Source organism: Triticum dicoccoides, chromosome 1B (assembly GCF_002162155.2).
Source record: "Triticum dicoccoides isolate Atlit2015 ecotype Zavitan chromosome 1B, WEW_v2.0, whole genome shotgun sequence".
Classification (NCBI taxonomy): Eukaryota; Viridiplantae; Streptophyta; class Magnoliopsida; order Poales; family Poaceae; genus Triticum; species Triticum dicoccoides.
The window spans coordinates 266,281,086-266,353,174 of NC_041381.1; positions in this window are offsets into that span (position 1 = coordinate 266,281,086).

A 72,089-nucleotide genomic window follows, 5' to 3' on the forward strand; every position below is an offset into this window, starting at 1 on the left:
CAGACATCTTGCTGGTTACAAAGAGCTCCTCAGAGGAGGATTCAGAGACTGATGACCAGTCCTATTTCCCCCCTGAGATCTATGCTCAAACTTGGCAGGGTTACATTACCCATGTCATGCATGTTGTCTTGCATTGCTTAGTTTTTACATCATATATGGATTTCCATCTACTTACTTGCTTACTATACAAATCATATATTTGAATTATATCATGCCATCATGTTTACATAGTACATACACATCATCTATCTGAATTATGGCATGGCAACACATTTAATAAAGACATCAAATAGTTATATCATCTCATCCTGTTTAGTGTTTACAGTCATCATATTTTGAATTATGGCATTCTATCCGTGAATGTATGTGAATTATGGCATGCCAACCTATTTAATAAACACATTATATAGTTATATCATGTCATCCTGTTTACATAGTCTCATATTTTGAACTATGTCTTTCCATCTTTTTTAGTTAGCCATCATAATGTGAAAGTGTCATGATATCCTGTTTAGTTAGCCATCATATATGTGAAATTGTGTCATGCTATACTGTTTGGTTAGACAACATAAATATGAATTATTTCATGCCCTCTTTTATTCCCCACTATCCATTGCACCTGTCTATCATGCAATGTCTATACTTTCAATTACTTTTCTTGTTTATCAGCCATTTGAATTGGAGAGGGTGATGGCAGTATCTAAGGGAGTAAAAACATGGTCTTTAGAAAAGATAGTGCTACCAGTTGATGCAGATAGAACCATGGTTGTACTTGCCCAAGGACCAAATCCACCACACACAACCCAGACTCTCACAGATTGTACCCCTACCCAGTTGGACAGAGAACCAGCTACACCCCTTCTAACCCCAACCCCGGCAGATAGTAACCCAGTTCCAGTTGACACAGCACCATCTCCACCACAGAGCACCCAAACACGAGCAGTTAGTAAGGGGACTGTAGTGCCCAAAGCACAAGGATCACCACTTCGAATCCCAACTCAACGCTTAAAGGAGAAGAAGATTTGTTCTCAGGTCAGGTTCTGTAGCAATGGTTCATACTCCTTTGCTCTTGCATTACTGCATTTACTCCAATGGCGCAACAGGTATGTTTTAAACCCGTTTCTTTAACTGGTTTGCTGTTGTAACCTGCTCTATGTTGATTTCAGTTTCAATTGAATAAACAATTATGTTCTCATGTCTTGCACATTACAAGTGTTGTTATTGCTCTATAGTTTCCCACACTTATATTCTGTCTATTCTGCTTTGTCTTGAACAAATATTATTTGAACTGTGTCTCTATCTTGATTTGGCAACAAAAACTAGAATGATATAGACCATAAAGTGACCATGGTACATAGATATATGTTTGTTTCATGTTGTTATCCTGTCCACTTTACTACTGAACTCGTTTACCAAAATGAGTTTCATATACAACATGGTAAACATGTGATGTGTCTGCTTGTTTCTCTTTTAGAATGCAGAAAAAATATTGGAGAACAGTACAGCGTTATCCAATGGTAAAGGAAGTAATGCAGATAAGGTTCAAGATAGTGAGACATCCCTGTTGGTCTCCAAGAAAGCTGATAAAAACTATCTTGACGACAATGAGAGAACCCAAAAGTCTTGTCTTGATGTCGTGTTCGAGTTACTGGCCACTACTGCTGGCACAAGCTCTTCAAACTCGCTGCCTGAATCAGTTCATCTTCTTGAGTCTCAACTTCAAGTTGAAAGACATCGATCAGATGTGCTGCGACAGGAAGCTGAAGGACTGAGGAAGTCCTTGTAGAATTCAGATGCATATTTCCTGGTGCAACAGCAAGCGCTGGAGGGTTTAAGCGCCAAACAAGAGAAAGTTAATAAGCTTGCTAAGCATCTCGCCAGCATTATGGGTACCCAGGATATTGTTTCTTGATATCTTCTGAAGTGGTTTCAGTTCTGGATTTGTTTTGCTGTGGCGTTTATTTGCGCTGGTCGCCAACTTTGACAACCAGTGTATATGATATGCTGCTTTGTTGCCAATATTTGTACTGGTGGCGAACTTTGATGCCCAGTGGATGTAATATGTGTAATAGCCATGATAGCCTAGCGTTAGTTGCTTGCTTATTTATTTCCTTGTTGTCTTGTTTATTTGTTTGCTTGTGGTCATTGAAGTTCTTTTTCCGCGGTTTGCTAGTGGCTGCAATAACCTATTTTTTAAAACTAGGCCAGAATAACCATGGGCTAATATTTACCATAGTGACACTGGGCCTCCTATGGGACGTAGAAACAGCGGGCCTTCTACCGGCCGTAGAAACAATGGGCCTTCTACGGGCCGTAGAAACAATGGGCCTTCTGTGGGCCGTATCATCAATGGGCCTTATACGGGTCGTATGATCAATTGGCCAAACATGGGCCAAACAAACCGCATTATGGCTGTAAACGGGCTAGAGTTGGAATCATCCGTTCATGGGCCGATCATAATGGGCCATAGTTAATAGGCTGTATTTGATGACGCTATGAAAACGGCCCAACGTATTAATGGACCACAAACGGGCCGACTGTAAGCACGGGCTGAATTCGGCCCACAAGCAGAAAATGATAGTAAAGGGCCATAAGTAAACGAATGCTGGAAATGATTGTCGGTGTCAAAACCTGCGGTTATCGGGTAGGGGGTCCCAATCTGTGCGTCAAGGCTGATGGTAACAGGAAGCAATGGACACAGATGTTTACCCAGGCTCGGGCCCTCTCGATGGAGGTAAAACCCTACTTCCTACTTGATTAATATTGAAGATATGGGTGGTACAAGAGTAGATCTACCACGAGATCGTAGAGGATAAACCCTAAGAGCTAGCCTATGATGGTATGATTGTAATTATGATCGGACTTCTAAGGACCAACCTCTCCAGTTTATATAGACACCGGAGAGGGCTAGGGTTTACATGGAGTTGGTTACAAGGAAGGAAACACAATATCCGGATCACCAAGCTTGCCTTCCACGCAAAGGAGAGTCCCGTCCGGACACGGGCCAAAGTCTTAAGTCTTGTATCTTCACGCTTCAATAGTCCGGACGTTGTACATAGTCCGGCTGTCCGGATACCCCCTAATCCAGGACTCCCTCAGTAGCCGCTGAACCAGGCTTCACTGACGATGAGTCCGGCACGCAGTATTGTCTTCGGCATTGCAAGGCGGGTTCCTTCTCCGAATACTCCGAAGTAATTATCGAACACTTGAATCGTGTCCGGATCCACAAAATGATCTTTACACACCGCTGTAGAGAGAATGATATTTCACAAATGCAATCTACTGACAACTTTTTCTCATGACGTGACATGTTATTACGGTCGAATCATTATTCGAACCGTTTTCCCACAACCAGCTACGGCGCATATTGCGAGGCGGTTTCTTTGACACGTCTTGTCAGAGCAGAGATCATGTCCCCTTATCACGGGATTCTCATCAATACGGGTATGGGTAATCTCACCACGCCATGAATCGTGGCGCTTGGGAAGCAAGCGATTCCCAACGGGCAAGTGGGGAGGCGCACCGCTTTAGTTGCCTCTATAAAGGGATAAGATTTCCACATTTTTACCCACGCCTTCTTTCTTCCTTGCCCACTCTTGCCCCCTCGAGCTCCAGCGCCCAAGCCCAAGTCTTCTCCGCATAGCTAAACATGTCCGGAACAGGAGGCAAGTGGGTGGCTTCCACCATCAAGGAGAAGCACATCACAAATCTTAGGGCGGCCGGATACTTGGCTGCAGACATAGCGCACCAGCTACCGGACGCCGGGCAGGTCATTCTGACCCCAGGACCCCACAAGAGGGTCGTGTTTGTTTCCCACTTCGTCCGTGGACTGGGATTTCCACTCCATCCCTTTGTTCGCGGGCTTATGTTCTACTACGGGCTAGATTTCCATGATCTAGCCCCAAATTTCATCCTCAACATCTCGGCGTTCATCGTCGTATGCGAGGCCTTCCTCCACATCCGGCCTCACTTTGGCCTGTGGCTGCAAACCTTCTGCGTGAAGCCGAAGATTGTAAGCGTCCAGCAAGCGGACTGCGGAGGGGCCATGGTGGGTAGGATGCCTAAGGTCACCTGGCTGGACGGTTCTTTGGGGAGACCGTAAAAGGGTGGCAATCGGGGTGGTTCTACATCACCGAGCCGCGCGACGCCAACTGGGCGGCGCCCCCGAGTTCGGATCCGGAGCCCCCATGCGGCTTACTTCCTGGGAAAAGAAGGGCCTGTCCTGGGGTGAATCTACAGAGCTGACCGGACTCCAGACCTGCATCAAAAGCATGAGGGACAAGAACATTAAGCTTGTCAACGTGATCCAGGTCATGCTCGTGCGCCAGATTCTGCCATGCCAAAGGCGGGCATTCAATATGTGGGAGTTCGTTCCAGCCGAACACCAGACGCTTAGGAAGCTCTACGACATGACGCACAAAGGCGCATGGACGGTGTTGTTCAAGGCCTCCGAAGTACCTCCTCCCACATCCGAGGACCGCGGACTTCACGCCGCGCGGGCTCCTAGTCAGGTGAGTTCTCAAACTACCACTGGATTCGGTTCTTCCCAATATATTCACGGGAGAGCTAAGCAGTTATGCATATTTGCTCATGATTATGTGGAGACAGCACAACAGGTTTACTGTCCGGCTCCGCTGCCAGAAGGCCCAGCCGATGCTCTCCTGACGGAGATGCTGGTCCTGGCAACATACAAGGTGCCGGAGAAGAAGGCCGAAAAGAAGGCCCCGGGGACCCGAAAGGGTCTCCGTCGTAAGGTTGTGCCAGAGGCCTCGTCCGAAGACGACGAGGCACACTCCTCCCACGAAGGGGAGGAGGAAGAAGAAGAAGACGCCCCATCCGGAAAGGATGAGGGGCCCAGGGAAGCGGACCAAGGGGCCGGAAAAGGCCCTCGTCGTAAGGCCATCATACCCCTGTCATCTGATGACGACGAGACAGATTCTTCCCACGGAGGCGGCAGGAACCAAGAAGAAACTCTACCTCCCCGCACTGGGGAGGATAGAAAGAGAAAAGCCGCCCCGGAGGGGGAGGCTGGGGTGTCCAAGAAGGGAAAGGTATCCCTTCCGGACTATTCCGCCACGGCCGCTCACAGCGAGGAGGGGTGGCTGCCCAGGGGAAGCCCCCAGTGCGATCGTAAGTGTCCGCATTCTATCATGATTTCACTTCATAGTTTTTGTATTTATAATGCCGAACATATATGCAGTCCGGCCAGGGCTCACCCCGAGGTATCTTCCTCCGGGTCCCTGAGCAATTCGGAGATGAATTCGCTTCCGACAGCCACTACTCCTCAGCCCGCGGATGACACGGAGGTGTTGTCCCGAAGGCTCCCAGAGCAGGGGGAGGTGACTCTAGAGACGCCCCGAGGCGGGGTCCCAGATGTCGGACACGCGGGGTTCAAGATCCCCGTGGATCGTGTCGATGAGAAACACAATAGGTCGGGCTCTCAGCCGAACACTATCTCGGAACCTTCAATGGTTCCAAACTCAGGCGGATAGCCCCTCGTTAGGGAGGGCGAGCCGTCTGCATCGAGGACCTCTGTTGCGCCCGAGGCACCGGATTGTCTGCTGGAAGCGCTTCGTGGCGCTTCCAGGGATGAAGAGCACCATACTCTTATGAGTACAGTGATTCGGAAGGTTTCGTCCGCCAAAAGCGTACTAACCGAAGCTTGCACCAGCCTCCTGACAGGCTTTGAGGTAAGTAATAAATATGTGCAAAATTACCACCCGGTAGGTAGTAGCCCCTGATACACTGTTTGGTGTTCGAAAAGAAAAGCCAAACGGAGGGTCAATTATAATCCGCAGGAGTCTAATAATAAGTATTGTTGTGAATAAGCAGGTTGTGCTGCTTGCCGCTGCTGCCAGCACCGCCGAGGTTGCAGAACTAAAGCGGGACCTAGAGCATGCGCAAGGAGGGCTCGGCCTCACGAAGAGGCAGCTCGAGGAGAATAAAGGTAAGCGATTCCCCGCTCTTGTGCATTTGAAGATAGGCAAAATTGGTTAGTCTAATGCCAAAGCGTCGTGACTGTGTGACAGGGGCCACCGCCGAAGTGGCGTTCCTGAAGAAAAAGCGCTATCCGAGGCCGAAGACAAGGCGGCCTTGGAATGCCAGGAGCGCGAAAAGCAAAGTGCTAGAGTGGGTGAGGTAGAGCAAGAGCTCCGGGACCTTGGCAAGAAGTGCGAGTCCATGGAGCATGATTTAAAGATGAAAGAGGTCGAGCTTGCAAAGGCCTTGGTGAGTATGAAGGACGCCAGGGCCGAAGCCGGGAAAGCACAGCAGGAAATCCAAGAGGCCAAGAAGATAGCAGTGGGTAAGAAGTTCTTTATGCAAAGAAAACATGTGGAGGAGGCGTTTCTTTTACTTACTCGAATTCGGAGCTCTCCAGGGGCATTCGCAGATCTGCCACGCAGCATATCAGACGCTGCGGAGTTCTACCGTGCCCAGGAGGGGAGCTCAATGGAGAAGCTGTTCTGGTCCCAGTATGCTGGGGCCGAACACCCAATGCCTCTGAGTGACCAACTGAAGCAGTTGGTCGAACTCCACAGGGAGGCCGAACTGGCTATGAAATATTTCATAGTCTGGATCTGGCCTGGTGAGCTCCTACCCACTAGCTACTTCGGCCTGATCAAGCGGATGGTGGATGCCTGTCCGCGGCTTGAAGTGATCAAGCGATCCATTTGCATTGAGGGTGCCCGCCGGGCCTTTGCCCGCGTCAAGGTGCATTGGGGCAAGCTGGATGCGGAGAAGCTGGTCAAGGACGGGCCGCCAGAGGGCAAGGCGCATCGCCATCCCGAGATGTACTATGATGGCATTATGAAGGGTGCTCGTCTCGTGGCCGATGAATGTACCAAGGACACAATTTTAGAATGAATTCACCTCTGTCATGTTTGTAATTTAAGGACGAAGTGACTTGCGTTATGTAGCGCTTTTGTTATTTAAAATATTACCTTCTATGCGGCTGTTTATAAAATTCTGAAAGTAGGCCAGTCGTTGGCTTCCGCCCCCACATAACTAGTACTGGGGTGTTCGTGGAAAACACGGACACTCTTTATCCAAATGTTTGGTCCCTTAAGGAGGTGTCCGGCGCAGCGAACAAGGCAATCGGACTATGCGGCTTTATAACTTTCACTTAGCCATAGAAGTCTACAATTTTAAATTTCGGCAAAGCCCCTAGAATCCGGAAGGCCGAATTGGGGCGCTATATACGCCTAGATTGGACGAAGCCGATTTATCGCCTAAAGCGGAAAATCTTTAAGGATTTTAAGACCTCTCGAACAGCGACCAGCTCTCGCCACATCATGCTGGTCAGTTTTCGGCTTTCTCTACTGAGGTGCTCGTCCGGAAGAACCGGGACACAATCGCAGTAGTTCTCCCCACGCTACCTTAGCCAATATAATGGAACGTAAGGCACCAAAATAAGGGAGCCGGGCTATCCCAACTGTAGACCCAAGACATGATTTGGAGCTGATGCATATAGTGCTATAAGTTCGGGGTACCGCACTGTTGAAAGTGTTCGGACTTTACTTGCCATATTACAGGGCGCCATGAGAAGCCCCTGGCAAACTGACCGTACCAAGGTGTATGGATTCAATATCAAATAAACATTTATAAGAGAAAAATGCTCGAATAAGAATAATAAGCTAACGCTATATATGATCTCCCATTGACGAATAATACATTTAAGCGTATGTTTACAATGCATGCATTAAGCGGAGATAAATAGGACTATTTGACATGTCCTATCCAGGGGCAGGCAGGGTACAGATAGATAAAGCAGGTATAATGATCGTAAATAGATTCCACCTGGGTATTTCCTTCTGCGCACAACGTCTACTACCTCCTTGGATGTCTCTGCCATGTAAGTCCGGCAGTACGACTCTTCTGAGGATGCTGCACTAAAGCGATGTCCTGCAAGGTAAGAGGGAAAGATTATGAGGGTATTTGGCGGTTACTTGCACTATTAACTAAGTCGTTGATGCGCCTCCGCCCATGCCCATGGTATCTTGAGTGCGTAATTGTGTACGCGTGGCACGAAAATGCTACTTTGATGGGGTTTGAGCGGAGGCTGGACTGCTAATCACGCTCTTGGCGTTCCTGATGATCCTGTTGTGGGGTGCTCCGGACTCGCTTGACGGTGCTTGAGGTTGTCGTCGCCAGATTGGAGGTTTGCCGGAGGAGGCCGCATTGTACTTCTGCCGCGCGGGCTGCAGTATGCTCTTCTGTACAGAGAGAGTGGTCCATGTTTTCGTTTACTGTTATGACCCCGCACGGACCTGGAATATTGAGTTTGAGGTATGCATAATGTGGTACCGCATTGAATCTAGCGAATGCGGTTCGTCCGAGCAGTGCGTGGTAACCACTACGGAAAGGGACGATATCGAAGATTAACTCTTCGCTCCGGAAGTTGTCCGGAGATCCAAAGACTACTTCCAATGTTATAGAGCGCGTGCAATGGGCCTCTACCCCAGGAATTACACCTTTAAAGGTGGTTTTGGTGGGCTTGATCCTTGAAGGGTCAATGCCCATTTTGCGCATTTTGTCCTGATAAAGCAGGTTCAGGCTGCTGCCGCCGTCCATAAGGACTCGTGTGAGGTGGAATTGTCGATGATTGGGTCTAAGACCAATGCGGCTAAGCCGCCGTGACAGATGCTAGTAGGGTGATCCCTGCGGTCAAAGGTGATCGGACAAGCTGACCATGGGTTGAACTTGGGGGCGACTGGCTCCATCTCATAGACGTCCCATAGTGCCCGCTTCCGTACCCGCTTGGGGATGTGGGTGGCGTAGATCATGTTGACCGTTTTCACCTGGGGGGGGGGATTTCTTTTGTCCCGCCGTGTTCGGACGCCGGGGCTCTTCGTCATCATCGATGTGCAGCCCCTTGTCCTTGTTTTTGGCGTTTATTTTGCCGGCCTGTTTGAACACCCAGCAGTCCCTATTGGTGTGGTTGGCTGGTTTGTCCGGTGTGCCATGAATTTGGCACGAGCGCTCCAGTATGCGGTCTAGACTGGACGGTCCCTAATTATTTCTTTTGAATGGCTTTTCCACTGACCGGACTTAGATCCGCTAAATCCGGCGTTGACTGCCGTGTCTTCATTGTTGTCACCGTTGTTCCATCTCTTATGTCTGTTGTGCCGTGGCTTGCCGTTGGTATCGTGTCCGTCCGAAGTGCCGGAATGTGGCATGGTGCCGCTGCGAGCCAGCCAGCTGTCCTCACCCGCACAAAAGTGGGTCATTACTGTTGTGAGAGCTGCCATGGACTTGGGTTTTTCCTGGCCGAGGTGTCGAGCAAGCCACACGTCACGGATATTATGCTTGAAAGCCGCCAGGGCTTCGGCGTCCGGACAGTCGACTATTTGGTTCTTTTTAGTTAGGAACCGAGTCCAGAATTTCCTGGCTGACTCTCCGGGCTGTTGAGTAATGTGGCTCAGGTCATCAGCGTCCGGTGGTCGCACATATGTGCCCTGCAAGTTGTCGAGAAATACGTCTTCCAGGTTTTCCCAACTGCCCATGGAATTTGCTGGCAGGCTGTTTAGCCAATGCCGGGCTGGTCCTTTGAGCTTAAGGGGGAGATACTTGATGGCGTGTAGATCATCTCCGTGGTCCATGTGAATGTGGAGAAGGAAATCTTCAATCCATACTGCGGGGTCTATTGTGCCATCGTATGATTCGATGTTTATGGGTTTGAACCCTTCCGGGAATTCATGATCCATCACTTCGTCAGTGAAGCAGAGGGGGTGTGCGGCGCCTCTGTGCCGGGATATGTGGCTACGTAGCTCGTATTGGTCTGGGTTGCTGTGTTCGGCCCGGCCGGACTTGTTGATGATGTATCCAGCATGACGATCATCGTCGGGCGCTGGGGCGCGCCCCCGCGATCCGTAGATCGATCTTGGCTATCCTGCTTTGTTTTCCAGAATATCTTGCAGGTCTTGCCTGTTGCCCTGGGCCGTAGTGTATCGGTGTGGGGGTGCGGGCTGGTATTCGGGCTGATATCTCGTTTTATCCCAGCCACGGGGTGGCCGGTCAGCCGTTTGGTGCTCGAGTCCATATTCCTCGGCTGCCAGGACTTCATCCCATCTATCTGTGAGAAGGTCTTGATCAGCTTGGAGTTGCTGCTGCTTCTTCTTTAGGCTCCTCGCAGTGTCTATAAGCCTACGCTTGAAGCGCTCCTGCTCCACGGGATCCTCAGGCACGCCGAATTCGTCATCACCGAGGCTAATCTCGTCTTTGGAGGGGGGCATGTAGTTGTCCTCCTCCGGGTATCCGTCTGTCGCCTGTTCTTCTGGGCTGACCTGCTCATCTTCCTGTTCGGCCTGCTCGAAGGCAGGCTGGTTAGGGTCATATCCTTCTTCAGTGCCATCCGTATTACTTTCGTCTCCAGGGCCGGTATTGCTGTGGCGGGGCTTGGAGCGGTGCCGACGACGCCCATGCTTTGCTTTTCTTCCCGAGAGGTTATCCTCCATTTCCTCGTCGCCATTAGTTTCCTTCGGAGTGTCCACCATATATATATCATATGAGGAGGTGGCTGTCCACCGCCCTGTGAGCGGTGGCTCCTGTAATTCTCCTGCATCGCTCCATACCGTCGATGTCTTCGGAGTCGAAGTCAAGCACGTCGGTTAAATACCCATGGCAATGAAGTGGGTGGTGGGTGGGCAACGAATTTCGTCGTCCTCCGCTTCCCACTCAAGCCGGACATAGTTCGGCCCAGAGCCTCCTGTCAAAGAGAGAGACGTCAATAAGTTCAGCATGTCGCCAAAGGGCGAGTGCTGAAAGATGTCCGTCGCGATGAACTCCATTACCGGAGCCCAACCAGGCTCGGCGGGCTCGGGAATGTGCAGACTGGAACCTACATCTGAATATGAATCCGGGGGTCCGGAGTCACGGGCTTCCTCAAGAGTGAGGCCTGTGTTTGGATCTACCGCCGATGAGGGTACGACCTGCGGGGCGGCGTCCATCCCTCCGTCCTCGGGCAACGCAGTCTGCTCCAGATTTGAGTCCAGGGCTACTGTAGGGGTGATACCCCGAGCATTGTCCGACAGCAGGTTCAGGCCATGCTCGTCGTGACTGTCCGGTGCTCCTGGCGCTGGCCCGAATCCATCGAAGATCAAGTCTCCGTGGATATCCGCCGTGTAGTTCACGTTTCCGAACCTGATTTGATGGCCAGGGGCGTAGCTGTCGATCTGCTCCAGATGGCCAAGCAAATTGGCCCGCAGTGCGAAGCCGCCGAACACGAAGATCTGTCCGGGGAGGAAAGTCTCGCCCTAGACCGCGTCGTTGATGATGATTGAAGGAGCCATCAAGCCCGACAGCGACGACACAGAGGAACTCTCAATGAAAGCACCAATGTCGGTGTCAAAACCGGCGGATCTCGGGTAGGGGGTCCCGATCTGTGCGTCAAGGCTGATGGTAACAGGAAGCAAGGGACACAGATGTTTACCCAGGTTCGGGCCCTCTCGATGGAGGTAAAACCCTACTTCCTGCTTGATTAATATTGAAGATATGGGTAGTACAAGAGTAGATCTACCACGAGATCGTAGAGGCTAAACCCTAAGAGCTAGCCTATGATGGTATGATTGTAGTTGTGAACGGCCTTCTAAGGACCAACCTCTCCGGTTTAAATAGACACCGGAGAGGCCTAGGGTTTAGATGGAGTCGGTTACAAGGAAGGAAACACAATATCCAGATCACCAAGTTTGCCTTCCACGCAAAGGAGAGTCCCATCTAGACACGGGCCGAAGTCTTAAGTCTTGTATCTTCACGCTTCAATAGTCCAGACGTTGTACACAGTCCGGCTGTCCGGATAACCCCTAATCCAGGACTCCCTCAATGATCTCAAGAATAAATGGGCTCTGAGAAGGCCAAAAGATAACATGGGCTGTGAGGGAGTCTTGGATTAGGGGGTGTCCGGATGGCCGGACTAAGACCTTTGGCGGGACTCCCGGACTATGAAGATACAAGATTGAAGACTCCGTCCCGTGTCCGGATGGGACTTTCCTTGGCGTGGAAGGCAAGCTTGGCGATGTGATATGAAGATCTCCTCCCATTGTAACCGACTCTGTGTAACACTAGCCCTCTCCGGTGTCTATATAAACCGGAGAGTTTTAGTCCGTAGGACGAACAACAATCATACCATAGGCTAGCTTCTAGGGTTTAGCCACTCCGATCTCGTGGTAGATCTACTCTTGTACTACCCATATCATCAATATTAATCAAGCAGGAGTAGGGTTTTACCTCCATCGAGAGGGCCCGAACCTGGGTAAAAACATTGTGTCCCTTGTCTCCTGTTACCATCCGCCTAGACGCACAGTTCGGGACCCCCTACTCGAGATCCGCTGGTTTTGACACCGACATTGGTGCTTTCATTGAGAGTTCCTCTGTGTCATTGCCTTTAGGCCCGATGGCTTCTTCGCTCGTCAATGGCGATGCGGTCCGGGATGAGACCTTTCTCCCCGGACAGATCTTCGTATTCGGCGGCTTCGCACTGCGGGCCAACTCGTTTGGCCATCTGGAGCAGATCGAAAGCTACGCCCCTGGCCATCAGGTCAGGTTTGAAAGCTTAAACTACACGGCCGACATCCGCGGGGACTTGATCTTCGACGGATTCGGGCCACGACCGGGCGCGCCGCACTGTCTCGATGGGCATGATCTAGCTCTGCCGCCGGACAGCGACCAGAGCACCGCTCAGGTGTTCACTCCGACCATTAGTTCAGAGCCGACTGCGCTAGCCAGGGACGGACGGTTGGACGCCGCCCCAGGAGCCGCAATCTCTGCGGTGATAGAGCCGAATACCAGCCGAGTCCTTTGCAAGGCCGGTAACTTCAAGGTGCCGGACTCCATTCCGGACTTTGAATATTCCGCACCCCTTTCGATCGAACCCGATCGGGCTCCGATCATGGAGTTCACCGCCGCGGACGTCTTTCAGCACTCGCCCTTTGGCAATATCCTAAATTCACTAAAGTCTCTCTCTTTGTCGAAAGAACCCCGGCCGGACTACGGTCGGGGTGCTCGGGATGCAGACGACGAAGTTCGAAACCCACCCACCACCCACTTGATAGCCACTGTCGACGATCTAACTGACATGCTCGATTTCGACTCCGAAGATATCGACGTTATGGACGCCGATAAAGGAGACGATCAAGAACAAGCACCTATAGGGCGCCGGAAAGCCACCTCATCATACGATGTATGCATGGTGGACACATACAACAGAAACGACAACGAGGACAAAAAGGATGTGGCCAGGGATCGCTCCCCCGAAAAACAATCAAAGCGGCAGCGTAAGCGCAAGGCCAAGCCCCACCTCGACAAAGACCCAGCCATAGAGCAGGGTGACTCAACAGACGATGAACATGCCGTCGAGCATCCGTCCAAACAGGGCGGACAATCCGAACAACCAATCCCCGGGAAAGATAATAGCCTGGACGACCCCACACCAGACAAACTGCTGGAACATCAGAACCTCCACCAAAGGCTCGTCGCCACTGCACGTAGCCTGAGAAAGTAGAAGCGGAGGCTCAAGACAGCGGAAGATGCACTCAGGATCAGATGGGGCAAAGTACTCAATACCGCACACAAGTACGGCAATAGTCGCCACACAAAGAGCTATCCGAAGCGGAAACTACTACCAGAATTTGACGAAGAGGCCATAAAGCCCCTACAGTCAAAAAATAAGGAAGCCACAAGGTCGGATAGACGACCCTATGATCAATCTCACGCATCAAAGGACGCCGCACTCAATATGGCACGCGATCCGTCCAAGAATTCACATCAGAAAACTGGCGCAACCAGATCCATCTATAGGCCAAGAAAGCAAGCTCCAGTGAGTGATGCAACACAAAAAATACCCGAACATCGCGGCACGCCTAAATACAGGGGCGCCGCACACCCCCTATGTTTTACCGATGAGGTGCTGGACCATGAATTCCCAGCTGGATTCAAGCCAGTGAACATAGAAGCATACGACGGAACAACAGACCCTGGAGTCTGGATCGAGGACTACATCCTCCACATACACATGGCCAGAGGAGATGACCTCCCCGCCAGAAAATACTTACCCCTTAAGCTCAAAGGGCCAGCCCGACATTGGCTTAAAAGCCTTCCCGAAAACACCATGGGAAGTTGGGAAGTGCTTGAGGATGCTTTCCGGGCAAATTTTCAAGGGACCTATGTCCGGCCCCCGGATGCAGATGATCTGAGTCATATAACTCAGCAGCCCGGAGAGTCAGCCCGGAAGCTCTGGAACAGATTCCTTATCAAAAATAATCAGATAGTCGACTGTCCGGACGCAGAGGCCCTAGCAGCTTTCAAACATAGCATCCGAGACGAATGGCTCGCCAGACACCTCGGCCAAGAAAAGCCGCGAACAATGGCCGCGTTAACAAGCCTCATGACCCGCTTCTGTGCAGGAGAGGATAGCTGGTTGGCAAGAAGCAGCACCAGCGACCCAATACGTCCGAACCCAGAGATGGGAACGGGAAGCCGCGCCGTAACAAAGAACCGCGCCGGATAAAGGACAACAGCCCGATGAGCACGGCAGTAAACGCCGGATTCAAAAGCTCTCGGCAAAATCAGAAATAACGCCCCCCAAAGACGATAGGGACAAGCTATCCAACCTCAACAAAATTTTGGACAAGATATGTCAAATCCACAGCACTCCGGGGAAACCTGCAAACCATACCCATAGAGATTGTTGGGTCTTTAAGCAGTCCGACAAGCTCAATGCCGAACACAAGGGGCTCAACACACCAAGCGAAGATGATGATGCACCCCACGAGCAGAACACCGGAGAACAAAAGAAGTTCCCACAAGAAGTCAAGACAGTAAATCTAATTCATGTGACGAAAGGGAAGAGTAGAACAGCACCTACAAAGACACGCGCCGTACAGCCAGCCCCGGAGGAGAAACCCCACTGGTTGTTACAACCAATCACCTTCGATCATCAGGATTACTCCAGAGGAGACCAGAACGCAGGATGGACTGCCTTGGTCGTAAATCCAATTATTAACGGACTCCAATTTACAAACGCCCTTATGGACGGCGACAACGACTTGAACCTGTTATATCAGGACACAGTCTGCAAACTCGGGGTAAACCCAGTTGCAATCCACCTCGGCAACACTTCCTTTCAAGGAGTAACGCCAGGTTCGGATACCCCAAGTATGGGTTCCCTTACGTTAGAAGTCAAGTTCGGATCACCCGACAACTTCTGAAGCGAAAAGCTAACATTCCACATCGCCCCATTTGTAACGCTATCAAGCGCTACCGGGACGTGAAGCTTTCGCCCTCTTTAACGCAATACCGCACTACACATCCCTTACACTTAAAATGCCCGGCCCAAAGGGCATCATTTCATTACAAGGGAACATAAATTGACCCCCAAAGTACGGGCAGCGGTGCGGCTGCCTAGACGGCCGCCCACAAATCCAGCCCTACTATCCCAGACACGGCTAGACGAGTCTGGCGTCAACATGCTTAAATAGCCGCATACCCTCGTGCAAGGGGCTCCGTGTGCTCACGCCCGGAGACAATACGGCCCAACTCTTGCTCCAACTATATTTTAGTTATTTCGATATAGATTTCTCGCACGCTTATTTTTTACTAAGTTCCTCTCTTTCACAGACGAACATCGTGCTACGCCCGTCCAGGATACAGCACAACGGAGACACACGCGCAGACGTGCAGCAGGGACCCGTTTCAAGGATTCTTTTTAGATTAAGACCCTGCGTAAACCTTTTTTACTGTCTCTTGTTGATAGCATCCCCCGGTTTTCTCTATAGCCGAGGAGGAGGCCGGCGTCTTGGCATGTGGCCACGCTAGAATTTTTGCACGTACCTGGACACTAGGGGCTTTTTTACCAAGGGCTCTATTTCGGCCCATCTTCATAAAGACCGAATACCTTAGGGAGTGTTCGGCGTCGCGAGTTTGGCCCTATATGCATCAGCTCCGAATCATGTCTTTGGTCAAATGTTGGGTTTGCCCAGCTCCTGTGTTTTGCTGCCTTACGTTCCATTATAGCGGCTAACGCGGCACCAGGAGAACTACTGCGATTGTGCCCCGGTTCGGCTAGGTGAGCACCTCAGTAGAGAAAGCCGAAAACTCACTGTCATGATATAGCGAGAGACTGGTCAACCACCCGATGACTTTCGGAATCTTTCGGATTCCCCTGTATTAACGAAGGGCCGCTTCCCGGTCAGGCACACTCGCGCCCCGAATTCGGGCGAGCGCGGTGCCCCTAGGGGCTATTCAGTAGCCCCACTGTCAAACTCCTATGGCTAAGTGAAAGTGATAAAGCATTATAGTCCGGTTGCCTAGTTCGCCGCGCCAGCACCTCCTTTGTAGGACCAAGACGTTGGATTAAGTGTGAAAAGGCGCCTTTTTGCGAACACCCCCGCATTCTATGCGTGGGGGCTGAAGCCAACGACTGCCATCTTTCAGGTTATATACACATATATACATTAAACGGCCGCACAGGAGGCATTACGATTCTTGCAAGCACAAGTATAAAAAGCTTTTTTCATAAAAACAAAATTCGTTTTACAAATAGTATCAGCTACTCGAACACAACATCCTTCGAGCACTGCGACTCTATTATACGAGCGCTAGGAAGAACTTCCTCAAAATAGTGCTTGGCAGGTACTCGACTTTCGTCCGAATCCTGGGACGCAACAATACTGGCCTTCATATCTGCCCAGTATGTTTTGACACGGGCAAGAGCCATCTGTGCGCCCTCTATGCACGCTGACCTCTTCATCGCATCAGCATGCGGCACCGAACCAAGGAACTGCTGCACCAAGCCAAAATAACTCTTCGGCTTCGGCTTCTCCGGCCACAGACGACTCGCAACATACCTCATGGCGAGTCCGGATAATCTGTTCAGCTCCGCCCAGGCGGCTAAACGGTCGGACACTGACAGTGGGCGTTCTGGATTGTGGTACTGCAACCAAAAAAGCTCTTCCAACTCATGGTCACCTCGGCTGCGGAAGTGTTCGGTCGCGTCCGCCGCACTTGCGGCCAAATCCAGATAAGCATTTTCCGCACTCCACTGCCAGTCTAATGGAACATAGTTGGGGTCTCCAAACTTCATCCACAGCATATAAGGCTTTCCCGCCGTGATATCTCCGGCCTGACGCAGCTCCTCCTTCATCGCTCTCATGGCAGAGTGAGTATCCTTGGCTTCGGCAGTGATCTTTTCAAGGTCCTTCTGAGCCGCCTTACCTGCTTGTTCAAGAAATTTACAACGGTCGGTAGCATCCTTCAATTTTTTGGCCATCTCGGCTATTTCTTTCTTGCTCTGGCAGTGAGCAGCCTGTTCGGCTCTTAGCTCTTCAACCGCTTTGACGGCAGCCGCATCACTTTTCCTTGCTTGCTCCTTGGCTCGGGCAAGTTCCGCCCGAAGGTTCTCCACGGCAGCAGCACCATCTACATAGAATATATATATAAGGCCTGAGCATCAAGCTCCTATTAATGGGTGTCTTTTGAACATACCTTGAGCCTCGTCTAGTCGCTTATTTACAAGCGCGATGTCAGCATCTGCTATGTCAAGTTGCCGCTTCAGTTCGGCAGATTCATCAGTCCGGCTAGCCACCAAACACCTCGCCACCTTCATAGAATAGGCGACATATTGTACCTGGGGTTATGATCCTCTGTGCGCCATCACTCGTGATGACACACAAAGTCTCAGGGCCTACTATTCATATAGGGCACATTTAATATGCGGCTCTACCAAAAGGTACGCCTTTTTACATACCTCAAAGCCTGTTAGTAAACTCCTGGCAGCCTCGTACAATCCGCTTTCCGCGGATGAAATCCTTCCAATCATCGTATCCATCAACATACCGTGTTCTTCTGAGATGGACGCCCTACCAAGCAGATCCTTCAGCCCCTCCGCCGGCGCGCAAGAGGGTGCCGGACTAGTCTGACGACCTTTTCCAGGGTCCGGACTTGAAAAAACCCTCCGGGACGATACCTCGGGGTCGCCAGCCTCGTGAGACGGTGGAACAAGGGGAGGCGTTTCGCTCTCTATCATCTCTGGATGAAGATCCCCTGAAGATGAACTCTGCTGAGAAGGGTTGAGATCTGAACTGCAAAATAATGTTTCGGTTATTTTCCTCGGGAATAAAACGTGAGTGTGATTCATTATGGAACCCCTCCCTTCACTTATGCCTCGGGGGAGAGCGGGTCCCCTTTAAGGGGCGATTCGGCTGGGGCGTTCTCCGGTGCCGAACCCTCTGACGAAGATTTCTTTCCCTGTTTTGAGGTTATCACCTCTGGGTCTTCAGAGGCAGTCCTTTTCCTTTCCTGGTCGGGAGAATTTTCGATTCTTCCCTTCCTAATGGCCTCCTTCGTGGAGGCGGTAGCTCCCTGGGTCCCCTCTTTGCCTGTCGCCAATGGCGCGACCTCCAGCATCCTGGTCAGCATGGGATTCGGCACGGTCTCGGGCAGGGGGGCTGGACACCTGATAAGCTTTGCCTTCACCATCCACTCATGTTCGAAGGACAACTCTGCTAAAGGCTAGATTTGATAAAAATATGGATGGTGTATCCAAATACGGGGCTACTTACTTTAGCATCCGGGCGATTGCAGCTCAGACCTGTGTCCTCGGACAAATTCGGACACCTTGCTTGTGATCCGAAGAACAATTTGTACATTTCCATGGGTGTCATTCCCATGAAATGTTGTAGGACTCGTGGTCCCTCCGGATTGAACTCCCACAAGCGGAGAGGTCGACGTTTGCAGGGCAGTGTGCGGCGAATCACCATGACTTGTGCCACTACGATCAAATCGATATCTCTTTCTAGAAGATCTCGAATGCGGCCCTGCAGCAAGGGCACGTCTTTGGGCGGCCCCCAAATAAGTCCTTCGTTAACCCATGACGCCAGCCCTGGTGGGGGACCCAAGCGAAAAGTAGGTGGTGCCACCCATGTGGTACCCCTAGGGGCTGTGATGTAAAACCAGTCCCGTTGCCACAAGCCGAGCTCCTCTTGAAAAGAGCCTTCAGGCCTTGGAGCGTCGTCCATCTTGCTTATTATAGCCCCTCCGCACTCAGCATGCTGCCCCTCGATCATTTTCGGCTCCACTTTGAAAGTTTTTAGCCACAATCCGAAGTGAGGGGTGATATGGAGGAAGGCCTCGCACACGACAATGAATGATGAGATCTGGAGGATGGACTCCGGAGCTAGATCGTGGAACTCTAGCCCGTAGTAATACATAAGCCCCCTCACAAAGGGATCGATCGGGAAGCCTAGCCCCCGAAGGAAGTGAGACGCGAACACCACGCTTTCACCGGGCTGGGGAGCGGGAACCACTTGCCCTTGAGTAGGCAGTCTATGCGAGATTTCACTGGTTAGATACCTGGCATCTCTTAGCTTTTCGACATCTTCTTCCGTAATGGAGGAAGGCATCCACCGGCCTTGTAGGTCGGAGCCGGACATCTTCGAAGGTCCGAAGCGCCTAAGACTAGAGCTTTGGGTGTTGGAACTCGCAGCGAGGGGCGGATTTGATTGGTTTGAGAAGAAGGGAGCCGGGCCTTGGTTCCTTTATAAAGGAGGTGAATACCAAGAGCCCTCCATGTAACCATTTGAGACTCGCTTTCAATTAGGGAGTCATACCCAAGTCACGGTTGGGTTACCCACACCCGTATTGATGAGAATCCCAGAATAAGGGGACACGATCTCTGCTTCGACAAGACGTGCCAAGGAAACCGCCTCGCTAAACGCGCTGAGGTGGAACAATAAAATGAATAAAAGCCTGGCCGTGGCATGATGTCACGCCGCGGAATACGTCAGCAGATCCGATTGATACAAATATTATTCTCTCTATGATGGAATGTGGAGCTTATTTTGCAGAGCCGGACACTACCCTGGTGCTCAACATCTTCTATGGAATATTCGGAGGAGGAACCCGCCTTGCAATGCCGAAGACAACTTGCACGCCGGACTCGTCATCATTGAAGCCTAGTTCAGGGGCTACTGAGGGAGTCCTGGATTAGGGGGTGTCCGGATGGCCGGACTAAGACCTTTGGCCGGACTCCCGGACTATGAAGATACAAGATTGAAGACTCCGTCCCGTGTCCGGATGGGACTTTCCTTGGCGTGGAAGGCAAGCTTGGCGATACGATATGAAGATCTCCTCCCATTGTAACCGACTTTGTGTAACCCTAGCCCTCTCCGGTGTCTATATAAACCGGAGAGTTTTAGTCCGTAGGACGAACAACAATCATACCATAGGCTAGCTTCTAGGGTTTAGCCACTCCGATCTCATGGTAGATCTACTCTTGTACTACCCATATCATCAATATTAATCAAGCAGGAGTAGGGTTTTACCTCCATCGAGAGGGCCCGAACCTGGGTAAAAACATCATGTCCCTTGTCTCCTGTTACCATCCTCCTAGACGCGCAGTTCGGGACCCCCTACCCGAGATCCGCCGGTTTTGACACCGACAGGCTGGAAACGGCCCAACGGAATAACGTCCCGTTAATGGGTATAAAGTGATACACTGTTCATTACGGGCCAGTTTCACCACGGGCCGTTAATGGGTGTAAAGTGATACACTGTTCATTACGGGCCAGTTTCACCACGGGCCATTAATAGGCCAAGAGTTACAAAGGGCCTCATATGGGCCGAAAGACGTCATGAGTCGTAGATGGGCCAGAAGTGAAAACGGGCTGGAATCATATTCGATGGCCCAAATGACGCTACTGGGCCTAATTCGGATAGGGCGTAACGGGCCTTGGGTTAGCGGGTTGTAAATGGGCTATATGCGAACATGCCGCTAACATGCTTTCCATGGGCCGGCCCGCCACCTTTTGACCAAGTCAAACAGGCCGGCCTTTTCACAGGAATGGGCCTCTGTTGGGCCGTGCCATGTGTCGACGTATCATAGGCGCCTTCTGTCCAATGAGTGGATGACATCTGTCCCAACAATGAGCCGACATGTGTTTCCTCCAGCCAATGATGATTTTACACGGGGAAAATCCCCATTGGTCGGGGCTGTTAATGGGTTATCAGATCCAAAACCCGACCTAATAGCTTAACAACGTTCCGTTACGGTGGATGCCACGTGTTGGTCACCCTTGACGAAAGCACTTCTGTGACGCGCGATTTATCGTCATGGTAGTGGACACTTCCGTGATGATAATTTTGGTAATGTCATGGAACACTTCTACGACAGCACAGGTATGACTATCTTGATTCTGTCATAAAATCGTCATGGATGTACATGCATGACAATAAACGCGACCTACTGTGACAAACACGTATCATCACGGAAGTGTATTTTTTTGTAGTGAACATGAGACTTTGCAACCATGTAGGTCAGCACATGGAATATGCTGGCAGAGTTACACTGTAAAGCAATGAATGCAAGAACTATATCTACATGCAATATTTGGCCGGTGGAGGCTCTAAGTTTAAGATTTTGCATAAAGCTAGTTTTTCCCTACAACAAAGGAAATTTATTTACTACTGCCATGTTGTAACAATATTTGAGAAGGTTCCTCCAACTCAAATCCCAATTAAACAAGTGTCATCATTAAACCCAATTCAATTAATTAAGAGTGATGAGATTAACAATAATATCCAATTCCAGATACTCAAGATGTCCATAAACGGGGACACGGCTAACCATGATTAGTTTATACACTCTAAATAGGTTGCACACTTTTCCACACAAGACTCGACCGCATCCATGATCGGAATATCGAGACATAGTCTTTCTAAAGCATTAACTCTCTACTCCGGGCAGATCGGTACACCTACTTTCCCCTACATCTGCTAGTCCACCTCTTTGAGAGCTCACGCAACTTACTCAATTACGCCAAAGCCCATAATGGTTTGTGGCTGCACACGGAAGTTTCTAGGCATGAAGTATCATATGATCCCTTTGAGCCTGGGTGGCAAATCGAGGAAAAATCACACGGGTACTCTGGGATTTCCCAAATGGACAAACACTGGATTCTCTAGGTGCCCCAACCAATCCAGATGTGTATTAAAGTTGCCACCTTAATGTTATCCAAGGTTAATAACTCTCATAACTTCCATGTGTATCACGATCCAATCCCCATCTACGAGCATGCCTAAGCAATAATAGAGCATAACATATATTCCCGGGTTGATCAATAGGTATTAGGTTCCTACCTCAAGTACTAACCAAACCACATGTTCCCAATCCTACTCATGCAAATATTTGAGGGGCATATCTAATGCATAGTAAAAACAGGGTATAGAAGAGTATGATCAAAATGGAACTTGCCTTGCTAACGATCTGCAAACTCTAGAGATTTGTAGTAACAAGCTTCGCACTCCGGGTAACCTAGCATAGACAAACAGTAGCACACATAAACAATCACTCAAACGAAACAAAGAGAAATCGAGAAAAGATCCAAATCAAACCCGAAACAAGCAAACGACTAAACTAAACAGAAAACAAAACCTAACAGCATTATTTCCATGTGGATTAGATCTTAACAGTAGGTACATGTGATTAGCTATGATTTGCAAAAATAAACAACTCAAACGAAGCTATGAAACTCAAAATACCAACGAAACAAGATCACATACTAATCTGAACTAAACTCAAATTTTAAATTATCAAAATCATGTTCAAGTTGGTTTACTAGAAAGAAAAGATCATTACGAAGATTTAGGCATTGGTGTCATCTAATTTGGATAAACGAGCTAAAAGTTACGCTAGTTTTAAGATCAGGGGCTAAATCACTAGAAAACTATTCGCGGATAGGTTCCTGGCCGAACATAAAACTGATAAGAAAAATCTACAGAACGAACGTTTGCTAATAGAACTAAACAACAAATTTGTTCATTAAAATAATCTAACGGGTGAACATTCGTTAACTAAACTAAAACAAAAAGAAAAACTGATCTAACCTAACTAACCGAAAAAACCGAAAAAACCGGAGAAAACCGAACGGTTTATACCAGTCAATCGAGGCGACAAGGTCAACGGCGAGATCTGAGGGTGGGGCGAGGCTCCGGCGGCGGCCGGGCGACGGCGAGGTGGGGTGGCGGCGGCCGAGGCAGCACCAGCAGCTAGCAGCGCGGGCGGCGGCGCGGGCGGCAGTGTGAGCTGCGGCGGCGGCGGGGCGATGTGGTGGAGGGGGAGGGCCGGGGTGGCCGAATATAAAGGGCCCCCGGGGGTTCCATCTTGGGGAGGGGGTCGACGGAGCGGGCCGAGCTCAGACTCCCTCGGGAGTCCGGTGATGGCATGACGGCGACGCGGGGTAGGCGGTGGCGGCTGGCTGGTCCAAGGCCTGGCTCGGCTGGGCCTGCCCAGAAAGAGTTTTTTTTAACGATTTTCATGAAGAAAAATCCTCATAAAAATACAAATAAAATTCTAAAAATTCCAGAAACAATTTCACCATCCAAACCTAATATTTGGGACAAGATGAACATTTTTCTGGACTAAATGCAATTACGAAAAAATGCATGTTTTTCCCTAATTCAAATAAAATAGTAATAAAATTCAAATAAAAACTAATTTGATTTCAAAATTTCTTTTCCAATATTTCTCCTCTATTTTTGAAGAAGTCATATTTTCTTCTCTCATTTATTTTATTATTGGAAATAATTGGAAATAAATTATTGAAAATCAAATTGATCCTCTTTTCAAATTTGAAATAAATTCAAATATGAAAATTTTATGAAACCTCCAACTCTCTCCTTGGGTCCTTGAGTTGCTTAAGATTTCTAGGAATCACAACCAAATGCAAATAAAATATGATATGCATATGATGATCTATGTATAACATTCAAATTGTTAATTGGGATGTTACACTGCTTGTTTTACATTATTTTAAGTTAAAACCAGTGTACCCAATATAGACCCAGAGACTGAAAAGATGATGAAACTTGTAGAGTTTTGTTTCTGAACTTAGCTGTTAGAAAGCAAGTTGGGTGTTTGTTGTTCATGCACCGTACAATGTATCGAACAGCTATTTGAATGACTTTGAATCTTCGTCTCTGATCAGGGCAACAACAAATATTGTTGACTGCAAATGATGGTTTGTTCCAACAAACACTCCCAGAGGCATATGAAATTTGTTGGTCTTGTAAGTTGTGTCGAATGTTACGCAATCGCCAAAGTCTTGGTACGCTCCTCCGCAGCTTGCATTGGAACAAAAAATGTTTTTAATTGATTTTTCGTTATCTACTTGTATGTCATAGAAATACTCATCATTGATTGCCTTCAGGCCTTTAAAGAAAGATACAAGCTTCAATACATCATCCAAATCATCTTTCCTTGCATTTATGGCTTTCCTACAAATTATATGCAAACATGCATTTGTTATTTTTGCTAGCAAAGGGTGGTGACTTAGGATGCTATGTACATTGTAGTATGTGCATTTTTCAATACTTACTGGTTTAGTAGGTCTCGTCCGGTCTTGCTTAGGAAGTAGCTTCCATCTTCATTTTTGGACAGCATGGACATGATTGTTGTATTTTTTACATCATTGTACTGCAGGAGCTTTACATACTCCAAAATAGTGGGGTAATAATTCTTGTGTGAGTGCAAGAATACCAACATGTCATTAGTTTGCATGAGGAGGTGATTTATGATTGTACTCAATGTCCACTACCACACATGTGTTATCGTCCTGCACCTTCACCCTAATTCTTGCATTGCAGCCTGTCCTCTTTGATGTTTTGTTTCGCTTCCTGTCAACCACTAAAATAGAAGTTGTGTGTTTCCCTTAGAACGCGCAAACAAAATACTTGTGATTGTCATTCCCTCCCGTCTTCCTGATTCCAAAACCAGTGTGTCTGGTGCATCTGTTGTAAAATTCCCTTGCTTTCTCTACATTCTGGAATCGCATCTTTAGTCTTGGTATTAGATAATCCGGGAGATCCAGCATCTGCAGAAAAAGAAAAAATAATCCAAACAACATGTTAAAATGCAGTTTATAAACTTGTCATCCTAGAGGGAGCAGAAAAATTGCAGATCATACAAGATGCATATATAATTACTTAAATTTTGTTCACTTACGTGCGTGTATGATTGTTACTCCATCGGAGTCTGCTGCTAGCCCTTTGGGATGGGCACGACGAAGTTATCATAGCAGGATGCAAGAGTCGATCACGAGGAGGAAGGAGGGTTGAAGATGGACTCTCTTATTTGCGTCCTTTTTGCTTGTGGTGGTTGGGGAGGTATTGGATCCTGGTTTTACTTTGCTCTTTTGTTGTGTGAAGCAATCCATCTACCTTATGTCTCGTACAATCCTAAGTTGTAGTAGCAGCAACAACAGCATCCAATGGTGGTAGTGTGGAGAGCACTCTCCACCGTGTGTGTGTTCCTGTTGGATTTGTCCTAGGATCCGATTTAGTTGCTGCCCTTTGGCATTGAGAAGCCACACCAGGATTACCTCCAGAGTTATACACAGGACTTGAGCTAACACCCTCCTCCATTGGTGTTCTTGGAAGTCTGCTGGTGGATACAAAGAATCCGCGGGGGATTTTCGGCGTCACCCAATTAGGTGGAGGCGCAAAGTGGTGCCGATAGGGCTGTGACCCAGCATCTTGGAAGTCTGCATGTGTTTCGGGTGTCATCCAATTTTAGTGTGGAACATGTTGGTAATGTTGTTGGTGTGTTTGATGTGTGACCCATTGAGGGGGTGGCGCAACGCGTACAGGCTTCGGATTGTGTACTTGCTGCTGGGAACTTCTAAGCTTCTTCCTGCGTCTCTCATCTTGCTGGCATAAAAAAAGAATGTGCTAGCACACAAGTTACATCTGCCTATACCTGTGTAACTGAAGTGAGCATTATTCACATCCTGAACTTCTCATAAAAAAGTGTTGTTCATGTACATATTTGTCCCTATGACAGGTATCACACTCTGAACTGAGCTGAGCATCTGCCCCTACTTGTGTACCTGAACTGAGCACACAGAATGAACCTCACATTCTTTATTCTACACTATTTGATTTTTTTGTACCTGAACTGAGCACTCTCCGCATGCTGAACTTTTTGTTTGTAAAGGGGAAATACTGTCTACAATTAAAAAACCTGAGCTTCATGAGTTTGAGTGGTTGAACCACTAGTGCATACCAACCTGACCTTCATGTGATCACATGTATTTTTTATTCTCCTTTTATTTTTTTGCACACAACTAGATACATACCAACCTGAACTCTAGCACACTTACTAGTTGAACTTCACATGGTTTCTTTACATACGAATGCAAGCAGATTTTTTCATGTTTGCAGCCTCAACTGAGGCTCACACACTACCAGAACTTCACATGGCTGAAAGAAGATAACACACGGTAGGAAGTTCAACCATACCTTGGATAGAAGTTCGGCCAACCTTTTTCCAGCAGTAGATAGGCCACCTTGAGAGCAATTTGATGGAGAGTTAGGAGAGGAATCGCATGGAAATCAATGTCTTGTAGAGGGCGCGAAGTTCATCTGCATGAAGCAAGAAGGTCAGGTAAGGCAAGGTTGGAGTAGGAAAGAAGAGGGATGAAGTTCATCTACTGTTGCTAGATTTGAAGGCGCCACCGATGCCGCCTCCGTCGCTGAGATGCTCCCTTGGCCGCGCCGTTCGCCATAGCTTGCGCCTTGACCGTCATCTGCTCTGCTAAGCCTTCGGGAGGTGAGGATGGAAGGAGGAGAAGTATTATGGAAGTCCATGGCGACTTCACCGCCTCCAGGCGACGCAGGCTCCCTCGCGCCGACATCTGCCATTGCTCTCTTGCACGCGTCGGTGGTCGGCTAGGAGGTGGTGATGGAGGGGGCAGAGCTGGATCCGGTGGGCCAGGAGCTGGAGACAGAGGGGAGGCGCTGGATCCGGTCGGCCAGGAGCTGGAGACAGTGGGGAGGCGCTAGATCCGGTGGAGTTCGGCAGCGAATCAAGGAGGGAGGCCGGTAATAAAGGGGAGGAGCGACGAGGAGGGGTGCTGGTGCGGCTCGGGATCGGGATCAGGTGGATCCTGTCGGGCGGGTTGGGATCAGATGGATCCTATCGGGCGGGCCAACAGTTCGGGAAGTTCGGGAGAGTTTCTGTCGGGCCCTTATAGGGCTGTTGTGATCCAAATAACTATTCTAATCTTGGGATTAGAATAACTATTTGGATCACAGCGCCTATGTAGGGAGTGACCGAGGTGTTCGTGAGATTCTAAAAACAAAAAGCCCATGAAGACGAACTTGATCCCCAACCCCGACCCACCTACCGTATGTCCCTCACTTCCCACTCTCCCTCGATCCCAGATCCCGACCCACCTACCCATCAAAGATCCTGGAGCCACCCATCGCTAGGGACGACCCGCTCGCTGTCGACTAGAATCCTGCGCGTCGCCGCCCACCAAGAACCTCGTGCACCGCCGCCAGTACCAGCACCATCCCACTCCTCCCCATGATTCGTCCCCCGTCTCCCTGCAATCCATCATGCTGCCGGCCTCCATCCGCCATCTTCCATAGGGTGGTGGCCTCCCTTCCCTAGGGTCCACCGCGATGGCGACCCCTGCCACTAGATCCACCGTGACGTCGCCTTCCTCCCCCTAAATCCACGTTGGTGGCGGCAGCCTCCCTGTCCCCTGGATCCATGGCGGCGGCGGCCTCATTCCCACTGGATCCCCGGTGGATGCGGCCTCCTCTGCTTCCAACATGGCGACGCCCTCCCTCCCATGAGTTGCTGGCAAACCACTCCTCGTCACCTGCTGCTGCTCCTGGGTGGTGGTGCGGTCCTGCTTGGTCACCATGGGGAGCCTACTGGATGGCTCGCACGCCTCCCCAACTACAGTGTCAAGGCCGTTCAACATGCCAACCCAAGGCCATTCAACGTCACAACCCGATGTTGTTCAACTCCCATGATGTCCCTCTTCTCTGACTCTGCCGAGGACTGGAGTGTAGGGCCACTACCTCTTGTGCTTTTTTGTCTCCTGTGAATCCCACTTTGTTCATATATATATATGAATGAAGCTTCACTGTACCAAAAACAGTGGTGTGTTGTTTATAATGTTCTTTGTACCTAAAAAGTTCTTTTTGGACTCTAGAAAAAATAAAAGTATGAAGTTCAATTTCTAAAAGAACTTTGATGGTTACTTGAAAACATGTTTTTTCTAAGAATAAAACTGAAATGTTCAAATTAAAATAACAAAGAAGTTCGAAGTTTATAAAAAATGCAGGTTTTTCTCGTTACTAAAGAATAAAATGAAGAAGTTCAAATTAAAATAAATGGAACACCTAAAAAGGTTCAAATGAATTTTCCTTGCTTTAAAAAACTAGAAGTTCAAACTAAAATAATGAAGTGGATCGATGTTTAGAAAGCTCGTATTTTCCTCGTTATTAAAGAATGGAAACAAGAAGTTCAAAAATAAAATAACAAGAAGTTCAACTTCTAAAAATAGAGCACTTCAAAATTTCATAAAAAAGATTAAGAAAATAAAACTAGGAACTCCATATTAAAAAGATGGAGAAGTTCGATGATTATAGAAAACTCAGATTTTCCTCCTTATTAAAGAATGGAAATAACAAGTTCAAAAAAAATAACAAGAAGTTCAACTTTTAAACATAGAGCGCTTCAAAATTACATAAAGAAAGATTAAGAAATAAAACCAGGAACTCCATATGAAAAAGATGGAGAAGTTCGATGATTATAGAAAACTCTGGTTTTCCTCGTTATTAAATAATGGAAACAAGAATTCAAAAAATAAAATAACAAGAAGTTCAACTTTTAAAAATAGAGCGCTTCAAAATTCACAAAAATAAGGATTTATAAATTCGTATTAATATTCATAAAAAACTCAGATATTTTCACGTAACTGAGAGAACTTCAGATTGATAACTGCCAGAAGTTCACGTACTACACGATGTGCATTTTTTATTAAAAAGAATAAAAAAGCAAAGACTAAAAGTTTTGTTGTTATAAGTTCAAGTCCTCGGTCCGAGAAAGTTAAAAAATATTATGAGAGGGGTTTGTACAAAATGAAATAACATTTGTGTAAAACTAATGAATGAATGAGTAAATTACAAATGGAAATACGTCACAGAATTCAACGTGAAAATGGCAGGAAGTTCAACTACTGCACTGAATGAATTTCAGATGAAAAACTTTTAAAATTGTCGTGAGTATGAAAAAATGATCAACACGGGAAAGTTGCCTGTTTAGATTTCCATCGATATAGCACTTGGTCAATTCCGGTGAGTGGATGGAGAGCTAAGAGCAAAAAAAGGACGTGAAAAAAAGAGTGAGGTTCAAGTATACATGCCGAGAAGTTCAAGTTCTTCACGTGGTGCATTTTCGAAGAATCTGTTTCGCGTTAAAAGGCAGAACGAATGATCTCTCTGTTTTCAAAATTACATGAAAACAGATAGGAATCAGAGAAAACCATCAATATGAAAAAGTTTCGCATTTCCCATAGCTTTTCAATGATATATTATTTGCCCCACTCTGATAAAGTTTGTTGAAATTATAGTGAAAATACATTTTTATCCATTTTGAAAATTGACTTAGAACCGTAAAGAATTGGGAGAAACAAAATATATCAAAAAGTTTCGCATTTCTTCATGCTTTCCAACGCCATATCATTTGCCGCATTTGGACGTACAATTAAAAATTAACTCGAAAATACAAACTCGGTGGAACTTGTACCGTTTTCTAAGTTACTCATAAACCATTCAAAATTAGAAAAAACTTTCAACATAAAAAAGTAGCAATTTTTCATAAGCATTCCAAATCCATATAATTTGCCTCAATTGGATTAGCCATTTAGAATGGCATCAAAAATACGAACTCGGTTGTTTGGTTTGCGAAATTTTATGATTTTCCAAATTACCCTTTAACCATAGGGAATTAGAGAAAACTATCAACATGTGGAAGGAGCGGTCTTGCAGCAGCTTTCCAACGCCATATTATTTGCTTCATTCCAATAAATGGTTTAGAAATGCGAACGAAAATATGATTCACGTTTTTTGTACGAAGAAAAAACGGTTTTCAAATCTGCTCTTAAACCACTTACATTTGCCAAAAAAATTAACTTGGGTCATGATACTCATGTCCATAGCTTTCAACGGTATATCGCAAGCCCCATTTGGGCAATGGTTGTGGAAGTTCAACCTAGCACTGGGGGAAGTTTAGGTCAAACAACTCAGGCAGTAAAATTGCAACAGAGGCATGTTCATCACGACCCGAGAGCAAAATCCGCCAATGAGCGAGATTCCTATTTAAAACGGGCATTTAGTTGCTAAAAATCGTTTGCAAATTACACTAACATCACACAGAACATGATTGACCAGAATAATTCGCGCGGGGAGACACGGTTGCGAAGTTAGCCCGAAGGTCGGGTTCCTACAGAGGGAAGTTCATGTTGTGTAGCTCAGGATGTTCAGGTTGTGATCAGAATAATATTCTGATCCCGTGATCGGAATAGTGTTTATTGGTAACGCCCAGAGATCCTTCCTCGACTCCCTACAAGTAAGCGATCCCAAAGACAACATATCCATTTAGTGTATCCAATATCCAGTTCTAGTTGTAATAGATCGGGATACAACTCCGAGCGTCTATTACCGTGGACACGGCTACTCGAACAGATATACTTCCATGCAAAGGTGCACTAACTTACCCAACACACTCGATTAACTTCGACCGGGAAAAGTTTCCGAGTCATGCCCGGCATCGGTTGATTGACACGCCATAGTACTACCTAGGCTCAATAGAGAGGCCAACACGTTGGTCTACATTCTAAGTGCTCAGGGGTCTTGGGCCCCATCACCCTTTGAACTCCTGCGTATTGCATACGCGACCTGCAGCAAACCCACCCCCTTATACAAGCATAGGTGGTTACCGTCCAACTAGGTGTGCACCACGCAATTACTGATGCCCGAAGAGCTTCCGGAGAATCGTATGACGCCGAGTGCCCATAATTATTCCCTGGTTGTGGTTAGTGCAAAAGTCCAGAGGCCTACTCAGATCACATATCCAAACCGTTAGTGTCTTGGGAGCAAGCGGAGATGATAAGTGATCTCGTCGCCTCACCTCAAGGACTAACGGCAAGGGTCAGGCCCATCCCTCTCTAGCACGGTCAGCCTGCCTGGTCGAGCCTCGTAATTAACTCGCGGGTACCCTCCTGGTCAACCCGACTTCGGTAACTCTCATGTGTACCCTACGGGGCCGACCGGACTTCAACAAGGAACCAAGGTAAAGTCAAGGTATCTGCGTGTCCATATCATCAAGAGGGAAATACGAGGAATCAACCTCGATGGATTCCAACTCGATGTAACCATCAATGTGAACTTGGAGGAATCACCCTCGATAGGTTCACACTTGAGGGGTTGCACGATAGAGGCATCATCGGAGGTGGTGAAAGAGAAATCACCCTCGGTAAGCCACAACCAACTAGCTATGCTACAGAGATATCATCAGGAGTGAGGTAGGAGGTATCATGTTGTAGGGTGGAACCCTATGGAGAGATCTTCATGAATTGGAGGGGGAACTCCCAAAAACAAGATGAACACAAGGGGGTAAAACAAGAGGAACACTCAAGAACAAGTCCAATCACACATCCACTAGACCAACAAACACACAAGATCCATAAGGTACATGAACAATCAAAGGGAAACAAGATACATGGTAGAGTTCATCCCAAATCCTATGAAGGAGATGAGGGCTTGATGATCCAAATAGATCCTTCCCTCAAGGGGGGCTTTATCCACTAAGGATCTTCTCCAATAAAGGCCTTGCACTCCAATGGAGTGTCTCTCTCTCGCAGAAGGAATCCCACAAGGGGAGATACATGAGCTAAGCTCTATCATTTGAGTCTATTCTTAGCTAAGTTTAAATGGAAGAGGAATGTGAGTATATATATAGGTCCAAGGGATGAAGGGGTAAGGAGGGATGAGATGGGGATACACGGGCCAAGCCCAACAGCCACGCACAGGGGCCCCGTGCGCATGGGGTAAGTAGAGCCCGTGCGCACGAGGTCTCTAGGGACCTCACGCATGAGCCCGTGCGCACGGGGTCCATGAGGCCCGTGGACACGATGGTCCCGTGGGCACGGTACATGCCCATGCGCACGGGGTCTTCAGGACCACTAGCCTGGGAGGCCCATGGGCACGGGGTCGGAGGGGCCCGTGTGCATGGGGTCGCCTGGGAGCTGCTGCCTTCTTCTTGGCGCTTCCCTTTCCGCTTCCAGGCTTCCCTCTTGGATGGTGTAGATGTCCTCTTCTTCCTGGACTCCTCCTTGATGAATGTATAGCTCCGCTCACACCTATGTATGCAAACGAGAGAGGGGTCAAGTAGTATACCATCCTCGAAAGATACAAGGGAACATGTGTAAAGGAGATGATTCACCTTTGTATGCATGAAGTAGATGTGGCACATGTCACTTGCCAAATGGACTCTTGACATGGTGATGACCATAGGATGCTCCGCATCATATCACCTTCCACACTCGATGGTAGCTCTGTAGGGTTGTACAACTAAGGGGGTGTGCGGTGATGTGTCGGTCTCTACACATCGATCACGTCGATCAAGTCATCGGTAACAAAGCGGGGCAACAAGGACAAGGATGAGGGGTCACTGATGGATCACTAACCAACCTATTCTAAGCATATAGGATAACAGGCAAAGTATCAATAGCAGGTTACAAAAGCAGGCTATACATCAGAATAGGAGCTATCGAACAATAGTGGCAAAATCTATTGCATGCATGAGGGAGAAAGAATGGGCGATAAAGGAATTATCAAGGGGGTTTTGCTTGCCTGGAAGCCCTATTGGGAAGGAAGGGTAGTCGTCGACGTAGTCGTACTCGGGGGTAGCGGTAATCTCAAGGCCTACCGGAGATAAGAGGGGGAAGAAACAGTAAATATAAAGCATTCAGATGGAGCAGAGATGCATGACAAGTCGATAGGCTATGCTAGGGTGACCGAATGCAGTGCTAAGTGATATAGTCGGAGCGGGAAAATATCTGGAAATATTACCCGGCTCTAGGCAGTTGTCTGACAGACGATATGTAGGGGAAGATTCCATGTTTGCAGTGTTAGACGCATGTGGCAGGTATGTGGATTACATATTCGAATTCGTTATATTTTTTGATCATTTTTCATATATAAATTATTTTCATCTGACTTGCGGGTTATTTTTTATTAAATTTTAAAGTTTTAAACCATTTCTGAAAGTTTTGGATTTGTTTTAATTCAAAAAAAAATACTAAATGCAAATTTCTATGGGTACACAAAGAAGTGCACCCAGAAGTGTGCACACAGGCTAACAGGTGGGTTCTAGTTGACTGCCGAGTCAGCAGTCAACTGGGTCCATTGACCGGTAAAAATGATCAGTGGGGCACCACTGTCATTGACCGAGGTAATTAAATAGGTTTTGTTTATATTAAAATAAACTAATTAGCTAGTGAGGCCTACCTGGTAGTGAGTCATTAACTAAACAGACTTTAAGTTAATCGATTTGGTTAACTAATTGTGGTGGGACCCTGTGTGAGTGACACGTGTTTAATTAACTGAGTTAATTGATAGAGCAGGCCCGCGTGTCAGTCTCACACATACTAATTAAATAGGGGGATTAACCCCGAATGACGTAGCCACATCGGTGTTAATCACCGACACCAATCCGGCGGCTCGATGATCGCTAGCCGGCCCATTTCGTCGGCCATAGCAGGCACGGCTAGGTCCGTTGGTGAGCTATTATTGCGCCAGTTTAGATGGTGGGGGAGGTAGGTGCAAAGGCGGCCTGCAGCTGTGTTGGTGTCGATGACAGTGGCGGCGGGAGCTCGGGCTGGCAGTGGGAGGCGAGCAGCAGGCGTGCGCAAGTGCAAAAGCAGGCAGCGGCGGCGGGCGGCAAGCAGCGAGAGTAGCAGCATGAAGGGCATGGGGTACTGGCGTAGTCGTGGCCTGGGCGCATGTTGGGGATTCGAGTGTGGGGCGACTACGGTGAGCGCGGCAGGAAGGGCAGGCGCGAGTAGCAGTAGCATGCATGCGAGGGGAGGCAAGGCAAGGAGAGCGTGGGTGCGACCAACCGCGTGCGGGGGCACCTAGGGGGCACGCAGGAGTGGAGCTCCGGACACGGTGGTGGAACGCCGGCCTACAGCGACGGTTCAAGGCTGTGGTAGGGAGGATTTGGGGGAGGATCTCATAGCGCATGTGGAGCGAATGGCGAGTTGGAGGGGCTCGGGGTGGCTCATCAATGGCAGATCAAAGTCATGGCCATGGTGGATGTAGCCAATAAGAACAGGGACGAGCGGCATTGCCGGGGTCCCCGAAGATTGATATCGTGGCGCAGGTGATGGAGTGGAGCCCTGCGGAGCTTCTGGACGAACTCCAGTGGCTTAGAGAGGCGCCAGTGCGCATGGAAGATGATGGCGCGATGATGTCCGCACTAGGGCGAGCTCGTGCAAGAGGGGGAGGGGAGAGGAGAGGGGCAAGTGGGTTCGGGTTCCTCCAGGTGGGTCCGTGGAGTTGCCCTTATCCTCTCTAGTGTTACAGGGGGCATCATCGTGGCATGCATCATGCGGCGTAGATGGATGATTGGCAATGGTGTCCCCTACCTCGTTTAGTTGTTAGAGGTTGAGTAAAGGCCGGGATGGCCTAGGCCAGGCCGCACTGTACACACATAAAGCCCAACTGTACTGTGTATTTTGTACTTTTCCTTTTATTTTTTTGTTTTGTTTTTCTTTTATGTTTCTGTATTTTCTTTTGCTATCAGGTGATTTTTCTTAAATGTGAAACTTAGCTCATAAATATTAGGCTATCTTACAGGGCTGCACAAAAAGTTTGCGGCCATTTGGAAATGTCTAAACATTTCTAAAATTTTGAAAAGGTCAAATTAAATGCTATCGGACCACTCAATAATCTCTAGGGGCATTTTGGGAATCCAAAAGAGGTTGGTTCCAAAATGACAATTACTTATACATGTTTTGATACGGGTTCTGTTCGGCCGCGCATGTTTTTGACCCGCAAACGCGATCTTCGTGAAATCGCAAACGCGTTTTGCGGGTCAAATTTTTGCGGGGTCTGCTAGAGTTGCTCTAAGTTAGTCCCTAAAATAATATAAAATACCATAATAATGCATATTAAACATCCAAAATAGATAATATATTAGCATGGCACAATAATAAATTATAGATACGTTGGAGACGTAACAAGCATCCCCAAGCATAATTCCTGCTCGTCCTCGAGTAGGTAAATGATAAAAACAGAATTTTTGATGTGAAATGCTACCTAACATATTTATCAATGCAATCTTCTTTATTGTGGCAAGAATATTCAGATCCATAAGATTCAAAACAAAAGTTTAATATTGACATAAAAATAACAATACTTCAAGCATACTGATAAAGCAATCATGTCTTCTCAAAATAACATGGGAAAAGAAAGTTTTCCCTACAAAATCATATATTCTGGCTATGCTCCATCTTCATCACACAAAGTATTTCATCATGCACAACCCCGATGACAAGCCAAGCAATTGTTTCATACTTTTGACGTTCTCAAACTTTTTCAACTTTCACGCAATACATGAGTGTCAGCCATGGATATAGCACTATAGGTGGAATAGAATATGGTGGTTGTGGAGAAGACAAAAAGAAGGAGAAAGTCTCACATCAACTAGGCAAATTAATGGGCTATGGAGATGCCCATCAATCGATATCTATGCAAGTGAGTAGGGATTGCCATGGAACATATGCAATTTGAGGAAGCCCACCGTTGGAATATAATAGCCAAGTTCTATAATGAAAAATTCCCACTAGTATATTGAAGTGACAAAATAAGAGACTCTCTATCATGAACATCATGGTGCTACTTTCAAGCACAAGTGTGGGAAAAGGATAGTAACATTGTCCCTTCTCACTTTTCTCTCATTTTTTCTTTCCTATTTTTTTGTTTGGGCTTATTTGGGCTGTTTTAGTTTTATTGAAGTCCAGGACGCATCCCAACTTGTGAGGGAATCATAGCTTTCATCATCCTTTCTGTCGGTATACTAAAGTAGGGGCGCTCCTTTGTACCCCCTATTTGTGCATGGGCAGTTAGAGCTGCACCCACGACCACACTTAAGCAGGGCAGGGGCAGGGAATCATAGCCGCAGGACGGTCAAAGCAACGCCAAGATAGAGGCATAAAGAGAAAGAAGGCGAGGTGGTTTCCCCCGGCAAGACCCTTGCCGGGGCGGCCTCCACGGCCCCGGCAAGGACCTTGCCAGGGCAGCTTACCCGATGCCAGCAAAGCACGCCACCCATGGGCCCCAGTTTTTCCAGCACTACCAACCACACTGGGACCAGGGCTCGGGAGGCGCCTCCGTGATGGCATGCAGATCTTTGTGAAGACAAGAAACACTTCAAATAATAAGAGGATTAGAAGACGATGAACCTCGGTGAGATCCTTGCCGAGGAAACCCACAAGACCCCCGGCATGACCCTTGCCGGGGACGAGCACAACGCCACGGGAAGACCCTTGTCGGGGCCCCGGCAAGGCCCTTGCCGAGGACGTCCGCGAGGCCATAGCCAGGCCCGCACCCGCCAAGCTTCTACCATTGCTCCCATGTAGCTGCCAGCCCACCAGCTGGGCAGGTGCCTCTGTGTCGACATGGGGCTTCTCGGCCAACTCAGCGCATGCCTACGTGGTGGCATTCAAATCTTCGTTAAGGCCCTACCACCACGCCACCTCAATAGCTTGCCAGCGTACAGGGCACTGACCGCCTCGCTAGCCCAGGCGTGTGTCAAGGCAGGGCGAAGCGGCGGTAAAGTGGAGGGGACACGTCAGAGGCGCATTAAATGCATCTTGTCCCGTAATAGCTAGCGATAGGCTTAACAACAGTACCCCGATGCCACCTCCTGTGTGCCACTGTGGCGATCCCCTTCCCTATAAAAGGAGGCCCAAGGCATCCAGGAGATGGATTCGGACCTTTGGACAAGTTACACCCATTGTGACTAGCTCTAGAACTCCAGAACACAGATATACACACAAAAGTAGTACTAGGGTATTACGCATCCTCACGGCCCAAACCTGGGTAAACGATCTGTGTGCTCGTACTGGCTGCTGATCCTGCTCTTCTCACCACCCCACGCACCGCAACCGTAGTAGGGATTCTTGTGATCCCATAGGTGTCGTTTCCCACCGACATCTTTGGCGCGCCAGGTAGGGGTCCGACGACACTGGCACCGCCAAGAAGGCCAAGGCAAGCGACCCCGGAAAGGAGATTGCCGGGTGTGCCGCTTGCCGGGCTTTGGCGGCTGCCGACAAGCCAAGGGCTCCGACAAGCAGTATTGCAAGATCCACTGCACCAAGGGCCACGACCTCTAGAACTGTCGACAAGTTGAGCTGCTCGCTGAGATGTAGAAAGCTGAGTATGAGCAGCAGGACAAGGAGAAGGGCCAAGAGGGTGCCGAAGGATCCGCCAATAAGCGCGGCGGCCAAGGAGGCCGTCGCGGCAAGGATAATTAGCAACAAAGGACCGCTCGGGGCCGCGACAAGAAGCAGGAAGATAATGATCTTGACGGGGACGATGAGTCCAGCGACCACGAGTTCCAGAAAGCTACAGAGTCCATGTGTGTCGATGGTGGCGCCTCGCTGCATGTATCCCACCGCCAGCTCAAGAAGTGGGCGCATGAGATCAGGGTGGTGGAGCCATCACTTGACTCACGGAAGCCACTGAAGTGGTCCAGCATGCCTATCATCTTCGACACCGAGGACCACCCTGACCGCACTACTGCGGTCGGGTGCTTGCCGTTGTTGGTTTCACCAACGATCTGCAACCTCAAGGTGACAAAGATGCTAGTTGACGGCGGGGCCGGTCTGAACTTGATCTCGCCTGTTGTGATCAAGAGGCTACAAATCCCCGAAGGAGACCTCGAGGAGACGGGCACGTTTCAGGGGGTCAACCCGAGGAGGAGCCAGCCGAAGGGAAAAGTCACGCTGCCCATGACGTTTGGAGGCGAGTTGAACTACAGGACGGAGAGGATTGTCTTTGATGTAGCCAAGATCCCCTTGCCCTACAATGGGATACTCGGCCGCCCGGCACTGGCCAAGTTCATGGCGGCTCCTCACTACGCTTACAACACACTGAAGATGCCCGGGCCGATGAACATCATCACCGTCCCCTCTGACAAGAAAGATGCGTTGATTTGCACTGACCAACTCTATCGGGAAGCGGCTACAGCAGCTGCTGCCAAGGCACCTGCTCCTGTCGTTGAAGCCCCGGGAGGAAAGAAGACCGACGAGACTCCTCGCACCCACTCCGGCAAGCTCACCTCTTCGGGGTGTTGCGCTCCCGTCGAGGACGTGCCAGAGAGCTCCACTGGCAAGAGCAAGAAGTCCAGAGCTGCACCATCAGAGACCAAGAAGGTGTCTGTCAAGGAGGACGACACGGGAGGAGCTTTTACCATAGGCTCCACCCTCGACGACAAATAGGAAAGCGATCTCATCACTTTCCTATGGGCGAATGTCGATGTGTTTGCATGGCAAGCATCCGACATCCCCGGCGTTCCCAGGGAAGTGATTGAGCACCATCTTGCTGTCTGTCCTCATGCATGGCCCGTCAAGTAGAAGGTCAGGAAGCAAGCTCTAGAGAGGCAGGAGTTCATCACGGAAGAGATCAAGAAGCTAGAAGCGGCAGGCTTGGTAAGAGGGGTGCTCCATCCGACGTGGCTGGCCAATCCGGTAGTGGTGCGCAAGGAAAACGGAAAGTGGAGGTTGTGTATTGATTACACAGATATCAATAAAGCTTGTCCAAAGGATCCTTTCCCGTTACCGCGCATCGACCAGATTGTTGACTCCAGGGCTGGGTGTGACCTGCTATCATTCCTTGATGCCTACTCAGGGTACCATCAGATCTTCATGACAAGGGAAGATGAGGAGAATACATTATTCATCACCCCATGTGGTAGGTATTGCTTTTTACGGATGCCTTTCGGGTTGAAGAGTGCTGGCTCGACTTTTGCAAGAGCAGTCCAAATTGGTTTTGATCCCCAGCTACATAGAAATATGGAAGCTTATATGGATGACATAGTGGTCAAAACCAAGGACAAAGCGACACTCGTTCAAGATCTGGAGGAAACGTTTGCAAACCTGCACAAGGTCAACCTCAAGCTGAACCCTGAGAAGTGTGTCTTTGGTGTCCCGTCCCGCAAGCTTCTCGGGTTCTTTGTGTCGCAGCGTGGGATTGAGGCAAACCCAGAAAATATCAAGGCCATCGAACAGATTGAGGCACCTAAGCGGATCAAGGACGTGCATCGGCTCACTGGCTGCGTTGCCACCATGAGCAGATTCATCTCCAAGTCCGCTGAGCATGCCCTTCCCTTTTTGAAGATCTTGAAGAAGGCGGGCCCAATGCAGTGGACCACAGAGGCCGAGGCAGCGCTACAGGATTTGAAGAAATACCTCTCCTCTACCCCAGTGTTGGTTGCACCTAAACCACAAGAACCGTTGCTGCTGTACCTAGCGACAACGAATCGAGTGGTTAGCGCCGCACTAGTGGCATAGAGAGAGGTCGATGAAGAGGCAGCAGCAACGGCAGAATCAATGGATGGCAATTCGGAACCCTCCCTGGCAGGGCTCGGTCCCGGAAAGACTGAGTCCCCGGCAAGGGCTGACGCTAGTGCAACAGGGCCTGCGCGACTAGGTGAAGTGGTGCAGAAGAAGAAAATGGTGCAGCACCCAGTTTACTTCGCAAGCTCCCTCTTGCAGGGGGCTAGGTCAAGGTACTCCGGTGTGCAGAAATTGCTCTTCGGCCTCCTTATGGCCTCGAGGAAGCTGCGTCATTACTTCCAAGCGCACGAGATCACCGTTGTCACCCGCCTCCCGTTGCAACGGATACTGCATAACCAAGATGCAACAGGGAGGATTGTGGAATGGGCCCTGGAGTTGTCAAGTTTTGCCTTAAAGTTTGAAAGCACCTCGATGATTCAGAGCAGAGTCTTGGCGGAGTTTGTTGCTGAATGGACCTTGACGCCCGACGAAGAGGTCCAGGATACCACTCTCCCCGGCAAGGAAACGTGTCGCAACTGGATCATGTACTTTGATGGAGCCTTCTCGCTACAAGGCACCGGCTCTAGTGTGCTGCTCGTCGCACCCACCGGAGAGCACCTCAACTACGTGATCCAAATGCACTTTCCCAGGGAGATGTCGACGAACAACACCGTCGGGTAGGAGGGACTGCTTGCCAGTCTCAGGATCACGGCCGACCTCGGAGTCATGAAGCTCATGGTCAGGGGTGACTCGCAGCTTGTCTTCAGGCAGATCAACAAAGATTATCAGAGCCCGTTGATGGAAGCTTACATAGATGAAGTGAGGAGACTTGAGGAGCGCTTTCACGGTATACAGGCAGAGCATGTCCCCCGGATGGAGAACGACATTGCCAACTACCTGTCAAAGCGCGCTGCCCTCAAGTTACCTGTGGAACCATGTACTTTTGTGCTTCGGTTAACTCAACCATCCGTTTAATGGTCAACAGAGCAGAATAAGCAAAGGAAGTCAGGCCCCGGCAAGTACTTCCCTATCGAGCCTCCTGGGGCCGTCGGGGAAGGAGTTGCCGTGGACGCCGAGCCTGCCGTGGGACAACCGACTCCGGCGGGGCGCCAAGCCCTTGCCGTGGAGGCAACCGTTCCCGCGGCGGAAGAAATGCCTTTGGTCCTAGCCATCGAGCCACAGGCTCCAGCATGGGCGCAGCATACCGTCCAATTCCTCCAAATAGGGGAGCTTCCTGAGGAGCATGAGGAAGCAAAGAAAGTAGCCTGCCGGTCTGCTTTGTACAAGTTCGTTGACAATGTTCTGTACAGAAAAAGACCGAATGGAGTGAAATTGAAGTGCATCCCCCGGGAGGAAGGACTAGAGCTGTTGGCGGAGATACATGTGGCTCCCACATTGGGTCGAGGGCCCTTGCCGGCGAGGCTTTCCAGCAAGGTTTCTTCTGGCCCACCTCCCTCCAGGGTGCGACGGAACTAGTAACCAAGTGTGAAGCGTGCCAGTTCCATTCGTAGAAGCTTCATCACCCAGCTCAGTCCTTTTAGACAATTCCTCTCTCCTGGCCATTCTCGGTCTGGGGGCTCGACATACTAGGCCCTTTTCCCCATGCCGTCGGGGGCTTTGAGTACTTGCACGTTGCAATCGACAAGTTCACAAAGTGGCCAGAGGTGGAAGCAGTGAGGAAGGTTACCGCACAGTCAGCCACCAAATTCTTCAAGGGGATAGTTTGCCGCTTTGGTGTGACGAACAGAATCAACACCGACAACGGCACGCAGTTCACAAGCCACACCTTCATGCACTATATCGAGCACCTCGGCAGCAAGGTCTATTTTGCTTCCGTGGCGCACCCGCGGAGCAATGGCCAAGCGGAGAGGGCAAATGCAGAAGTGCTACGTGGCCTAAGGACGAAGACTTTTGACAGGCTGCACAAGAGCGGGAGGCACTAGATTGATGAATTGCCGGTGGTTCTTTGGTCAATCAGAACGACGCCAAATCGAGCCACCGGTCAGACACCCTTTGCCTTGGTTTATAGGGCAGAAGCAGTTCTCCCCATGGAACTCATATATGGGTCACCTCGAGTGCTCACTTATGATGAGCTTGAGCAAGAGCGATTGCAGCAAGATGACGTAACGTTCCTCGAGGAAGATCATCTTCGGGCGGCTGTGAGAGCAGCACGCTACCAGCAAGCCTTGCGCTGCTACCAAAGCCGCAAGGTTCATGCCCAAAGCTTTGAGGAAGGCGACCTTGTTCTTCGGCGTGTTCAGTTGGCAAAGAATTCAAACAAGTTGACGCCAAAGTGGGAAGGCCCTTATAGGGTAACACGAGTCACCAGGCCTGGCGCGGTCTGCCTGGATACCGAAGATGCCATTCCAGTGAGCAACTCCTGGAACATCGAGCATCTTCGCAAGTTTTACCCATAAGGCGCGGCTGCCGGGCCCCCCGGCCAGCCACCTTTTGTACAAGCCTTGCCGGCAAGGCATGTAACCCTCTGTACAAAGCCAGTCGCAGACCCTTGTTTGCGTTCCGGGAACGGGGGTCCCTAGACTTGCCTGCCTGCGGCCTGCAGCATGGCTCGACCAGTGGCGAAGCACTCAAGACCCTCGCGAGGAGCCAAGCCTCGCTGGGCATATGATGCAACGCTTCCTCAGGGGCGGCCTCACCAGGCAGGCTCGCGAGGAGGCGGAGAGATCAAGGCAAGGGGTACCTCGCGAGGTGCCAGTGACCCAAGCCATGACGATCGAGACCAGCGGGCGCCAGCCTATGCAGTGTCCTCATTTCCTCTTTGGTGCAAAGGAGGCAAGCGCAGGCGCAGAGTACAGAGGCATTAGGCAAAGGTTTCCTTATCGATGCAATGAGACCAAGACCAGCAGGGCGGCAGGACGGAGGTCACCGTGGACACCAAGACGACGTCATCACCAGCACCTTTGGAAGTTGAAGACAACCTTTAGTCAGGATAGGTTGAACTAGCTGTCCACTTTCAAAATGGCCGTTGTTGGCTCCCTTCCCGCTCAATATTTGGGAAGAGAACCAGGGCCTCTATAAATAGGGCTAGCCACCACAGTAGAAAGCATCTGATCCAGAGGTTCATCCACACCACCACAAGGACACCTCGCCTCACAAGGTTGTTCTTCCTCTGTACTGTGCATCATCAGCCCAAGAGGCAATCCACCACACCACACACTGGATTAGGGTATTACACCACAACGGTGGCCCGAACTAGTATAAACCTCGCGTCTCTTGTGTTGTTCATTGATCTTTCTTAGAATCGCGGCGAGGTTGTGGGCGTGTTTTGGTAGGGAGATATCTTCGTGCGCACCCCAGAGTTCGAACCTTAAGGGTTTTGTCGGAACCCGATATCCGACATTTGGCGCGCCAGGTAGGCGTGCGCCGAAATCTTCTTTCCGTTGATCTGCGTTCCATCGCTTTGTCGCATCCATGGCAAACGCTCGTCGAGCTCACGCCGAGCACCGGGATGCCCTCGCCACCCGTGTCGCCCAGACGGCTCCCATCGGCGGGCCTCCTCGTCGTTCTCCGTCGCCTTCCGCCAACGCCGCCACCAGCCCGGCGGGGAACGAGCAGCAAGCATCTTCGCTGCACCCCTCGGTGCGGCGTGAAGGCCGCACTACCACTCCGTCGCTGACCCCAGCTGGTTCGTCGTCTCATGTTCGTCGCGCCCCACGGACGAGCAGGCTGCGTTGCTCCTTGCGCGTGAGCTCCTGCACTACCGCCCCGTCAACGACCTCTACAAAGAGTGGCTCGATCGCATCACCGAGCTCGTCAGCGCCGCAGGGGGCTCTCCCGTGCCGTCCCTCTCGCTGCCTCACCATCCGTCATGCATGGGCGACGCAGCTCAAGGAGCGCCTCCGCCACCTCCTCCCAAAGAAGGCGCCTTGGCTCCAAGGCGCGTGGCCCCTGGACGTGACCCACGACGTCCAGCGCCCGCACGGCAAGAAAGAAGCTGCCAAGAAATCCCTCGACCTCAAGAAGGTGCTCCCGTGCTCCCTGCACTAGCACGACAAGACCGCGTCCCTGCACCAGCGCATCAAGACCCCACGCTGCCCCTGGCGGTGGTGCGCGGGAACCATCAGGAGCAGGCCCCACGTCAGTGAAAGGCTCCTGTGGCCACAACAGGTTTCCGTGCCTTCACCACCGAGCTGCGCAGGGTCACCTAGCCAGGCAAGTTCAAGCCGGATCTTCCTCCTCTCTATGATGGTACTGCTGACCCCGCAGAGTTCCTGCAGCTCTACGAGATGGGCATCGAGGCGGCCAACAGAGACGAAAAGGTCATGGCGAACTGGTTTCCCTTGGCGCTCAAGGATGGCGCCCGCACCTGGCTCCTGAACCTGCCTCCCGGCTCGATCTCCTCTTGGGACGAGATGCGTAGCCGCTTCATCGCCAACTTCCAGGGAACTCGCGACCGCCCCCCAGCCGTGGGTGACCTGTGCCGCATCAAGAAACAGCCTGGAGAGACCATGTAGAAATACATCCAGCACTTCAACAGCGACCGCCTCAAGATCCCCAAGGTGACCGACGAGGCCATCATCTCAGCGTTTTCTAATGTTGTCCGTGACGTCAAGATGAAGGAGGAGGTCGCCATCCACGAGGATTTGTGCACATCCCTAGAGCTGTTGAACCTAGCGACCAAGTAGGCAAGAGCTGAGGAAGGACGCCTCTCCCTCCTCTAGCTTCTAGCTGTTGACCCAGAAGAGAAGAAAACCAAGGCCAAGGATGTGAAGCGCAAAGGAGCAGTTGTGCTCGCAGCAGAGCCAGACACGAAGCGTGGCAGGGACCAGCAGGAGTCGTACAAGGGTAGCCGACCGTTCTGCGCCTACCACAACCTCCACACCCACAACACCAACGAGTGCAAGGAGCTCAAGGCCGTTCGAGAAGGACGCTTCAGTCGATGCCCCGAGTGCAACGACCGAGGCTATGGCCAAGGAGGAGGACGAGGCGGAGGACGATGGGACGACCGTGGCCCTCGCCAGGAGTGGCATGACTGACCTTGTGAAGATCGCTGGCAGGACCAGCCTCGCGAGGGAGCCTGGAGGGATGAGCCTCACGAGGATCGCCCGCAGGGCAACGCAGGCCTTCCTCCTCTGCCGTCACCGCCAAGAAGGAATGGCGACCACCACCAGGACGAGGGACCTGGGGGCTTCCACGAGCCATGTGCTATCGCTTGCATCTTGGGCGGTCCCCAGGCCCCAGCCTCTCAGCGCATCTTCAAGCAGTTTGCTCGTGAAGTGAAGGCAGTCCTCCCTAAGCTTGAGGCCACGCGCCCGCTCAGGTGGACCAAGTGCGCCATCACTTTCTACTCGGCAGATCAACTCAAGTGTGCGGCTACCGCTGGCGTCCTCCCGATGCTCTATTCCCTAGTCATCAGCAACGTGCAAGTGACTAGGACCCTCATCGACGGCGGCACAGGGCTCAACATTCTATCCGTCGAGATGTTCAACAACCTTCAAGTGCCATATGACCAACTTCAGCCTACCAAGCCCTTCTCAGGAGTTACTAACGGCTCACCATCCCGATAGGGCAGGTCCGCCTCCCTGTCACTTTCGGGTAGCGCAACAACTACCACACCGAGATCATCGACTTTGACGTCACCCACATCCTCCTGCCATACAATGCCATCCTCGGGTATCCGGCCCTGGCCAAGTTCATGGCGGCGACCCACCAAGGCTACAACGTCCTCAAGATGCCAGGGAGCGGCGGAATCATCACAGTCCCCTGCGAAGAGAAGGATGCGGTTTGCTCCCTTGAGCAAGCCTTCCAAGCTGCATCAATCGCGGACCCGGACAGCAGGGGCGAGAACCCTCCTGAGGCAGTCCCAAAGAAGAAGAAGACATCACCCAGCTCAAGGCCTCAGGAGGTTGGCATCTCAGGAGGTGTCGCATCAGGACCCGCACCCATGCAAGGGGCGCCTCCTTCCATCGCATAGGAAGGCGCACCTGGTGCCCTCCTCGGGCAGGGCTCGGGGGCTCTCTTCTGGAGGACCTCAGACTTTTCTAAGATCACGAGGGAGGCGCTCGGGCACCACTTGGAGGCATGCTGTGTAGCACGTTTCCCTCAGGAAGGCACAGGGCGTGAGAAGCCCAACCCTCAGGAGTTCATCGCCAAGACCACTCAGGAGCTCCAGGAAGCATGAGCCATGCGCGGCGACTGCCATTTTCCTGGCGTAGCTCCCCATCCAGGCGAGGATGGTGGGCTGCGCATTTGCATCGATGTCCCAGGGCTCAACCGAGCCGCATCTCAGGAGTGCCTCTGGCCTTCGCACGTGGGACGTTGCAAGGGTCCGCCACACAACTACGTTCACATGCCTTTCAGCCTGCCGAACACGGCTGCCACCCACCAGTGCCATCTCTGGAGCGTGCTGGCAGCTCAAGAGGCCAGGCATCACATGGTCCTGGCAGAGATGGAGATGGTCCTCGAGGAACCGCCTGGACCCCCGGAGCTTCCCGAGGCTCAGAGCTCAGGTGGCTCGTGAGGATCGGCCTCTTCACTACGCATCTTCAGCTACTCCAATACCTCCTCTACAATGGTGCCAGGTGATATCTTCCGAGTTCATTTCAACTGGGAGCACCCTCAGGGTTGCACCATTCCCAGGCCGCTCGGGCCTGTCACCGTGGCATGTAACCCTTCTGCGTTTATCTAAGCTGATTTGCCCTTCATGCTTAACCTGCCTGTGATTATCGCCTATTCGATTGACACCTACCATTGGAGCTGCTCACACTGGCACGACATTTGCGCATGGGTCCTTCCCTGCAACGTCGACAAATCTGAGTGGTCGAGCTATGGCCCGCGGCAGCCCCGCAAGCGTCACCTCACTAGACCCTCAGTGCCCTCACCACTCTCTCAGAGCAACCAATGGCCGTCCGACAATCATAATGGCAACCCGTGCTTTTTTCTTATTACTTGGCAGGAACATCTTGAGGTCTGTAGCGGGTGGCACCACGAGCTCTCTCTCTCTTTCCCGCGTGATTCGCTTGCGCATTAAAAGGGGGGCTCCTAAGCATCGCGACTCAGGAGCTCTTACTGGATCTCCAGCCCTCACCCCCTGGCCTTGTCCACGGCATCGCGACCTGGCATACCAGCGGCGGCTGAGCTCGCTCGAGGGTCAGGACCTGACAACGTAGAGCACGAGGGAGAGTGTGGGGAGGAATGGGAAAGCTCGCGAGGGCCTAACCTAGCTGCTCCAGCTGCCGACGTGCAAGTCCGGTGCAACGCGAAGGAGCGACTCCATGTTTTCGAGATAAGTTTCACGCCTGGATCAGCCAGTCGATACAGCACAGAATATCCACTTAATGCGGCTCTGTGACGGCAACGTTGCCTTCCTTTCTCGCCTCTCGGCGGCTGCTTGTGCGCTAAAGGTGACCTCCTGAGCATCGCGCCTCAGGGGCTCTTACTGGACCTCGGGCCGCTCACCTCCTGGCCTTGACCACGGCATCGCGACCTGGCATACCAGCAATGGCTGAAGCCTGCCTGGGGACCGGGACCTGTCAGCGTAGAGCACCAAGTCGTCGCGAGGTTAGAAAGGGGGAACCAAGCTGGGACAGGACAAGCATTCGCACAATTTGATAATCAGGATTGCATCAGCAAAAGACATTGCGGACCCTTTACATGCCCCCGTGGGGTGTTTTCTCGATTCCTCACAGGGAGCAAAAGACGAGATTCCTAAGGAGTTCTAACTACTCGCGCCTCCATGGTCGACGCCATCATCAACAGTGGGCCACGGGAGGCCGGTGCCAATCCCATCCGGGTCAGCTGCGGCGACGACCTGATGCAGCCGCCTTGTTTTCAGCATGGCGTGAGCTCGGGGGCACGTAGCTGTTGTCGCTTGTCTCCAGAGTCGCGAAGAGCTCGGGAGAGTTGCTGGACTCCCAAGCATAGCTGCTGCTGCCGGAGGAGCCGGTGGGGAAGCAAGCAGCAGGCCTAGCCCCTGCCACGTTGATGTCCTGACTGCCTCCTCTGGGGTAGCACTCTAGGCGGCGACCCTCTACATCGAAGACCTTGAAGAGCATCAAGGAGGTGCCATCGTATTCAAAATGAATCATGAGGGCACCCCCTGTTCGGCAGACCGGGCGATCTCGCCCCAGCCTCAGTTCATGAAGACCTTGCCCGGAGCGACGACTTCAACCTCCGCTCTGGTCGCCAGAGCGCCCCAGTCGGTGTGATGCAGCCAAAGCTCGAGAGGCCGCCTCGGTGGCATCTCGGTGGAGAAGGATGAAGGGAAGCGAATCCAGGTGCTTGGGGGTATCGCATCATGAAGCACGAGCTCATGAGAGTAGTCCGCGGCGTGGACTCCAGGAGCGACGTTGTGCACCGCCGTGCTTCATTGACCTTGCCTGCAGTGTGCGCGGTGACGCTCGCCGTCCCTCTCTCCAGGGCCCTCGGCGTGGGCATACAATGGCAGCGGGAACCCAGGAGGTGGCCGCTCGCACCAAGGCCTCGTCATCTTAGGCCTCGCCACCTCGTCGCGACGGCATGGGACTGGCCGTTTCTTCGGCGGGAGCAGATCAGGTCCCTCCTGGGGGGCCTTCCCCTTCTCTTCGGTTGAGAACCTGCGGATCGGTGCCATTGGCGTCAAGAATGGAGGTGAATCAAGGGACAAGAAGCAGGCGGAGAAAGAAGAGATGGGCAACGGGGGCTCTCGCCTCTCCGTACTTATAGCCCGAGGGAGGCCAACCATCGACCTCCATGATCGCAGGTAATGATGACTCCTTTTGCATGTAGCAGGGACTCGTCAAATCAGGCGGTTGCCGAGATAGCGTGGGGAAGCGAAGACGCCCACGTCCAATCAATCGCCATGCGGCGACCAAGGCTGCAAGTTGTTGGGGCCCGCAGCTCTCCACACTGGCCCTTTGGCTTCGCCGCTAAGCCAAGTCCGAGCGCGCCTTGGGCCCGGGGGCTACTGTCAGCGTTCTGGGAACGGGGGTCCACAGACTTGCCTGCCTGCGGCCTGCAGCGTGGCTCGACTAGTGGCCCAGTACGACCCGTCTTCATCAGCAAGCACTCAAGACCCTCGTGAGGGGCCAAGCCTCACAGGGCGGATGACGCAAGGCTTCCTCAGGGGCGGCCTCACCAAGCAAGCTCTAGAGGAGGCGGAGAGATCAAGGCAAGGGATACCTCGCGAGGTGCCCGTGATGCAAGCCATGACGATCGAGACCAAGCAGGCTCTAGCCTGTGCAGTGTCCTTGTTTCCTCTTTGGTGCAAAGGAGGCAAGCGTAGGCGCGGAGTACCGAGGCTTCAGGCAAAGGTTTCCTTATCGGTGCAACGAGACCAAGACCAGCAGGGAGGCAGGACGGAGGTCACCCTGGAGCCCAAGACGGCGTCATCACCAGCACCTTTGGTAGTCGAAGACCACTGAGGGAGTCCTGGATTAGGGGGTGTCCGGATGGCCGGACTATGACCTTTGGCCGGACTCCCGGACTATGAAGATACAAGATTGAAGACTCCGTCCCGTGTCCGGATGGGACTTTCCTTGGCGTGGAAGGCAAGCTTGGCGATACGATATGAAGATCTCCTCCCATTGTAACTGACTCTGTGTAACCCTAGCCCTCTCCCGTGTCTATTTAAACCGAAGAGTTTTAGTCCGTAGGACGAACAACAATCATACCATAGGCTAGATTCTAGGGTTTAGCCACTCCGATCTCGTGGTAGATCTACTCTTGTACTACCCATATCATCAATATTAATCAAGCAGGAGTAGGGTTTTACCTCCATCGAGAGGGCCCGAAACTGGGTAAAAACATCGTGTCCCTTGTCTCCTGTTACCATCCGCCTAGACGCACAGTTCGGGACCCTCTACCCGAGATCCGCCGGTTTTGACACCGACATTGGTGCTTTCATTGAGAGTTCCGTTGTGTCTTCACCATCAGGAAGGATGCCGCACCCCGTCTTTAAAGACGGTGTCATTGCTAAAGGAGCTTTGGCTGTTGGCAAAACTCTCCAGCTAGGCAGGTTTTTTATGACCGCCAGTCCGGCCGTCGCGCCAACGATGACCTCTCGGGCCATCGAAAGCAATCTTCGCATCAGCTCAGAGCTTGCCGAGCAGTTAGATCCGATGGAGCTCTTCTCCCTGAACGAACTCTTGGATCGCATCGCGGCCCTAGGAGTTGCAACTGATTACGACCACATTGGGCTTAAACCTGATCAGAGAGAGATTGACTCTCCCCAGATTACCCACCATGTCGAAGTGGTGGAAGAACAATGCGGCGAATCTTCGCCCGCCCTAAGGACCAGATGCGTCCGAATTCCCGATCCCTCCAAGCCGGAAACCCGCGGAGGGAAGGATGTCGCCCGAACCCTGAACCTAAAGTCAGGCAGCAGGCCCGATTCTTTGAATAACATCCGAGAGAGCAAGCTTCCGAATTTGGAAACTGCTCGGCCCCTGAATCTTACATCGGGCAGGGTTCCGGATTTATTTCCACCCACCCACCCAACTATACGGGATTTATCCCTAATACGGCAAGAGTCCGGAGAAGCAGTACACCACTACTGGGCCAGATTCCTCCTGGTTATGAATAGGATAAAGGACTGCCGTGATAAAGAAGCAATTTTACTCTTCCTTAACAACTGCACGGACATCGGAATCCTCAATGCCATAAGTCACCGTGAAATTGCACGATTCGCCGACTTGACATCCATAGTACAAAAGTACTGTGCGATTGAAAGCGTTCGGAAAACCGAAGATAAATTCTGGGACAATCCGGCCCCGGATATAACACGAGTCCGAAACAAAAGGGCGTATTATCGCCAGGCATTCGAGCCAATTATCAAAAAACAAAAGCCCTCTACAGGGTACGGGACCGTATTGGAAGGATGGCTCAATGGACCCTATAGAATTCATACTTCAGGGAAAGCCACACCAACGCACAGCCTCAGAGCATGTTGGATACTACGGCAGGTAGCCAGAAGCGGCGAGGAGCTTTTAACTCCAGCACCCGAAGAATACCTCCCCAGTACGGTATCGACAGTCTTCAAGACGTTCACATCAAACAATGCAAGGAAACGAACGCTCCGCAACCTCGCCAAAGTCTACCAACTAGCAACAATAAACCCATGGAGTGACATGGCTATCACCTTTAATGCCAGTGACGAACCTAAATTCCGGACAGCCCGAGCACCAGCCGGACTGGTCCTCAGTCCGATAGTGGACGGCTTCCAACTTACAAAGGTACTCATGGATGGCGGCAGCGGACTCAACCTCATCTACGAGGAAACCCTGCGGAAAATGGAAATTGACTGGAGCCGCATTGAGCGAAGCAACACAACTTTTAGGGGAATAATCCCAAGCCGGGAAGCGTGCTGTTTCGGAAAATCACACTGGATGTGGTGTTCGGCACGCCGGACAATTACAAATCCGAGGAGGTCACGTTTCAAGTGGCCCCGTTCAGCAGCGGATACCACACTCTGCTAGGGCGAGAAGCATTTACAATTTTCCAAGCCATAACCCATTACGGGTACATGAAGCTCAAAATGCCCGGGCCCAACGAAATCATCACTCTCGCAAGTGATCCGGACATAGCACTCCGCGCGGAAAACAAGACAGCCACACTGGCCCTGGAGGCATTATCTGAGGCCCTAGCGGCCGAGGAATTAACGACATTGCGCTCCACGGTGGACAGGGACGACGTGATACTAGACAAGAGATCCAAGTCCACCTCTTTTAAACCAGCGGACGAAATAGTCAAATTCCAAGTCCATCCAACGGACCCTACAAAAACGGCCTCCATCGGGGCACAATTAAAACCCGATGTAGACGTCGCACTCAGAGACTTTCTGTGAGAAAACTGGGACATTTTCACCCGGCACCCCTCGGATATGCCAGGAATCCCACGCAGGCTGGCCGAACACAGCCTGAACATCATAAAAGGGTTTAAACCCGTCAAGCAGACCCTACGGTGCTTTTCCGAACCTAAGAGACAAACCATGGGAGAGGAGCTAGCAAAACTGCTGGAAGCCGGGTTCATCAGAGACATAAAACATCCGGACTGGCTAGCAAACCTGGTGATGGTACCAAAGAAGGACAAATCTTGGCGCCTATGTGTCGATTTCAAAGACCTAAACAAGGCCTGTCCCAAGGACCCTTTCCCACTCCCTCGAATCGATCAAATCATTGACGCCACTGCAGGACACGACTCACTGTGTTTCCTCGATGCATACTCTGGCTACCATCAAATCAAGATGGCAGAGTCAGACCAGGCTGCAACGGCATTCATCACCCCATACAGCCCATTCTGCTTCAACACGATGCCCTTTGGGCTCAAAAACGCCGGCGTAACATATCAGCGCATGATTCAGACATGTCTGGCCAACCAGATTGGCAAAACAGTCGAAGCATACGTAGACGACGTGGTCGTCAAAACAAAACACGTCGATACTCTAGTAGACGACTTGAGGCTCACGTTCGACAATCTCTGAACTTATGACATTAAGCTCAACCCGGAGAAATGCGTTTTCGGCGTACCAGCCGGAAAGCTCCTGGACTTCATCGTATCCGGTAGAGGAATTGAAGCAAACCCAGCCAAGATCCGAGCTCTGTCACAATTAGATACCCCAAAGGACCTCAAACAAATACAAAAACTGACAGGATGCATGGCGGCTCTAAGCCGCTTTATCTCCCTCTGAGGAGAAAAGGCATTACCCCACTATCGCCTCCTACGGCGCACATACCACTTCGAGTGGACGGAGGCCGCCACGGCCGGACTCGAAGAAATAAAAGCCATATTGGAAACAAATCCGGTCCTGGCCGCGCCCAACACGGGCGAACCAATGCTATTATACATCGCCGCAACCCATCAAGTTGTCAGCGCGGTGCTCGTCGTCGAATGAGAAGCGGACGGACACAAGTCCCCCCTCTAAAAACCAGTGTACTACGTGTCCACTGTGCTAACTCCATGCAAGCCACGGTACCCGCATTATCAAAAGATAGCATACGCGGTGTTCGTGGCATCTCGGAAGCTGCGACACTACTTTCAAGAGTGCTCCATAACAGTAGCATCCGAAGTACCCCTTAATGACATTATAAACAACTGCGATGCAACGGGCCGGATTGCCAAATGGGCCATCGAGCTCCTCCCGTTCGACATAATCTACAAGCCAAGGCGAGCTATTAAGTCGCAGGTTTTGACTGACTTCATTGCCGAATGGACTGAGGCCGAACTCCCTAAAGAATACGGCGCATACTCCAACTGGATCATGCACTTCGACGGCTCCAAAATGTTGGCTGGCCTGGGGGCTGGCATCATCCTGACGTCCCCAACCGGGGACACAGTCCAATACGTACTTCAGATAATGTACACGGATTCGAACAACGCAGCCGAATACGAGGCCCTTTTACATGGCCTCCGAATGGCAGTCTCCATGGGCATTCAACGCCTAGAGGTCCGCGGGGATTCAAATCTTGTAATATCCCAAATAAATGGAGACTTCGACGCCAAGGACCCGAAAATGGCAGCTTACCGCAACGCCATCTTAAAGATGTCAGCTCGGTTTGAGGGGCTCGAATTTCATCACATAGCCCGGGAAAATAACCAAGCAGCAGACGTGCTGGCACGCATCGGCGCCAAGCGTGAGGCCGTCCCTCCCAACATCTTCCTAGAAAGGCTGTTCAAGCCATTTGTATCATGGGACGGAGAATCCGGAAACAATAGCCCGGACACAACTACACTGCCCCTCACCGAGCATCCTGACACAATTGGGGGCTACGCCAATGAAACAACACCGTCAGCCCACGAAATAATGGCAGTCATTGCCCCTTGGACAGAGCCATTCCTAGCCTACCTAACTAGGCAGGAACTTCCCGAGGACCAAAACGAGGCCCACTGCATAGTGCGGCGATCTAAAGCCTACAAAGTCCATGAGGGAGAGCTTTACAAGAAAAGCACAACCGGAGTCCTTCAAAGGTGTATCTCCGAAGAAGAAGGACGAGACCTTTTGGCTGAAATCCATGCCGGACTTGGCGGGTACCACGCCGCAGCCCGGGCCCTTGTAAGCAAGGCCTTCTGTACCGGATTTTATTGGCCAACGGCCCGGGTAGACGCTCAGGACTTAGTGCAAAGATGTGTTGGTTTCCAGTTATTCGCCAACCAAAGTCACATGCCGCCTACTGCCCTACAAACTATACCCATTACCTGGCCTTTTGCGGTCTGGGGGCTTGACATGGTCGGACCCCTTAAAGGAGGAACCCACAAGCAAAAATACCTACTGGTTATGGTGGACAAATTCACCAAATGGATAGAAGCCAAGCCTGTAAAGACGGCCGAATCCGGACCCGTGATAGACTTCCTTTCCGGGGTTGTACACCGTTACGGTGTCCCCCACAGCATCATAACCGACAATGGCACAAACTTCACGGCCGACGAAGTCAAACTTTGGTGCAAAAACATGGGCATCAAGCTCGACTATGCTTCAGTCTATCACCCTCAAACTAACGGTCAAGTCGAACGGGCCAACAGTCTCATTATGAGCAGCATCAAACCCAGACTAGTGCGATCCCTCAAGGAATCTGACACACACTGGGTAGAGGAGCTTGACTCCGTACTCTGGGGGCTGCGGACCACACCAAATTGCACTACCGGATTCACACCATTTTTTATGGTATACGGCGCAGAGGCAGTACTGCCATGCGACATAATCAATGACTCACCTCGAGTGCGCATGTACGAAGAAAGAGAAGCCGAGCTCGATCGGCAGGAGAGCTTGGACACATTGGAAGAGGAGCGCGACGTGGCAAAGGCTCGTTCCGCATTCTATCAACAGCAGGCTCGAAGATATCAAAGCAGAGAAGTACGGGCCAAAACATATAACGTTGGCAAACTAGTTCTATGCCTGCCGGACAAGAAAAAGGATAAATTAAAGCCCAAATGGGAGGGCCCCTTCATCATCGACCAAGTACTGACCGGCGGAGCGTACCATCTGCGAGGCGCATCAGACAACCGACTCGAGCTGAACCCATGGAATGCAGCACGCCTATGAAGGTTCTACACCTACCGCCGGACTCCGTGTTTGTCTCCTTCCCTTGTCCATTTGTTTTATTTTTTGTTTTTATTTTTGGCAGTCCGGGATTTTGTTCCTTCTCCCTCCCCCTTTTTTTTCTCACAAGCCCTTAGGGGCTCGCATGTGCAATATCCGCACGCACCCAACGCGCTACCTGCGCTCACAATACCTGGGGGCTTCTCTACCAAGAAGTCTATATAAAACGGGCCTCACGCCCAAAACATGTGTAATGCTTCCGCATGAACCTTTTATACACCATTGTATGCATCGATATGACTTAAGTTTTGGCCAAGCTGGGTTGCCTGGCTCCTGTGCTTACCCCTACGTTCCCGTTCGTTCGGTTAGGTGGTAAAGGGAGCACCTCTGCGATTGTTACTGCCGGGTCAGCCGGATGTGTACCTCAGACTGGGTGAAGCCGAAAGCTAGCGTTCTTAAGGGAATATTCAGTCGATGAACTAAAAGATGATCTTTCGTATTTACTTTTTTGCCCCCAGATGCTTTTCTGCTCTTTTTGGCAGTTCGGACATGCACTTTAGGGCATGCCTCCCAGGGAAAGGAACCCCTAATGGAACTATTCTCCTTGGAAGATGTTTCTTAGTAACCATGTAATATAACATAACTAGTTGGGCACTTGTCTGCTAAAGCACTTATGACCCCTACGCCTTGTCTCCATGCATGCCCCGGTTCTTGCATAACAAAGAGGGTATTCGGACACACTCCGGACTATAGGGTCCAGAGGACGAAGCGAAAAGGTCTGCAATGACAAACGATCTACAATCCGGCTAGAGGACATTTTTGATGTCATTTTTACATAGTCAATCCGACTCGGCATATTCTTCTTCAATGCCATCTAACAGGCGGTCTAATTTACAGTCTTGTTGGGAATACTTTGCAGCCAGCTCCACCTGGCCATATGCCAAGCTGACCGGGATCTCCTTTCTGTCCGGACCTATAGGGCTGACCTCGGCCATGTGGTTTGGGTCAGCCTTCGTGTACCGAGTCTTCACCATGGCCCAGGCCTCCCTGGCACCTTGACGGCAAGCCGATATCTTCCATAACCGGAAGCGCTGCCGCACTCCCTCCAGCTTCTTGGCAAGCTCCTCAAGGCCTTCGGGCACGGAGAGGGATGGCCACATAGCCTGGACGACGCCTCGCATTGCCTGCCGAACTCGCTCGTGTAGTTGCAACAGCTCGGGAAGATGGTCTCCCGATGAACCGGGCATTTCCTCCGCCGAACGACCCGTCAGCAGACCTACAGACATAGCTCTGTCAATCGACTTCCTCGCCGAATTGTTTTTTCGAGGATTCGTTCAAGCACTTACTAAAAATGACGCGTCGAAGTCGCCGATTCTCCTTCACGGCAGAAGACAGCTGGATACGAACATCTTTCAGTTCCTCGCCTAGCTGGGTATTGGCGTCTTGAAGCTTGTTCTTCTCTTGCCTCACCCTCGTCAGCATGTTCTCGCCAGCCTTTAGTTGGCGTAGAAGTTGTTGCTGGTCCGGATTTGCTCCGGCCTCATCTGCAATATTATAGTCAGGGTTGCACGCATGCCGCATTTTAAAACGGAGGTACCTTTCGAAGCACATATTACCTGCGGGCGTCCCCTTGACATTTTCTGAAGCGGCCAATGCGGCCTCGAGCTGAGCTTTGCACTCTTCAAGCTCCTGGGACAATTGCATGTTCTTCTTTGTAAGACACCGCATAGCACATGATCCTTCAAACAGTTATCTTCACTGTTTCAAGTCTCGGGAGCTACTGACATATATAACCGTCGATTCTACTCACCTATATGTCTTTCACATACTGCTCCGTGGCTTTGGCTAGACCATTTTGAGCAGCACGGAGATACGCATCTCCTGTATTAAAGGCGTCCAACGCCTCTCGGGAAAAACACGCGTCACGAAGAACAGTCCGGCGACGCCTGTGGTTTAGGGCACTCTCCACCTCTGAATTAGTGGCAGATAGCCCGTCAGCGCCCTCTGTCGGAGGAGCGCCCGAGGCGCGTCCTGTGTCCGCCTCCGCTTCCGGACCCGGCCTCGAACCTTGCCCGGTGGACATAGTCCAGCGGGCTCTCTTCTTTCTAAGAAAATCATGAGCATTAGTAGGACTCAAGGGCATAAACCCTAGGCGTTAAATCCGCACACCATACCATTGCACTGGAATCTCGATCTGGTCCGCACTTCTTTTCGGCCCGCTTGGTTTCAACGGCCCTTGTTGGCTGCCCATCGTGGGCTCGGCCTTCTGCCTCAAGGATTTACCCTGCGAAACTTTGTTGGCGCATGGCATGCAAGATAAAACATGAGAATACTTGGACTTCGGTCGTATTTACCTTGGAGGCTGGAAGTAGTCCGGGATAGTCGGCCGTGATGGCCACTAAGGAGTTATCCTTGCTCAATTGATGAAATACTCCATCAACCAACTCCACGCATAAGTCCGGATCTTCTTGGGAGTCTGGATCGAGGGACCGTTCCGGATCCTCGGGTTGTGGAGCAGGGCTGTTTATTTCCTTCACAGCCTGGTGCAGCTCCTGTGTTTAAACATTACTGGTCTAAGTACTCAACTACAGGAATCTCGAAAATGGATAGGCAAGTGAAAGTGTCCGCTCACCCAACTAGGAGGATTGTACATAGAGAATCCGCCTTCCGGGTTGACACGGATGAATTCTTCCTCCTCTCACTTGTACAAAGCGGATAAGATTCTCGTTAAAGTGGCGGCCGAATCTGGCCCCTTGCGACCGCACCGGGTAGCATCATCCTCCCCGTTGAAATCCCACATGGGGTGGCCTCTGTATTGAAGCGGCTGCACCCCTCGCGTGATGCATATGGCCATGACCTTGATCATGGTCAGTCCGGAATGAGCCAACAACCTTATCCGGCTCATCAGGTACAGGACGTCCCTGTCAGCTTCCCTCTGAGGGTTCCATGGGCGCCAACTCAGGCGCTTCTTCAACGGAGCATGATTGAACTCGGGGAGGCCGATCCGTACAGGGTCCGGCAGGGGGACGTCATCTATATAAAACCATTCCGAGGGCCAGTCTTCGGATGCCGTCTTTGGGGTGCCGGATAGATATCCGGTCCCGGCGATGCGCCATAGTTTGGCTCCGCCCACTTGATAAATAGACCCCTCCTGAGAACGAGGCACAAAGCAAAACAACCTCTTCCACAGCGTGAAATGGGCCTCAACGCCCAAGAACAACTCGCAGAGGGCCACGAAGCCCGCGATATGCAGAATGGAGGCGGACGTGAAGTTGTGTAGCTGGAGGCCATAGAACTCCAGCAACCCTCGAAGAAACGGATGAATTGGAAATCTGAGTCCTCTCATTAAATAAGGGACTAGGCATACCCGCTCTCCTCAAGAGGGATGGGGAACGCTCTCCGCCTGCTCTCCGCCGCTATAGGTAGCAATCCCGGCTCGAACTGGGACCATATATGCTGGGGGGAGAAGCCCCTTGGACTGAAGCACTACTAGCTCGCTATGCGGGACGGAACACCGCCCCCAATCTTCGGGCCGAGCGCTGGAGGGGCGAGAGGAGGAGCTGCACCGACCGGCCATGGTGGAATGGATCTCTATCAAAGGCACTCTGATGAAATCTCGCGGAGGGAAGATGGTGTGAATTGGATCTAAATCCCCGTCTCTTTTATGGGCGGTTCATTAACGCAACCAGGGGGTAACTGAAAAAATCCCCTAGCTTTTCGCATTCGTTTGGCATGTGGAAGATGGTCATTATGGGGCACAGAAGCAGAGGAGGGCAGCACGCACTAGAAGCAGGACACTATTCGACGGATACAGAGAATTTGCAGGAGAACCCGCCTTGCAATGCCGAAGACAACTTGCTCGTCGGACTCATCGTCATTTAAGCCTGGTTCAGGGGCTACTGAGGGAGTCCTGGATTAGGGGGTGTCCGGATGGCCGGACTATGACCTTTGGCCGGACTCTCGGACTATGAAGATACAAGATTGAAGACTCCGTCCCGTGTCCGGATGGGACTTTCCTTGGCGTGGAAGGCAAGCTTGGCGATACGATATGAAGATCTTCTCCCATTGTAACCGACTCTATGTAACCCTAGCCCTCTCCGGTGTCTATATAAACCGGAGAGTTTTACTCCGTAGGACGAACAACAATCATACCATAGGCTAGATTCTAGGGTTTAGCCACTCCGATCTCGTGGTAGATCTACTCTTGTACTACCCATATCATCAATATTAATCAAGCAGGAGTAGGGTTTTACCTCCATCGAGAGGGCCCGAACCTGGGTAAAAACATCGTGTCCCTTGTCTCCTGTTACCATCCGCCTAGACGCACAGTTCGGGACCCCTACCCGAGATCCGCCGGTTTTGACACCGACAATCACCTTTAGTCTGGATAGCTTGTACTAGCTGTCCCCTTTCAAAATGGCCATTGTTGGCTCCCTTCCCACTCAATATTTGGGAAGAGGACCAGGGCCTCTATAAATAGGGCTAGCCACCACAGTAGAAAGCATCTGATCCAGAGGTTCGTCCACACCACCACAAGGACACCTCTCCTCGCGAGGCTATTCTTGCTCTGTACTGTTCATCATCAGCCCAAGACACAATCCACCACACCACACACTGGATTAGGGTATTACACCACAACGGTGGCCCAAACCAGTATAAACCTCGTGTCTCTTGTGTTGTTCATCGATCTAGCTTAGAATCACGGCGAGGTTGTTGGCGTGGTTCGGTAGGGAGAGATCTTCATGCGCACCCTAGAGTTCGAACCTTAAGGGTTTTGCTGGAACCCGATATCTGACAACACGGAGCATAAACAAACAAAGCGCTGGCACCCTAAGTCATAGCATGCTTGCTAGATTGAGTCTCTCCCTCGGTTAGGGTTGATAGTGCTTAGCGGCGACTAACCCCTAGCATAGAGGTCGAGTTTGCGTCTCTTTGTTCCTTTCCATCATCTTTGGTTCACAGGGTACATAAATGTTTCCACCAAGCCGAGTGGAAGAAAGAGAACAAGCCGACGCTCTGGACCCGGCAAGGCAAGCTTCCCAGGGGCTGAAGACACGAAGGTCCACCCACGGCAAGCTAGGGTTGCTTGGGGCTACAGATCCAGATAAGTTTCCACATCCCCTGTTATGCATTTCCGTATGAAGCTCGGAACATGCGGAACCTCGTTTTGTTCCAATGCTGTCGTGCTTCTTCGTTCCTACCACCCAAGAACTTCTTGGTTCGGAATATGGTTGCATCTGTGGCGGCAAGGAAGCAAGCATAGGGCCCACCCCTACTTTGCCCCTGCCTCTGCCAAAGGTGTGGGTGTGGTCGAACGGAGTAGGGGAGTGGCAAGGTCTGCTGCCGGGCAATGGTGTTTGTGTTGAAAACAACAAGGATCTATTCCTTGGTATGGGCTTAGCTCACGCACACAAGACCTGGCAAGCACCCTTTTTTCATTAATACGTTCCATACAGGTACAGTTCGTATGGAATGCAAAGATGAACAGGGAGGTAACAAGTTTTAAACCTAACTAAGGCTCGTAGGCTTACAAACTGAAAAAAGATAAGGTGCTCGTAATCCCTTTCTTGTCCCTCTCCTCAGGAATGGAACAAGATGGCAAAAGGGCAGAAGGAGCGCCTAGGCGAGGTACAAGCAACAGAAGACGCCAAGAGAACATGTCGGAGGCCACCTAGGAGAGGGCTGGTGGTGGTGGTGCTGGAGGAAGAGCTGGAAGATGAGGTAGCAGTCCGTCAATACGCTACGAAGGCGTCAGTGCCATCGTACTCCGACTTGACGGCCCGCCACCCGCCTTCTTCGCCTTCTCGAGCCTCCCCACACCAGCCGCCCAAGGAGGCGACCCTGAGAAGTTCAAGGAGCCAGCGACACGGATGATGGAGTCGCGGGTGTCGCCCAGGAATGGCGCGCTCGACACCTTGTCGGACCCGTCATCCTGCCGCCCGCTACCCTCCTCGTCCCTGCCGCTATCCTCCTTGTCGCTCTCACTAGAGGACGAGTCTACGTCATCTGAGGAGCTCTCCACAGCACCTTAGGCGAGTCCCAAAGTGCCCAAAGACCTTGACGGAGAGGAGGCCATTCTCCATTAATTTGAAATAGAGAATGAGCCCCTCCGTCAGGCTGTGGATGCGAGCGAAGGTCTTCCACCCGCGGCAAAGGTACATAACATGAGGGGCTGGGAAGTCGACATCGGCCCATGTGCCGCTGTCCCCACAACCCCTCATGTGCAGCCTTAGCGCCTACGGCGGGTCCAGCTCCATCTCCCGAGAAAATGGGGTCGGGAGACGAAGACAACGGCACGCCGGCTGGTGCAACCTAATGCAGAACTTGCAAGGATTGTCCCCGACGTGGCACTCCATTGGGGGAAGGACCGCTGGCAGAGGCGAGGCCGATGCGCCGCCCCGTCCTCCTCTTCCCCGAGCACCGCGGCGGCCTCGGCCTCGCCCCCTCCCTCTTCCCCTCGCGGCCGGCTCCGCTGCTACAGGCTCTTGGGGAGGAGCGACGCGTTGTCGAGCAGAGGCCCTCGCCGCCACCGATGAAGCATCACTGCGCCCTCTCACCATGACAAAAGGGAGGAAGGAGCAACGATGGGGAGAGGCGGATGGAGAAAGACTGAGAGGCGCCGTCCCTCCCACTCCCCTCCTTATAAAGATATGGGGGCGGGGCTCGGCCGCCCCTCTCAGCCAATCCGGCTCATTAAGGTGATAGCGGGTGAGGCCATCGACCGCCCTCCCCGCCCAATTAATGGCATGTGGGAATCGACCCACGCGCGCACGTCTTCCCGTATCCCGCACGCCTGTCATTCGCTCTGTGTCGTGCATGCGGCGTGCGTGGTGCGAGAGACGGGCGTAATGGGACGCGTGGAGCGGCGGTTCCCAGGTATGGAGAGTAAATGAGCAGCAGCCCTGCGGTCTCGAAGGGACATGCAAGCCGCCTCTTCACAGTTCACTGCAGGATGACGCAAGCATGCTTCGATCACCCGCGCGCGCGACCCCCACGTCACGCATTCAACGTGGGTCGCGGGGAAGCGCAACGGATGGAAAGTTATCGCGGTAAAAACTGCCCCGCCTGCCCGCGCTGTCGGATATCGGGTTCTGGCAAAACCCTTAAGGTTCAAACTCTGGGGTGCGCACGAAGATCTACTCCCTACCGATTAATGTCGCAACGCCTCACCATGAATCTAAGCTACACGATGCACAACACAAGGGGCACAAGGTTTATACTAGTTCGGGCCACCGTTGTGGTGTAATACCCTACTCTAGTGTGTGGTGTGGGGGATTGCCTGTGGGGCTGATGATGAACAATACAGAGGAAGAACAGCCTCACGAGGGGTGTTCTTGTGGTGGTGTGCTTGGAGAGGAATGGCTCCGTCTCCCTTGGCTCTAGGTGAGATCTCCCTCCCTTCTCTACTGTGGTGGCTATCTCTATTTATAGAGGCCCTGGTCCTCTTCCCAAATATTGAGCGGGAAGGGAGCCAACAACGACCATTTTGAAGGGGAACAGCTAGTACAAGCTATCCTGACTAAAGTTGGTCTTCGACTGCCAAAGGCACTGGCGATGACGCCGTCTTGGGCTCCATAGTGACCTCCGTCCTGCCGCTCTGATGGTCTTGGTCTCGTTGCACCGATATGGTAACCTTTGCTTGATGCCTCGGTACTCCACGCCTGCGCTTGCTCCCTTTGCACCAAAGAGAAAAGTGGACACTGCACCGGCTGGCGCCCGCCTGGTCTCGATCGTCATGGCTTGCGTCACGAGCACCTCGCGAGGTACTCCTTGCATTGATCTCTCCACCTCCTCGAGAGCCTGCCTAGCGAGGCCGCCCCTGAGGAAGCCTTGCATCGTCCGCCCCGTGAGGCATGGCCCCTTACGAGGGTCTTGATCTTGGGTCGATGTAGACGGGTCGTATGGGGCCACTGCTTAAGCCACGCCGCAGGCCGCACGTAGGCATGTCTGGGGACCCCCGTTCCTAGAACGCCGACAGTAGCCCTCGGGCCCAAGGTGCACTCGGACTTGGCTTAGCAAAGAAGCCAAAGGGCAAGTGCGGAGCGCCGCGGGCCCCAACAGCCTGCAGCCTTGGTCGCCGCGTGGCGGTTGATTGGATGTGGGCGTCTCTGCTTCCCCACGCTGCCTCGGCAACTGCCCGATTTGATGAGTCCCTGCTGCCTGCAAAAAGAGTCATGATTACCTGTGATCGTGGAGGCTGACAGTTGGCCTCCCCTGGGCTATAAATGTGTGTGTGGGGGGGGGGGTGCAGGCACCCGCCGCACATCTCCCTTCCCCCCGGCTGCTTCTTATTCCTCCTTGCTCCAGTTGCTGCATGTATGGTGAACCGCTTTGTGATGAAGTTGGAGCATGATTTATTTATTGATTGTCTTCCTTATGAGTGGCGGTCGGGGATGAGCGATGGTCTTTTCCTACCAATCTATCCCCCTAGGAGCATGCGCGTAGTACTTTGTTTTCAAAGACTTGTAGATTTTTGCAATAAGTATATGAGTTCTTTATTACTAATGTTGAGTCCATGGATTATACACACTATCACCCTTCCACCAATGCTAGCCTCTCTTGTGCCGCGCAACTTTCGCCGGTACCATACACCCACCATATACCTTCCTCACAATAGCCACCATACCAACCTATTATGGCATTTCCATAGCCATTCCGAGATATATTGCCCTGCAACTTTCCACCATTCCGTTTAGTATGACAAGCATCATCATTGTCATATTGCTTTTGCATGATCATGTTGTTGACATCGTATTTGTGGCAAAGCCACCTTCATAATTCTTCCATACATGTCACTCTTGGTTCATTGCATATCCCGGTACACCTCCAGAGGCATTCATATAGAGTCATATCTTGTTCTAAGTATCGAGTTGTAATCTTGAGTTGTAAGTAAATAAAAGTGTGATGATCTTCATTATTAGAGCATTGTCCCAAGTGAGGAAAGGATGATGGAGACTATGATTCCCCCACAAGTCAGGATGAGACTTTGGACTTTTAAAAAATAGAAAGGCTAAATAAAAAAAGGAGAAAAGCCAAATAAAAAAATTAGAGAAAAAGAGAGAAGGGACAATGCTACTATCTTTTTACCACATTTGTGCTTCAAAGTAGAACCATGATCTTCATGATAGAGAGTCTCTAATGTTGTCACTTTCATATACTAGTGGGAATTTTTCATTATAGAACTTGGCTTGTATATTCCAATGATGGGCTTCCTCAAAACACCCTAGGTCTTCGTGAGCAAGCAAGTTGGATGCACACCCACTTAGTTTCTTTTGTTGAGCTTTCATACATTTATAGATCTAGTGCATCTGTTGCATGGCAATCCCTACTCACTCACATTGATATATATTAAGGGGCATCTCCATAGCTAATTGATACGCCTAGTTGATGTGAGACTATCTTCTCCTTTTTTGTCTTCTCCACAACCACCATTCTATTCCACATATAGTGCTATGTCCATGGCTCATGCTCATGTATTGCGTGAAAGTTGAAAAAGTTTGAGAATACTAAAGTATGAAACAATTGCTTGGCTTGTCATTGGGGTTATGCATGATTAAATACTTTGTGTGATGAAGATAGAGCATAGCCAGACTATATGTTGTAGGGATAGCTTTCTTTAGCCATGTTATTTTGAGAAGACATGATTGCTTTGTTAGTATGCTTGAAGTATTATTATTTTTATGTCAATATGAACTTTTATTTTGAATCATTTAGATCAGAACATTCATGCCACAATAAAGAAAATTACACTGAGAATTATGCTAGGTAGCATTCCACATCAAAAATTCTGGTTTTATCATTTACCTACTCGAGGACGAGCAGGAATTAAGCTTGGGGATGCTTGATACGTCTCCAATGTATCTATAATTTTTGATTGTTCCATGCTATTATATTACCTGTTTTGGATTTTTATGGGCTTTATTTTACACTTTTATATAATTTTTTGGGACTAACCTACTAACCGGAGGCCCAGCCCAAATTGCTGCTTTTTTGCCTATTTCAGTGTTTCGAAGAAAAGGAATATCAAACGAGTCCAAATGGGATGAAACCTTCGGGAGCGATCTTTTTGGAACAAATGCAAACCAGGAGAGTTGGAGTGGACGTCAAGCAACAAACGAGGTTGCCACGATGGTGCCCGGCACGCCCTAAGGGGGTGGGCGCGCGCCCCACCCTCGTGGGCCCCTCGAGGCTCAACCGACGTACTTCTTTCGCCTATATATACTCCCGTACCCTGAAAACATCGGATAGCACCACAAAAACCTAATTCCACCGCCGCAACCTTCTATATCCGTGAGATCCCATCTTGGAGCCTTCGCTGGCGCTCCGCCGGAGGGGGAATCGACCACGGAGGGCCTCTACATCATATCCAAGGCCACTCCGATGAGTTGTGAGTAGTTTACCATAGACCTTCGTGTCCATAGTTATTAGCTAGATGGCTTCTTTTCTCTCTCTTTGAATCTCTATACAAAGTTCTCCTCGATCTTCTTGGAGATCTATTCGATGTAACTCTTTTTGTGGTGTGTTTGTCGAGATCCGATGAATTGTGGGTTTATGATCAAGTTTATCTATGAGAAATATTTGAATCTCCTCTAAATTCTTTTATGTGTGATTGGTTATCTTTGCAAGTCTCTTCGAATTATCAGTTTGATTTGGCCTACTAGATTGATATTTCTTGCAGTGGGAGAAGTGCTTAGCTGGGTTCAATCTTGTTGTGTACTTTCCCAATGACAGCAGGGGCAGCAAGGCACGTATTGTATTGTTGCCATCGAGGATAAAAAGATGGGGTTTATATCATATTGCATGAGTTTATCCCTCTACATCATGTCATCTTTCTTAATGTGTTACTCTGTTCTTCATGAACTTAATAGTCTAGATGCAGGCAGGAGTCGGTCGATGTGTGGAGTAATAGTAGTAGATGCAGAATCGTTTCGATCTACTTTCCATGGACGTGATGCTTATATACAAGATCATGCCTAGATATTCTCATAACTATGGACTTTTCTATCAATTGCTCGACAGTAATTTGTTCACCCACCGTAATACTTATGCTAACTTGAGAGAAGCCACTAGTGAAACCTATGGCCCCCGGGTCTATCTTTTATCATATAAGTTTCCCATCTAATTTTATTTGCATCTTCTATTTTCCAATCTATATCATAAAAATACCCAAAATATTTATCTTATCTTATTATCTCTATCAGATCTCACTTTTACAAGTTATCGTGAAGGGATTGACAACCCCTTTATCCCGTTGGTTGCGAGGTTCTTGTTTGTTTGTGTAGGTGTGTGGGACTTTTGAGGAGCCTCCTACTGGATGATACCTTGGTTCTCAAAAACTGAGGGAAATACTTACGCGACTTTGCTGCATCACCCTTTACTCTTCAAGGGAAAAGCAACGCAGTGGTCAAGAGGTAGCACACTTCTACGACAGCACAGGTATGACTATCTTGATTCTGTCATAAAATCGTCATGGATGTACATGCATGACAAAAAACGCGACCTACTATGACAAACACGTATCATCACAGAAGTGTATTTTTTTGTAGTGATGATGTCATCCATGAAAGCCTCTGTGTTTATTCCTAGCTGTGGCCCCAGTGTGATGCGCGTCAACTGCTGAAAGGTGGCGCTCACGCTTCTCAAGCCAAAAGGCATGCAGACGTAGAAGAACATGCCACATGGGGAGATGAAGGCCGTCTTCTCGACATCCCCCTCTCCATCTAGATTTGATGGTAACTGGAGAAAGCATCCAAGAAACACAGTAAATCACACTTGGCGGTAGAGTCCATGATTTGGTCGATGTGCGAAAGCGGGAAGGGATCCTGGGGGGGGGGTAAGCCTTCTTGAGGCTCATGAAGTCGACACGCATGCGCTCCTTTCCACCTTTCTTGGGAATGATGACCGGGTTGGCGAGCCACTCAGGGTGGCGCACCCCCCAGATGACCCCAGCTTCCAGTAGCTTGTGCACCTCTTGGATGATGAGCACCTGCTTCTCTGGCGCTTGGCACCACGCCTTATGCTTGATGGGACGGGCGTTAGGGAACACCGCCAAGTGGTGCTCGATTACTTCCCTTGGGACGCTGGTCAAATCAGATGCCTTCTAGGCAAACACATCCTTGTTCGCCTGAAGGAAGCAATGAGAACACCCTCCTACTCTGGGGGTAGGTCAGCGCCGATGGTGAAGGCACCGCCGCCATTGACTGACACCTTTGTTTCGATGCGGTCCTGAGAGAACAGTTGCTTCTTTCTTGCCGGAGAGACCTCTGATGAATCATCCCTGTTTTCAGGGCCCTAATGCGAGGCCACTAGAGGGTATGCGTGCTTGAGGACTCGAACCGCATCCTCCTTATTTCCAGTGATCGTAATTATGCCACCACTGTCCGACATCTTGATGAAGTTGTAGCCTAGGTGGGTTGCCGCCATGAACTTGGCAAGCGTGGGGGTACCCTAGGATGACGTTGTACGGAAGGCCAGTGTCGCCTACGTCAAAGTCGATGAGCTTGGTGCGCTAGCTGTCGCGGGTGCGGAAGGTGACTGGGAGGCGCACCTGCCGTGAGCCACGCCCGAGAAAGGCCTGGTGGGTGTGAGCTGTTCGAAAGGCACTTGAAGCATCTCAAAGATCTCGACAGGGAGGACATTAAGGTCGGCGCCACAATCGATGATGGTCTTCATAACCGAGACATTGCTAATGGTGGACGTGCATACCATGGGGAGCGCACTGGTGGCGACCGCTGACTTGGGGTGATCTCGGGAGTCAAAAGTGATGGCGTCCTCATGCCGCGCACCATGCCATCAAGCCTTAGGCTAGGGTTGCACGGCATTCACCTTGCGGAAGAGCTGCTTGGAGTGGCGACCGGATGCGGGTGCCTGGGACCCCCCGAGAATGCAAGCTCCCACGTGGGGCCCTGGGAGCGTGAAGCGCGCGGCGAATTGATCACGGAGCTCGCGCCAAGTGGAGACCGAGGCTTCAGGGAGGCTGAGGAGCCAAGAACATGGGGCGCCCACAAGGGCCAGGGGAAACTAGTTAGCCATGGCCTTGTCGTCACTGCCCGCCATCAAGATGCCCTGTGGGTAAAGCCGGAGAAACTCCTTGGGGTCAGCAGTGCTGTTATAGCGCGGGGGCAGCACCGGCCTTAACCTCTCCGGCCAATTCACCCGACCCAGGTTGGGGTGAAGGTCGAGCAGCCTGCGGCGTTCAAGAGAACGGCGGGATGAGGGGCGTTGGCTGCAACCGAGGCGGAGCGGCAGCGGACGCCTTGGGCCGCAGGCCCCGCCTGGGCGGCGAGAATGCGACGGATGTCAGCCATGGAGAAAGTGGAGTGGGCACGAAAGTGGAGAACTCCGGCACACCCCTACGTGGCACGCAAAATGTTGGAACTGGGGCTCTAGGGACCAAAATTAAGGTTCGAACACTGGGGTGTGCACGAAGAACTCCACTACGCTATGGCTCGCTAATCACTGCCTCACGGCAATGCTCTTATGCGCTCGAGCAAGAGGGAAGAATAGAGGAACACCATGATTTACCCAGGTTCGGGCCACCTTGCTGTGTAAGACCCTACTTCCGCTTTGGGATGGATTGCCTCGCGAGGAGGATGAATATGAGCAAGTATAAGGGAGGGTGTAAGAACTCGACCTCCCCATGTGGTGGAGACTAGCCTATCTTATACTGGCCCCAGCCATCTTCCCCTGAAAATTCTAGGCGGGAAGGGATACCACAAGGGCCAATTTCATAGGGGGACAGGAGTACATCCTATCCTGACTAAAGGTGGTCTTCACCAACAAAGCTACTGGGCATGACGCGTTGGTGGGCTCGGTGATGACCTCCGTCCTGGCGAGCCTGCGGTCCTGGTCTTCTACCACTGGAATGGCAACCTTTGGGGATTGCTTCGGGAACCCACGTGTCATCCTTGTTCCCTTAGCACCAAAGAGGAAATCATCCTGGTCTACGCTAGCTGGAGCCCTTCTGGCTCTACTCATCATGGCTCGCGTCACCCATGTGCATCGCGAGGCGGGGTGGCAAGGATAGACATGTCCGCCCCATGAGGGGCCTCGGGAGAACGCCCCGCGGGAGGCCCTCGGGAGCCCTTGATGATCCTTGCTGATGCTCACCTCATCAGGCGGGGGCCCTCGCGAGGTTCTTGCTCGTGAAGTCCTGACACTGGGCTACACCGGTGTCGGATATCGGGTTCCGGCAAAACCCTTAAGGTTCGAACTCTAGGGTGCGCACGAAGATCTTCTCCCTACCGGTCCGCGCCCCAAAACCTCATCGTGATTCTAGCTAGCGCGATGAACAACACAAGAGACACAGGGTTTATACTGGTTCGGGCCACCGTTGTGGTGTAATACCCTAATCCAATGTGTGGTGTGGTGGAAGTCCTCTGGGGCTGGTGATGAACAGTACAGAGGAAGAACAGCCTCGCGAGGGGTGTTCTTGTGGTGGTGTCCTTGGAGAGGAGATGATCCGTCTCTGTTGGCTCTAGATGAGATCCAGATGCCTTCTACTATGGTGGCTATCTCTATTTATAGAGGCCCTGGTCCTCTTCCCAAATATTGAGCGGGAAGGGAGCCAACAACGGCCATTTTGAAAGGGGACAGCTAGTACAAGCTATCCTGACTAAAGGTGGTCTTCGACTGCCAAAGGCACTAGCGATGACGCTGTCTTGGGCTCCATGGTGACCTCCGTCCTGCAGTCCTGCTGATCTTGGTCTCGTTGCACCAATATGGAAACCTTTGTCTGATGCCTCAGTAATCCGCGCCTGCGCTTGCCCCCTTTGAACCAAAGAGGAAATGAGGACACTACGCAGGCTCGCGCCCGCCTCGTCTTGATCATCATGGCTTGCGTCACGAGCACCGCGAGGTACCGCTTTCCTTGATCTCTCCGCCTCCTCGCGAGCCTGCCTGGTGAGGCCGCCCCTGCAGAGGCCTTGCGTCATCCACCCCACGAGGCTTGTCCCCTCGCGATGGTCTTGAACTTGGGTTGATGAAGACAGATCGTACTGGCCCACTGCTGAGCCACGCCGTAGGCCGCACGCAGGCAAGTCTGGGGACCCCATTCCCAGAATGCCGACAGTAGCCCCCGGGCCGAAGGCGCGCTCGGAATTGGCTTAATAGCGAAGCTAAAGGGCAAGTGCGGAGCGCCGCGGGCCCCAACAGTCTGCGGCCTTGGTTGACGCGTGGCGACTGATTGGACGTGGGCGTCTCCGCTTCCCCATGCTCCCCCAATATCCGCCTGGCTAGGCGGCCACAAAGCTTTACACAGTTATTTCCTCTTTGCTTCCCGCATGCTTCCTGTTCCCCTTTCTTCCTCAAACCTCCGTTTCCGCTTCCAATCCGACCTAAGCTCTGCCCCCTCTGTCGCCATGGTGCCAACTAACAAAGAGAAACGAAAGAAGCCCGTGTCCTCATCCAGCTCGCCTCCGGCAATCGAGCCTGCCATTGGCCGATCGCTGGTGCTCAATCTGGAAGCCTTGGACAAGGTCTGCTCCGCGCTCACCACCAGCTTCAACGAGTGCGGAAAGACAACGGCTTGGCCATGCCTCCGTCGACAGTATCGTCACGGAGGTTCGATTCTTTGAGTACGTCCTATGGGCTGGCCTGGTTCCTCCTTTCTCCGCCTTTTTCAATGCGGTGCTTTCCCATTATCAGATCCACATGATGCATCTTGACCCTCAATCCGTTACCCTTCTTGTTGTCTTCGCCTTCGTTTGTGAAGCCATGGTGGGCATTGCTCCTTCCATTGCCCTCTTGCGTCACTTCTTCTCCTTGCACCTGACCGACCCTTTCCAGTGCTCGGGGTGCGTGAGCTTCCAGGCCGTGGCAGAGACGGGCGCCTCGGGGATTGATTTTAGCCTTCCACCTTCCATGAGTGGGTTCCGGACGCGGTGGCTGTATGTGGATGTCGGAGTGCCCAGCCCCCTGCTCTCGCATCCGACATTTCCAGTTATCCCCAATCTGGGCTGGGGCCACGAGAGGCTCGTGAGCCCCCGGCTCTCCTTCGTTTGGCACCGACTGGAGAGGTTGAGAGAGCTCGGCGTGAGTGCGCCCCAGGTGGTGAAGGAGTTCCTCCGGTGCTGCGTTGCTCCTCTCCAGCGCCACTCCCGACTGATGTGGGCCCTGACTAGATATCAGGACCGCATGAGGCTCTAGGAGGCGGAGCTAGTGCCCGAAACGATGAAGAAGGTGCTAGAGGTCTTGACTGGTGACCCTTCATCGGGCGATGTCCGGCATGGGGGTAGCCTCCTGTATCTCTGCTCGGGCGGGGCCGAGTTCGCGAGGCAGATGCCTCACTTCGACGAATGGGGGTTGCGCTCGACCGGCCTTGTGGGGCCTCGCGAGAATCCCGTGGCTGTGGCTCCCTTCCCCGTCACCAACACCGATCTTGCCCCAGGAGCTGGTCCAGGGGTGCAAGCATCGTTTGAAGCTGGAGGCTCTGGTGTTGTGGTGCCGACATCGCACGGGGCTCCCGAGGCATCATCCTCCGGAGCTTGTGAAGCCCGCCCTGAGGCAGTCATCGATGAGGGGGCGCAACCCGTGGCTCCCGAGGTCGGAGCCACCGAGGCCTCGGCAGGCCATCAAGAAGTGGTGCCCGATCGCTCCTCCCAGCTTGGCGCCCCTGAGGCAAGCTTCCTGGGTGCTTATTCATCTGCACTGTGCGCTGGCCCTCATGTTGAGATCCTGGGTCGGTTCCGCATAGACTTCGACGCCCTCCGCAAGAGGAAGGAGTCTTCGAGTGACAGCGAGCGCCCCTGCCGACCGTTGAAGCATAGGAAGTACTTCGCCATGAATGAGTAAGTTCCTCATTCTTGCAATTCCTCAATCGCTGCTTCCTTTCCTGACCGTGGCCCTTCAGGATCCCTCTGGCCAAGCTTGCGGAGTCTGCCAAAAAGCAACTTCCTCCAGCCTCGCCTCCATCGCTGGCCTTAAGTGTCCCGAGCTCGTGTGCTGCCCCTGATGCGAGCTCGGCCGAAGGAGCGAGCCGGCCCGCAGGGTGCCTTGAGCCTGTGCCCTTGTCGCCTTTCCTTCGTGACCTCGCCCGGGGCGTGACCAACCTACCCAGGGCTCCTCCTCTGATCGTGGGCAGCGAATGGTTGAAGTCGGTCCTTGTCTCTTCTTCTGGGGATGGATCTGTGCCTGCCTGCGAGGCCTGTCCGGCGATTGGGGGGGCGCCAGCCCCCAGCCCCTGCCGAGAGGGGAAGTACCGCTTCAGGGCCTGCCGCCAGCGCCGACAGCGGAGTATGACATTGACGACGTGCTTAGGCAAGCGGGGGAGCGCAACGTTGTTCGCCAAGAGTTCCTCCGGAAGGCGATGGATGCGATGGGCCAGCTTGGTGGAGAGCTCGCGGACGTGGACGCGTGCCTTGAAGCCGAGGGCCTGCAGCTGGTTGAGGAGCGGTGCAAGTTGAAGGTGGCAGTCAGCCTTGCGCGCCATCAGCGGGAGCTTGACAACGCGAAGGCCGAAGCGTCCCTTGCAGCCTCACGAAAGGCCTGCTCCCGAGCTATTGAGGAGGCTCGGGAGGCAGACCAACGGCGCGAGGTCACAGAGAAGCACGCGTGGGAGCTCCAGGCCTGGAGCGCTTCCCTGGAGTAGCAGGTGGAGCTGTGTCAGGCCGCCCTTGCATTGCTGAAGGGGACGCCCGCCGAGGAGGAGGAGCTCCGGAGGCATGAAGAAGCGCTGACGCTGGAGGCCGCCGAGCGCAATCTCGACCTTGAGT